This window comes from Argiope bruennichi, chromosome X1 (assembly GCF_947563725.1).
Source record: "Argiope bruennichi chromosome X1, qqArgBrue1.1, whole genome shotgun sequence".
Classification (NCBI taxonomy): domain Eukaryota; kingdom Metazoa; phylum Arthropoda; class Arachnida; order Araneae; family Araneidae; genus Argiope; species Argiope bruennichi.
The window spans coordinates 99,053,113-99,115,775 of NC_079162.1; the positions used below are offsets into that span (position 1 = coordinate 99,053,113).

At 28.3% G+C, this 62,663-nt stretch overlaps 1 protein-coding gene across 1 annotated transcript; it reads left to right on the forward strand.

Moving 5' to 3' along the window:
• Positions 1–335: 335 nt before the first annotated feature.
• On the forward strand, positions 336–51,202 carry LOC129958385 (autophagy-related protein 16-1-like). The gene is made up of 16 exons (XM_056070847.1): positions 336–593; positions 13,400–13,511; positions 15,809–15,899; positions 19,062–19,135; positions 22,721–22,811; positions 24,796–24,956; positions 30,352–30,423; positions 31,270–31,327; positions 32,514–32,619; positions 36,628–36,698; positions 39,292–39,363; positions 39,708–39,828; positions 43,397–43,576; positions 45,072–45,156; positions 49,723–49,869; positions 50,091–51,202. Exons 1-16 carry the CDS (start codon positions 488–490, stop codon positions 50,182–50,184), a joined length of 1,641 nt encoding a protein of 546 aa, XP_055926822.1. The 5' UTR covers positions 336–487; the 3' UTR covers positions 50,185–51,202.
• Positions 51,203–62,663: the final 11,461 nt, after the last annotated feature.

A 62,663-nucleotide genomic window follows, 5' to 3' on the forward strand; every position in this document is an offset into this window, starting at 1 on the left:
TCCACAGAATGATTAGGAGACACTTTTGCAAGATTTCATTTTATTTTTGTTATTAGTCATTATGCGAAGAAGGCGTCAAAATGACGTCTAGTGAACGGAACTATCATGGAAATATGTGTTTTCCACACATTTTCTATCGAAATTTCTAACTTGATTTTTTTATCTAGTCTATTTTTATTGTACTAGTATTACTACAAATATTTAAAAAATATTTAATTAGCCAACATTTCCTCCGAATAAACAAATCCTTCTCAAATAAAATGTGAGAAATAACACTTTATATTTTTGAGATAAAATAAAGATTATTTGCACTTTTAAGATCCCAAAGACATTCATTTCGAATTTCAAGATTGCTTTCTTTAACACCGGTTTTACTTCGTTGCTTAATGGAGAACTTATCACTAGCAGAATACATTTTATTCGATAGGCGTATCGTAATCAAAATGAGCACCACTAAAAAATTGTAAATAAACCATCATGTGCCGCAATGGAAAACCACGAAAATTATTCTGGGTATAAATGGGAAGTGTTAAAGAAATTATATGAACGAAACGAAAATGAAAGAAAACGCTACGAAGATATTGTACATTTAAGTAAGTCGCTTGAATTATTATGACAGTGTTAAAATCTTTGAATTTATATGATTGTTAATCTGTCTGATTTTTGAAATGACTTGTCAGCTGTCTTACAGTTGAATGTTTCTCACATTTTTCAATTTTTTTGTGAATTATTGATATGTGTTTTTGAACAATGCACTTCATTAGGAATATAAATTTCTGTCATTAATCTTCATATGTTATACTAGATGATTACAATTTTTATCTTTATTGGAATGGTGATAGAAAATTATCCTTAATAATGTAGTTTAGTTATTTTTTAATAATACTAGAGCATCTTGTGTGTAGCTCTCTGGATCACTTGTTTTTATATTGATGTTGAATTTTATCTCACTTTTTCATCACCTATGAAAATGTTCATAAAATTAAAGCTAGCTAGTAATATTGACTACTTGTTGCATTTGTTTTGCATGACATATGATAAATTTTTTTTTATATTGACACCTACTTTTAAAAATTTGGAAATTTATTCATTATAAGATTAAATGATAAACTATATAGTTATACTACAAGATGAATTACATAGATAAGTTTACTAAATTAAAATTATTTCATATAATAAAGCTATGCCATAACAAGTGTTAAGGTTATCAACTCCCTGTTTAATGATTTCAATGATGCAATATGTTTGCAATTAATTGTAACATATGGTGTGTAATTTTGCATTAATAAAAAAAAAAAAGATGTTTCAATGAAAATAAAAAAATTTCTTTTGTTCAAAACCTAATTCTTCTAACCTATTATTTCAAAGCTTGAAGTAATTGAATATAGAAATTGGTTAAAAGAAAACAATATATAAATACAAGGGTCATTAAGTTAAAAGATGCTTTTTAAAATTTTGCTCTGCTAATATATTTAATTGGGTCCTTTTTGCATTTTAGTTAAACATATTTTTTCTTTTTAAAATGTTCTTTGTTTGATTCCATTTATGCTTACAATAAAAGTATTTTTAAGATTTCAGATCTGCAATCTGTCTTTTATTTAGTCTTAATAAGAAGTTTTAAGAGTTATTTTATATTTATTGTGTAATAAATCGTATACACATATAACCATATACATATGTAGATCTTGTCATATAGTTTTAAACAGTATACATTCAATCATGAGTTTGTTGAAGAGTTAAGTAAAAGTGCTAGATTCTGAGAAAATATTATAGTAGAAAAGAGGAGTAATCAGTGTTTTCATTTCATTGTATTAATATTTCATTTGGTTTCATTTTTTTTATCAGTAGCATGAATTGATATACTAATTATAGCAAATGATGGAAAAATAACAATAAAAATACATTTCTAACAAATTTAGTGCATTTTCCTTAAAGAAATTCATTTATATATAAAGTAGGGCTTTGAAAGTATTGTGTGTGTAATGCATGTTTTTGATGATTTGTTTGGGATGTGCTTGATGATCTTATGTATCAACAAAAATGATGGGAACAATGGAAATTCAATCGAACAAAAGTCAAGACAGTGAAGTGTGCTTAAAAAAATAATATGTACGAAGCTTCATTTTTAAGATGAAATCTCATAATAACTGAAGTTGTATGACACAAAAACATGTAGCCTGCATTAAGAATGAAACAAAACATCAACTATTGTAATGTATCTATATATTCTGCATATTTCAAATTTAGTTTCATTTTATATTTTAAAGGTAAATTAAATTTTCATTATAACAAGCATTTATTATTTTCAGAGGTAATAAAAAAATAAGATTTTTTGATTAAAAGAATAAATCAGGATTATTTAGCTTAGTAGGATTTGCTGTCATACAATTTCTTTTCTTATTAAGTAGTACAACATTATTCCATCTCTCTGAAACAGATAAAAATAAAAGAAAAAGATTATTTTATCAGCATAAGTTTCAAATGGGAGAAATAAAGAAAAACTGATAAAGTTGAAGGAAGAGAAGTAGAATATTTTTGTGTTTTGTTTACAAATCTTAAGATAGATTTTTATTTGATTTGTTTTGTGTGAATTGAAAAAGTTTGTGCATCAAACTTTAATTGCAATATTTAAAAATATGCTGCTTTTTGGATTTCATTTGATTTATAAATCTAACTTGTTTTTTGAAAAACCATTCTGGAAACTCATGTTTGGATATAAGATGGGCAATGTAGAAATCGAATGTCAACAAAATTGCATTTATGAAAGATAATAGTGAATTGATAAAAGTATTTAAAACATTGAATTTAATAAATCAGATTTTTAAGAGGATTTTATTGTACTTACTTTTTTTGTCTTTTTTATTTTTTTCATTCACCCAAGAATTGAAAATGTTAATACCTTTTGTATTAATGTAAGTTATTCAGAGAGACAATTCTGTAATCTTATTGTTGTTGAAGTAAACGGAAAATACTTTTTTATATGTATTTGACAAAATATCCAAGAAGTATTGTTAGAATCTCTGTCTTAAATTTATCAATTAGGAGCATTTTATAAGTACATTTCTATCAAATAAAGGGAAGTATTTTTATTGAAACTTCACTTCTCGATGGCACAGGTTTTACATAATTGAAATTATCATTATTTTAAAAGATGATTTAATTACAAGAATATTAATTATTCCCAGTTTAAAAACAATGTTAAATGCTCTTTAGTGTTATGCTCATGGAAATTTTAGTAAAACAATACCATATAAAGTCTACATAATGAGTATATCTGTAATTTAATTTTTAAATTGGTCATACTATGTCATATTCTCTCTAAACTTCAGCTGTATAAATCAGTACCAGATATCCATAAACTTAATTTCTTTGTGTCATTCTGTAATCTTATTATTCCAAACATTTTCTTATTAGTAGAAGCTACTACTTTTAGGATAAAACATATTTGAAGTTGTGTAAAGATGTTTTTTTAATTACAGTTGAAAATAATGCTACTGATGCTAAATTCTTGAAAGCTTGTGACATTGCAAAGCCATATAAATGAGAGAAATTCTTCTATGTATAACATTGCTACATTCTGTATCTTAACATTTACTTTTTGTTTCATGTATCTGATATATCAATATGAATTCTGCCCCCCCCCCTCTTGCAGACATCTTATGGTCTTTATTTCTCTTTGTATATTGTCTATCTGTATATAGAAAAATATATATCGACTGGTATTGCAAAAGCTCAAAAATTTATCTTACTCTATGGAAATGAATTTTTATCTAAAGTAATAACTTATCAAAAGTAATAATTTCTCAGAATTTAAAGCCAATAAAAATTTTCTAGCTTTTATAAAATTTTCCTAATGGGAGATATATGTGCGGGAATTTGAGTGCCATTGGGAATTTTACTTTTGCTTATGGGCTGTTACACCTACTTTACAAGTAAGGAGTAAAGATTTCATTTCTCCTGCTGAATAAATCTGTTTCTCTTCTAATAACTTAATTGATCTTTTTATTTCAATGTTCTCTTCCCTCATCCTGTGATGATTCGTTTGGTTGTTAATGAGGGAAGAAAATTATAACTCTATGTATGGACAATCAAGAGAAACTGCAGATACTTTCTTCTCAGTCATTTGACAATCCAAAATAGCATTTTCCTGTTTCTTTGTCAAAGTTGCCATTACAGAAGAATTTTTTCTCTTCTTCTTGCTCAAGATGTAAAAGATAACAAAATAAGTTCCTTAAAAACCCCTATTCATTTCTGTTAGTTGTATATTACACCTTAGTAAAAAAATTAGTCATTAAGTTTCTTTCTTTATAAATCATCTTAATAAACCATCAAGATCATTAATATTATAATTGATATAAAAGATTTCTGTTAAATATGTCTAGGAGCTCCATTAAATTTAGCAGACATAATTTTTAAAATTGAATAATCATATTTCCAATCCTCAAATATCTAGTGTAGTGTGTACGTGTATGTATGTAGCTGTGATCAGGGAAAATTCATATTGGCCAAGATAGGATCAAACCTGTGACTTGCAGATCAGGTATCTGGTGTTTTACCAACTAAGCCACTCATGCTTTTAATATGATGTAAAAAGGTATTTTTTAGTCTCTGTAATTAGTTTAAATTTTAATAGCAGTTGATTTAATATATTTTCAATTAAAATATGCATTTTATAAAATGGTTTATTGGCAAATTCAAGCTTTTGAACAATTGATTTTAGATTTTGTGGTTGTTGCAAAGATGTTCAAATTCTTCAATGATAAATAAGATATCCTATAGGTTATGGAATTTATTAGTATTAGGAATTTTGATTTTTATCAGTAATTTGTTATGACATGCAATTTCATGACTGAAAACTTCTCCAGCAATTTAAGGCAGTTTAAAGGAAAACCAGCACCTTCTAAAAGCTAATCATTTTACTCTTGTAACTCTCAGATTAGAAAGTTTTTAAATTGAATGAGATGACTTTTTGTATTTAATTACAGAACTGAAAACATAATAACTTTTTATACATGATTATTTATGTAAAGGTACATGTCAATACAAATTATTTGCTTTTGAACTGTATATGGAAAAAAAAAAAAAAAAAAAAAAAAATACATTTTCTGCTCTGTAAGTTAAATCTGAAAGTGGCATAAGGAGACTATACTCCTTGGGCATTAACTATAGTAAACAGACTGTTTCAAAGTTTTTTGTCTTTACCAAATCATCAAACAATTTTTGTTGCTTTAACATGTTCATTAACAATCTATGGATTGTTTTTCCCATTGTTATCAATTTAAATATTTATCTTAAAAGCATTTTTCTTTTCAGTGTTGTCAGATTTCAAATTGGCCAACATTTCCTTAATGAAAACATGTTTATTAAATTTAATATCTTGGTATCATTTAAAAAAAGTATTTAATTATGATATATTTATCTATAATTGACAAGTCACACAAACACTTAGTTTTATTGGAAATAACTATAATCCTAATGTGGAAATGTTTCAGTACCTTTAGTAAAGTTATTTAGATTTCAGTTATAATCATCTGTTCAGAAATTGCTGCAGATTTAATGTATTTACAATACCTTCAATTTAAATGAAAAAGAATATTCACCTTTAGTAATCATATAAATAATCATAATTTCATCTTTTTCATCAATTTTTTTTGTTGCAAAATTTGCTGTAACAGATGACTGCTAACTTTTAATACTCTCCTTAACTCTACTAGCCTGTTCAACAATTTTTACGTTTTCTGGCCCATAACTGGCATTCTCCTTGGCTTATCTTCAAATTTTGATATAATTTCCTGTGCTTTTATTTCTTTGCAATCTCATTATTTTTTATCGGATTCCGGTTTTATTACCTGTTCACTGACAAAATCATATAAATCTTCTGATTCCAGCAAAATTTAAAATGCTTACAATTCTCAACTTTCTTCACTTGGTTTTAAAATTTGAACAATTATTTGTCAGTTATTTTCATTCTCTCTCTATTCTTATTTCACTTTCAAATTCTATTCAAACTAATGAAAAGTTTTTAACCTGGAGCTGTTTTAGAACCACAATTTATTTGAATTTTAAGCTAGTTGTATCAGAGGGCAAATGAGTCATTTTTTGAATTTTCCTTGGCATATATATATGGAACAGAAGGAAAATGATCAATGTTGCTAAATTAGATCATTTGTCTTTTAATTGTGTTTTTGGCAGATTTAAAACCTATATTTTGTTATTTCCTAACACCTTAAAATAGTGTGTGTGTGTGTGTGTGTGTGTGTGTGTGTGTGTGTGTGTGTGTGTGTGTGTGTGTGTGTATAATATGTGTGTGTAATGATATTTTAAACTCTTAATATAAACCAAATTAATTTCCAAAACTTTATCTTAATTTAGCCCATAGTAATTTTATTCTCTTATTTCCTGATACAATTGCACTTTCTGTTTAATTAATTGAAACTGTGTAAAAATTACTGCACAATCACTTCTATGTATCAAATGAAAGTGACCCCTTCGTTGCCCTTGACAAAGGTCAACACGTGTATTGAATTAACATGTGGCCGGAAATCCCATGTTATATAAGACTAGTGATCATTTGTTTCATTCCTCTTTACTTCTGCTTTTGTGCCGCACTGTGCCTTCTTGTAAATAAATCATGCCTGTCTCCCAGGAGAGAATAAAACAAAATTGAAAATACAACATTTCGTCTATGTCTTCAAACCTGCCTTCTACTTTTCAGAAATAACATTACATAAATATAATATGGGATGGCTTTCTGGTAAAAGAAGCAGGCAGTGAGTTCTCTAAAACAATATCTTTGTCTTTCATGATTGTTAAAGAAGTGGCTGAACTTTCAGCAGAAATTAAGATTTCTTTGTAAAAATCCTGACTAGGCCATAATGGGTGCTTAATAAGAAAGTGTGGGGGAAGGGGATGTAAGTGCATTCAAAGTTTATATCACTTTGGATGGAAATTTTCCCTAAATTTTTGCTAAGCAAGCTTTTTGGTTTCTTAGAGTGCAGATTAAGTCGATGGGAAATATTAAATCATGTAACTCAGAAGTTGAAAGTGCAATTTGAATTTGAAAATAATTATTTAAAAAATGAATAATTTGAAATTATATAATATGATATAGCCTGGAATATAAAGAAAAAAAAATTCTAAATAGTTGTGTAATGGGTCTAAATATTTCTTCAGTGATAACTCAGGCTTTGGAGTTACTATTCCTTTTGTAATTGTTGAAGTAATTTTCTTTTTATAAGTCATCTATTCACTTATATTGTTAGGACTGTGATAGATTTAAATATATATCTTTTTGTAATTATTTCTTGTAAATTTTTGATCATGAAAAAATTGAGTAGTATTCAGTAGAACTGCAGTATATGTGGTAAATTTTTTATTAATCTGAAAAACCCATAATCTTGCAAAAAAATAATTACCATGCTGTAGAAATCTTGAAGTTTCTTGTTTAATATGCATGACAAAATAACTTATATACATGAGTGGACAATGTTTTAAATTGTTGCATAGAATTGTATATAACACAGACTGGAGATTTGCACTTGTTTTGTTGATTCTTTTCATTGCTTTCTCTTTCTTTCTGTATAAATTGTTATTTTTTTTAAAAAAAATTTCACAATTTTTCTTTAATATTTATTCCGTGGAAATATTTCTAGCTTTTGCATGTTATAACCATCTTCAATTAACCATGGTTGAAACAGCTGGTATTTTGTTTTGCTTTAAATTTTTTTTTCTCTTTTTATTCTTTACCTAGTGCTCTTTATCTTATTATTTAGTAGGTATTTAAAGATGAGAAGTTTCACTTTAGCAGTTTTTTTTAAGTTCCACATTTCACAGGATAAAACAAACATGAACATGAAAATACATGACACCCACTTAGAATACAATCTAATAATAATCACCAAGAAGGATCATGGGAAATATAACTTGATGTTAATAAAGTAACGTCATCTGTTGTATCAAAAGAGAAGGTAGTAGAGTTATGTAACTGCTACGATACTATATTATTACTAATATAATATTTTCATTTATAGTAAAATCAACATAAAAGATTTAAAAATTTCATTTATCAGCTTTTATAATGTCTGCAGACAATGAAGGATGCTGGTCATATTCTAAAATTTTCATTGTGAAGACAAATAAGAATGAATTCATAATTTTGAAAGAGGATTTTATTTGTCTTATAATAAATGGGCAATGAGTGAAATATTTCTAAATATTATGGATAAATATATGAGTAGATTCTGTTTCTTCTTAAGAAATAAGGGATTTCTCTTTAGTTTCCTGAAGATTTATGAATTTTTTTTAAAAATAGAAATGTCTTCTGAGAAAATATAGCTAAAGTGAAATAGAATCCAAGATTCCTTTTTAAATATTGGAAAAAGTTGAAATTATTTTAAACTAAAGGAAGATTCAAACTTTCACTAGAAAGATAATTTTATCATGAAAATTTTTTAAAGAGCATTTTGTTGGAAAGAAAATTAAAAATTTGCTTTATGGAATAAAATTTAGCTTAAATAAGTAAAATAATTTAACTCGCTGAAAATAGTTTAAACTTGTTAAAAGGATGCAAAAAACACTGCAGATGAAGGAAAAGTACTAGTAAAAATTAATGTTTTTAATACTAAAATACATGAAAGTATTTAAGTCATAATTAATCCATTTCTGTTTTACAAATGGCAACATAATGAAAACTGTATATTCTATTTAATACTATCCGTCAGATATTTTTTACCACTTAATATCAATTTTGATGTCTGAAGAATTCATATTAATATTTTCAAATAGTAGAAATGAGAAATCTTCAAATGGTAATTTTAAAAAATGCTATTGATACTTTATTATTTATAAACAATTAGCTCATTTTTTTCGTATTTAAATAAATTATGAAAATTATAGCAGTTATAGAATTTTGCTGAAATAATTATATCTAGTCATATATAATCATTTATATAATTTCATATTGAATTAATTGTATGTTTCTTCTCTATACCACTTTGCTACATTTTCAGGAACATTTCAAATTGTTTAGAACAATACAAACAGCTGATAGATTGATGAAACAATCGTTCTGAAAATTAATAATACTTTGTTTCTAAAGCAGCAATTTTTCCAAGAATGCATTTCATCTATGTATCATGATAAATAAAATTGTATTTTGATTTCATTAGGGCTTCTAAAGGCTGACACTATATTCAATTTATGTTCAAAGTGCAGATGAAAAACTTGGAATGCATGCTTATTATCCAAATACATCAATAAGTAATTGTTTTAAATAAAAAGATGACAAAATGTGGGGTGTATTCCAAACAAAACTTTTTTATAAATAGACAAGCTTTCAGCTGCATTTATAGAGCTGTAGAATTTGGCATTAAGGTGAACAGATCTTAATGAAAAACTTCTGAAAAATATTCCATTATACAATGTAGCAGATTTTTAATGGGTGTAGAATGTTAATGTTTTTTGAGTTACTAAACCAAGCAATGCTGATTATAAACAATTATGAAAGTATTTAGTAAATGTCTATTTTAATTAAAATTTTTTATTAGGATTTAATTTTATTGTGTTATATTAGACATAATATAAAATGCATTTAAGGGTTATTTTGAAATTACTGATTATTCTGAATAATTTTGATTTTTTTCCTAATTTTTATAAAAATTTTCTGTGAAGCTAATGTATACAAAATATTAGAAACTAAGAAACTTAAATGCTGCAATCAATTAATTGCATAATAAGATATATTTCATCTGTTATCATTTAAGCAGCTATTTCCTTCATTTATCCCCCCCCACCCCCCCCCCCCCCCACCCAAAATCCATTGTGTACTAGTGCGACACTTTCTTGCTTATAAAATTCTTCACACAAAATTCTGTCTAATTTTTATAAAAACTGGCAATTTTGTATGTTTTTTGCTGCTGTTAAAAAATGAGTATTTCTTTGGATACTAAATGACCTCAGACAGTGATGAGCTTAATCTATTTATCATAAATTATTTGCTAGTTATATCACTTCTTGGTGGTGTATCTGTAGCTTAGCCTATTTGATTGGAAATGAATATATTTGTATTAGCTTTGTAAAAAGTTTGTGAATGTCGGCAGAGATGCATCATTGAAAGTATTTGATTCGGGATGAATTTCTATAATTTTTAAAAAATGACAAGTATTAAATATTTTCTAGATTTCTTTAGTTGCAATTTGCAGTGCTATTAGTTCATTATATACTTAATCCATAGTTTCATTTCATGTTTTTTTTATTACTTTTGGGTAGGTCTGTTTATTTCCTTATTTATTAAGAATGAAATTTTATAGTATGAATATAAATTATTTCCCATTCCTACCTCTTTCTTCTCATGTTCTTTTTAAGACTGATGATATCCACATCCAGTGCATTTTTAAAAGTTGTCATTGTTTTCAATCTTTGTTCCATTTGATGCCTTTACTCCTTATTGAAATTGTGCATTTTTAGAGAGTTACATTTATTTTCAATTTAATGTGGAAGATATAACCATCAAAACTAAATTTTAATCGGTTTTCTGAAAGCAGCTTAGAATATGAGGTTATGTAACATTTTTATTTCAATATTTTGAATAGATTTGTGAATATTAATGTAAGATAAAGTTTTTATAATTAATTTTTTCCACTATTACTTCCTTCTTTTTCATGCTTCTTGTGTTATTAAGGATCACATGTTGATAAATTATTTTAAGCTGACATAATTTATTTATTGCTATAAAGACATTGTTTTTCCTTTTTCATTTATTTCTCTTTATAATATCAATAATGATAAGGGAATGCATATATATATATATATATATATATATATATATATATACACACAGGGTGTTCTGTTAATGGACCGACACACTCGGAGGAATATTAGTGAAAATCAGGAGGAGCAAAATTTGCAGTGGAATATAGTGTCATAAACTAGGTTAAAAGGGTGAAAATCGCTAGAAACGCATGTTCCGACTTCACACTAGAATGAAGAAAATTAAATTACTATAAAAATATTTATTTGATTAATTATTATAAAAGTAATTGAAGATGACTAGCGCTGAACGTCACTGCACAGTCTTCAACGGCGTAAAAACGATTTCTGGACTCGCTCGAAGATCCTATGTATGCTTTTGACGTCTGCTGCAGCAATGGCAAGCCTGGCGATGAGATTCTCCATTAAATCCATGGGCGTTGTATGAACGTGTGGTTTAAGGTGACTTCGTGGAGAAAAGTCACACGGCTGCAGATCCGGCGGACGGGGAGGACAAGCAATGGGTCCTACGCGTTCAGTCCTATTCCTTGGATATGTTACGGCCAAAGCCCGAAATTGGCCGGCCATTCGCGATTTGGCCAACGTTGCTGTAAACTTACCGGCCAATGTCCGATCTTTTCTTGATTTCGGGTTTTGGCCGGCCAATTCGCGAAGTGGCTTGGGACGATCGGCCCAAGTAGGAAGAAAGAAATCACGAGCAGATTGTTTTATATGCTGTTAAAAATGAACTTCTGTGTACTGTTTTTTTTTATTTTTAAGTACAATTGTTTCAGAAACAAGTTCAAATATAAGTTACACCTCTCAGTTAAAAATAAGCTTGTAATATATAAAAAATAAGATCTCATGTTATTCTGTACTCATATTAAAGCATAACAGAAATTATTCAGTGAACGTATATGCTGTAACAACGTGATAGCGTGAAGAAGATTAGATTTGCGTCCTTCAAAATGACGAATTATATCTTGAGCAAATGCGTTGCGTATCGTGTATGAATACAAAGGTAAATTGAGTACTGAATTTGTCAACTACCTTTAAAGGTGATCCTTAGACTTTACTGCTACATAGTTAACTTAATATTAAAGATCCCAGATCACATTGCCTCCCGAAATATCGCATCAAAAAATATGATTTTTTTGCAAAGGCAAATAGCAAATATAAGGGCTAATTAAAACAAATATGAAGGAAAAATAATTTTGTTAATATTATTTAAAGACATTTCTTTGTTGGTGCCATCTGTCGATTTTCATCTACAATATATTTTTTACATAAATGTCATTGTATTCATTTTAATACTCTTAATATTGTTTTTTCCCTTGTAAAAATGTTCGTATTTTATGATTCGATATTTCGAAAGAGAATGTAATCTGGAAAATATACCATTAGGTCTATGGGGCAGAAAAAGATTGACGATCACCCTTAAAACATTTCTTGGAATACACCGCTCTTGTACGAGTTAGCCTGGTTGGCAGCGCATTGGGCTGCAGATCGAACGGTCTGTGTTCGAATCTCTCTGGATCCAACCATGTCAGTCGGCATTTCGTTTTGGAGATTTAGGTTTGCATTAATTCTGCAGATTTGGAAAAACACATACTCAAATTCGAATCCTTGTACGTATTCAAAAAGTCAGTACATACATTTCTCAAATTTAAGTCTATTGTACTCTGAGCTATTATAAAAACATGAAGTACTCATGAATGAGTACATTTTACTTATTTTTAAGTATTCTGTTTAATGTCCCGCCTACCGATCAATCTACCATTATCACATCGGGCTTTGGTTAAAGATTCTCAGCCACTTCGCGAAATGGCCAGCCAAAGTAGAATATACAATATTAATTGCAAGTACTTCGGACTTTGGCCAAAACGCGAACTGACCGAACTTCGGACTTTGGCCGTAACAGATGCATGATATCGAAGTGATTACATATTTCGTTGGAAAAATATGCTGCGGTACCATCATGCATGAACCACATGCCTTGCTGCACTGCGACCGGTACACTTTACAGCATTTTTTGTAAGATGTGTTGCAGAAAAATGAGGAACGTTTCTCCATTTGGGTGTACTGCCTCAAGAAATGTAATTGAGGATTCGAAGCCACACATTGACTTTAAACTTCTGTTAAGATTTCCATGGCATGGGAATTATCTGTCGTTCACGTCATGTGCATTATACGTGTTGACAATGCCTTCTAGTCTCAGAACACTTTATGGATTTTTCGTACTTTTCACTCTTTGAAAGTAGTTTGTGAGACACATTGTTCCAATGTAATTTTCGTTTTTCTGCATGACTACTAACAAATCTTTGAGTTTGCTGTTCCATTAACTAAACACACTGTATATTTTGGGAACCATTGACCCATGCTAATTATTTGAGCTTGAGTAAGTGTTGTAATTATGTTAGCAATTAGAAAACCATGGACAAGATTAATATTTTATATTTTTAAATTTGAAGTGAAAAAATGGTTGAACTTCCAAAATTGAAAATGATGGTGATTTTTTTCAATCAAACCTTATTTAAGAATGAAAAAGTGCAGTTGGTTTTTAAAGGGTGTGTGAATTGTGAATTCTTTGTCTAAGTTTGAAGATATATATACTATTTTTACTAATTAAAAATTAACTAATTTTTTATTTTAGCCAACAATTTATATGAATCACTTGACTGGTTTCAAAAAGAAAATAGAAGGCTAATTGTTTCCAGTGCTAGACTTGAAGAAATATTTGAACATCAAAGTAACGTCGAACCTGGGTATGTATTTTGTCAGAATTTCTTTATATTTAGTTTTAAATGGATTCTGATTTACCTACACACTTCTAGGATATTACATCAAAATAATGCTGCGATATAGGAGGGAAATATTTTCCATTATTCTACAATGTAAGCTAGTCTGGCAAGCAATTATATAATCAATTGCATCTGCTTCAAAATAATCCACTTTTTATCTATTATCTCTTATTTAAAATTGGGGATTAAACATTTATTTCTTCAGTTGTAATTTTAATCGCAGCTAGCTAGGAAAAAGAAATCTGATTTTCTGTTCATTTAAACAACAAAAAAAAAAAAAAAAAAAAAAAAAGTGATTGCTATGCATTGTGTTCTATATTACATTTTCCAAAAGAACTTAAAAGGAAAAGTCAATTTTTCCTACTTTATATACGAGATTTGCTTAATCTTGTATGTAATTCTGGTCACGTTTATTTTTTTATTTTGCTGATGTAGGAGAAAGAAAAATCCTTATATATGCAGACCAGCCTTAAAGAACAAAGATTTATTTATCTAATAATAAGATTCTCATGGTGCTTGAATTTTATTTTGCTGTACCTGAGTGATCGAAAAAGTTCTTAATTTTTCATTGACTCCTTCAAAAATAGGCAAAATATACATTCATTTGGAAAGGGGGGGGGGGATGAAAAGAAAAACTAATTTGTAACTCGATTTTTCCTGGAGGATTCCACCAATAAGAATAAAGAAGCGTGATATGGATAAGCATCAATCATCAATCTTTTCTCTGGTAGTTTCATAAAAGGGGGAGGGGAACAAGTAGGATTACCATCATAACTGTCAATCTTCAAGAAACCCAGCAACTGGAGATACGTATACTATAATACTATAATGCCATTCATTGTGTCATCACAATACTTAGGTGCAAAACTAAAATGGTTTTTCAAGTTTTGGAGAATTATTATTCATATAATTTCTAAAGATATTTCAAACTTTGAGAAATTTTTTAATACAGCAAATTTGCGGAAAAGTTCACCTTGGGTGTTGAAGAAAAAAAAAAAAAAAAAAATCTCGATTTTATTTAGCGTTTCACTATGCATTATGAATGTTTTATTTAAATATTTGGCTGATTTTAATGTGTATAATCTAATGTTTGACGAATCATTCAACAAATCTTTTCTAGCAAAACAAATTATTTATTTATGTAGTTTTGCAATTAAAGGAGGTTTGAAACCAAATCTTTGGCTTTAATTTTCGTCGGCCATTCCACAGTCAAACATATTTTACTTGAATTTCGTAATTCTATAGAAAAATTGGATTTGAAAAGTCTATTAGTGTTAGTGGATTGTTCACTAATAAGGAGGAAGTGTTTTGTCTTATTGACTGATGAAATGCAAAATGAATTTTCTGCATTGTTAATAAATGTAGGTAATTATAGCTTATATGTTGTCAACAGTGCATTTATGCATGGTAAAGTAATATCCACATAGAACTCATACTTCTTTTTGTCTAATGTACATTATTTATTCAAAGATTCGCCATTCAGTAGGGAGAATTATCAAAAATTTTCAGAAAGTGTGAAACTTTCCTTAAATTTTTGCAGAACCAGATGTTTAGAGAATGCACATGCTTGAAAATCGAAATGTGAGACGATTTGATACTATATTTTGAGAATGTTGAAAAGAGAAAGTTTCCTACACCAAAATGTATGTCGGATATTTTTTGCGAAATGTAATAATAGTCTTTATCTGTCATACTGTTTTTTTTTTAAATCAAAATTATTCAATCATTTTAAAATTTCTATAATGGAACCTATCCACTTTTGCCATTTTTGGCTTAGTGCATGAAAAAGATACTCATTTGATGTTTGAAAACCTTCTATGTAATGAAAAATGTTCCTGAAAGCCTGACTGTAAATAGCATATCCAAGTTCATAATTTTTAAAGATGGTTTCATATACCAATATGAATACAGTTAGTAGGGAATTTCTTTGAGGATAGATTACTAATAAAGTTTAATAATTAGAAAAAAATAAATTTGAAAAGGCAACTAAGTGATATGAAACATGATTTTCGGGACTTTTATTATATACCTTCAGAGAGATGCAGGTTGTTTCAGAAGTCTTCTCTCAACTTTCTATCATATGTGTAGAGTTAATGTTCATCATAATGATTGTTCAAATATCTTTGCAAATATACATATGAAAAGTTTTGGCATTTATTGCAAATATTGTTTTAATATTTTTAGAAAACTTCGCTTGTGTTATTGAAACTAAAATTGTTTTTTTTTCTATTAATTAACACTTAAAAATATTTATCTTCAAGGTCTTCTAAATCTGGAGAGAGAAATACTTTGGAAAAGAGGCACAGTGTTTTGCAAGATGAACTAGCTGAACTGCATAGACAAAAAGGAGAAGTATGTGTTAATTTATAAATATTTTTGAATTCATAAATAACTTATTTGCACTAACTTTGCATTTTTATTATCTTATGAATAGAAATGTAGGTTTTTAAAACATTTTTTAATCAATTTTCTTGCTCAAAAAAAAAAAAAAAAAAAAAACTTTAGAAAATCCCTTTTTGATTATTTCTTCTAAATTCTTTTAAAATTATTAGCTAGTTTTTATTAATATTATTTTTTTTATATGCCAAGCAATCCAACAAGATTATTTTTGTCTTTTGATTGATCCTACTTTATTTTTTAACAGATAAAAATGAAACTGCCTGTTACTAACATTAAAAAAAATCTTTGAATTTAAAATCTGTGCACTTATTATTACATAAAATTTGAACTATCAAGAGTATCTCATTTAATTGGTCAAAATAAAGAGCTTAGCACACAGAAAATTTTCAACTGCTTTTTAGACAATTGCTCATTTTTTTTTTTTTTTTTTTTTCATTTGTATTTTTGTGGGTCCTTCATTTCTACTTTTGGAGTTGGTTTGTACTTCTTGCTGTTGTATTTGAAATAAGATTTTCTATTTTTCAAAACTTTTAAAGTATTTAACTATTTTATACAATTTTATCTAGAATTTTAAATTGAAACAAATCTTCATTTTGTTGGAAATTTGCAAATATAAAGTGATCTGCAGTTAAAGTTTCATTGCTTCTTCTGTGGGTAAAAAAATAATATGCATTCTAAAAATGTGATTTTTGTTTTTGCTTTGCTACTGCTGTTGTCAGTATACTGATTTTTAAATTCAAAACAGCCTTTTTAATCTAGCTGAAATATAGCTAAAGCAATGTTTTCTTAATTTTATTAAGTTAAATAATTATAAACAATGTGATACATTTTTATTAAAAGAAAAAAAGTATGCTGCTACTTGATTTAAAGAAAATTTATTATTATAGAACAATGCAAGATATAAATTTTTATTTACAGGAGGGCTTGTTTTCTTTTGAAAAAAATATGTATTGGCATTCCAAGAAATCTGTTAATATTTTATTTCATATTTTGCTTTAATATTTGTTTGAAAGTAGCTACATGATTTTTACATAGTATTTGATTCAAAAGAAACTGATTTTCAAACGTGCTGTAATTTAGTATATAGTTTCTCTGATAGTTTTTGATCGAATATTGTTCTAAAGAAGATAATTTTCACTTCTGTGAAATATTATTGATTTATATTTTAAGAATTGCAAAACTTCATTTTGAATTTTTAAAAAAATTTCAAAGTTTTTGTTCATTTAATAATTTTATCGAAGTTTGTTAATATAAATAAAATTATTGGAAGAATTTGAATGTGTTGTATTTTTCTTCTTGTTGGCTGAATTACTTATTTTTTGCATTTATAAAATTATCGTTTATTTATATCTGAAGTTAATAAATTTGGAAGATATAAATCGAAATTTTTAAAAGTCTTTCTTTTTATTAAATGAATTCCTTCAAATCCCAAACTAAGAATGTGAATATAACTGAAATATTATATGTTTACTGGATAAATTTACAGTAATAAATACTTCAAAATGTATCAAACAAAAACACATTTCAAATCAAATTTAAGTAACTTTGTATTTCATGTAACTTGTTTCACTTACAATAAACCTAAACCTTAAAAGACCTTATTTGAATTCAATACCATATTTATAAGTCCATTGTGTATTTTCCTGATTTCCACTGTTGTGACATCGCCATTTAAGTCGATAAAGATTGGCTCAGTTTTTGAGGATTAAAGGATTCGGCGAGCGTTTTGACGCGTGAAAATTCTTTACATCCATTACAGTAGTCAAAAATCGATTTCTGCAAGTAGAATTTCAAGTTTGACCTTGATTTTTCAGAAAATTTCTTGCGTGTACTAAAACTCTTAAATTTTCTTTTATTTCTTTTGTTAGTGAAAAGTTTAATTTTTAAGATAATATTAGATGTATAGTACTGAAAACAAAAACAGAAGTTATAAATCGTTAAAAGGTAATTTTCGCATTTCTTATATTTATTTTATTTAAAATTATTTCTGCTTTAATCATAGGCAAGAAAATACTAGAGAACTCATTATAAATTTTTGGATAAAAAAATAGTTACTTTTCTCTTAAACTTCAACGAGTTGCTTAGTATTGGATTCCATGTAGAGATTTAGTTGGTGGACAAGGAAGTTTATTTCAAATTAATAATTGCTTTTGAGAAAGCTTTGCTTTTTTACATAACGTTTATGAAGAATAATTCACGATGTAAAATTAAGTTGATTAGAAAAGGAGCCATAATTATGTATACGCACATTCAAATTTAAAAAAAAAAAAAAAAAAAGGAAACTCTGGTGAAATTCCAATGGATATCGCCAGTCATAATTTCTAAAGAATTTCAATGTCGAGCTTTTAAATGCTGAAACATACAAACTTAAAAAAATAAAAAATCGATTTCTTAGGTTTTGAGCGAAAGCAATGTGTCAATCCTTATTCGTGAAAGTACTTTTGGAAGTGCTTACTTTAAAGTAGTTTGTATTAAATATTTAAATAATTTTACCACATAGTAAAATTTTTCTGTTTTAAGTTAAATTTTTTTTATAGATTTGACTGTTACTTTGAAAAATTAATTCTAAAAGAATTTTCAGGATTTAAAAGTTTTTTTAGCTTGGTTTTCTGTTTTATATAAAACTTGAATAATGACTTATTTGGGCACCCATAGTAAAATTTGAGCTGTTTTAAAACGAAACTAAAGATTATGTAGAGTAGAATATTAAATTGCTTCCTAATTCTCTTAATATTTCTGAGAAGTTATATCTGTTGAAAGCTTTGCTGATATGACAAGGAATGATTTGTTTAATATTTAATTTTTTAAATTTATTTTTACAGAAGAGCAGGTTTGCAGGCATTGAATGTTTGCTTGGTGTTCATTTTGTTTAGTTGAGATTTTAAAATATAAGTATAATGGTTTGATTGAGAGATTATCTAACTAGGGCTTACTGAATGATATTTTATGTTGCTTATACCTCTTTTTTTTGCTCATCTCAAATCAATGTACAGATGGAAATCAATGTTATATTATGATTAAATGTGTCCAGTTCAGTATTAGTATAATATTTTTTGCAATATCATTAAATTTGATTATTTGTATCCAATACGTTTTTTTTTTTATTATTGGCAGTATGCTGAGCAAGTAATAAGTCTGAGAGCCGCCTTAGATGAAAAGGAAAAGGAAATAACAGAGAAAAAAGCTGAGTAAGTTAAATTTTTTGTTCTTTAACCTTAGGTCGCAAATTTAGTTAAATGAATTATATTGTTTTCCTCCCATCCCCAAGACATATTTCCTTGAAATCGGTCCTTTCTGATAGCTAATAGAATTGAAACATTCCAGACTCTTGAAAATTGTATTAGCTCCCAAATTTTAATGTTCAATCATTAAATAACAGAAAATATTTTAAATAACACCAATTTATTGAGTATTTTTGTTATTGAGGTGTTTAATGTTTAAATTACTACCGTATAGTGTCTGAAAATATTTGGTTGGCAACTAAGTAATTGCGGATTTTTTTTTTGTTTTTTTTTTTTTTAGAAAATCAAAGACAATTTTTTTATGGAACTAAATAACTTTATTCTGTAATGTATTGCCCATTTTGATCAATGACCTTTTGCCATCTTTCAGGCAGCATCATAATCCCACGTTCATAAAACTTCTGGTTTTTATTAGCAAAAAACTGAATCAGGGACGATTTGACATCATCATCATTATTGAAATTTTTACCATTCAAGGAGTTTTGTAAAGGTCGAAACAAAAAGTAATCAGATGGTGCAAGGTCAGGACTATATGGTGGATGTGGCAAAACATCCCAACCAAGCTCCAATAATTTTTGCCGAGTGACCAAAGATGTGTGTGGCCTTGCATTGTCATGATGGAATACAACACCTTTTCGATTTGTCAATTCGGGCCGCTTTTCTTCAACTGCATTGTTTAATTTCGTTAGTTGTTTAATGTAGACATCAGAATTGATCGTTCGGTTGGGTGGTAAGAGTTCAAAGTAGACAATTCCTTTGTAATCCCACCAAACTGATAACAAAACCTTCTTTTGATGAATATCAGCATTTGATGTTGTTTGAGTTGGTTCACCTGGCCTGCTCCGCGATCTTTTCCTCTTGGTATTGTTGTAAACAACCCATTTTTCATCGCCAGTTATCAGTCGTTTTAAAAATGGATCATTTTCAATACGTTTCTTTAGCAAATCGCAGCTGTTAATGCGTTGCGTTAAATGCGTTTCTTTCAGTTCGTGAGGAACCCATGTATCGAGTTTTTGAACATAGCCAAGTTGTTTTAAGTGATTTTCAATGCATGTATGTGATACATGAAGCTTCTGTGCAATCTCACGTGTTGTACTGTGACGATCCGAATCGATTATTGTTTTGATTAGGTCGTCATCAACTTCAACTGGACGACCAGAGCGTTTTTCATCTTTGAGTGAAAAATCACCAGAACGAAATTTGGCAAACCAATTTTGACACTGCCGTTCTTTTAAGGCTTCGTCACCATAAACAGCACATAACTTTTTATGAGCTTGCGATGCGTTTTTCCCTTTGCGGAAATAAAAAAGCAAAATATGACGAAAATGTTCCTTTTGATTTTCCATTTTTCAACGAACGCCAAACGAAAACTACGCAACCGATGAAAAAACTTTTTTTACTGATTGACAGCTGAATTGCCAACTATCAAATAACAAAATGTGTTTTACATTTGTACTACGTCTGCAAACCTAAAAATTCAACTGAATCTATCTATGAGTGAAATCCGCAATTACTTAGTTGCCAACCCAATAGCTCACATAGGACTAGAAAATGAATTTTTAGACTTGCGACTAATTATATATAATATACCATAATTTTGGCAGATGTGTGGCTGAAAAGATTTCATTTTTAGAATTAGATTTAGTTTATTTTACCATAGGGGATTTCATATGTACACCAGGAGAAGCAATGATATGCGTTTATTTGCATCAGGATGCAAAAGCAAAATGAAACTTTGTTTTTCACTTAGTGATTTTAATAAGAGATCCTTTAAGAATTTCTTTGACACATGTCGGATTAGGAAAGGGGATCTTGGATATCTTTGTAAGGAATTCATAAGTGTTAAGGTTTTTTATACCTTCGCTGTGAACTTGAGAAATGTACTAGTCATCAATGTTTTTAGAGTGCATGTTAAAAATAATTAAATGAAAATGTAGGATTTGGATAAGGAAATAAGACAAAATTTTAGAATAAAGTGACATGGTCTAATTTAAGATAAGAAAGGAAATTAATTAAGTTTTAAATAAAGAGATATTAATACATTATATATTTATTAGTTTTGCAGATGAATGAACGAAAAAAAAAAAAGACAAATTTGGAACTAACTTCAGTTTATGTTTTCATGGGAGGGCATAGCTTGTAGCGGGGTATGACTTATGAAACGCTTCTATTTATATCGAGACAAAAGGAATCGAGTGAGAATTTTTCTCCTACTACTTTACTAAAGGCTTCTTATAGAATTTTTTTTTTCACCCATGTTGATTCAGGAAAGAAATTTTTGGGTATATATACAAGTTATGCCGTGGGTGTTAGAGATTTTTATTCCTTCGTTCGGAGCGTGAGAATTCCAGACATAGTAATTTTTTAGAGCGCATGTAGGAAAAAATTAAATAAAGTGAGATTAGAATCAGGAAACGTTGGGAAATTTCAGAATAAAGTAACATTGATAATTTAAGATAAAAAATAAGTTTAATTAAAAAATAAATATAGATTAAGAATAATATATAAAATATAGGTATATCCATCTTTGAGAGTGAATCGAAATAGGGAGTGGGGCGTAAAAGCTGTTAACATTTTGTAACATTAAATTGTAAATTTTACCTTAAAAGAGCGGATTTAAGTACTGCAAGCTAATTAATTGCTAGAATTATTGGAATTGTTTTTCTTTTCTTTAATATTTAATGCATAATCTGTCATAGATCAAATTCTCATTGATTTTTGATGCTTTAATAAAATAAAATGTGTGTACTAATATGAAACAATGGCCTAAATATATAAGTCTGTATTCAAATGTATGAAAAAGGTTTTTTATGTAAAAATGATAGAAGTGTAAGAGTTAGTACCTACCATTAACTTTCCTTCTAAAAATGAAACAGAATTTTCAAATCATGGTTGATGGTAGTTTAGATGATTAGCATGCTAAGATATAACAAATAAATAAAAGGACCTTTCTCCCTCTGTAGATTGAATACTATCCTATTTATTTTGTGAATTTATTATTTTTATAATAAAAAAATGTAATAAAAATTGGAGTATAAATGGCTTATTTAATTATTGTGTTAATATTTTCTGCTACTAATGAGAAGTAATCCTATGGAACCTTTAAACTGCATTGTTATTTTTTGAAATATCAATTGTAGAATTGTAAATAAAATATTTTTAAAAAGGAAATTTATACATTTCTCTTAAGTATGAAGGCATTAAATAAGTTTTGGCTTTTCTTTTATTTGAAATTAAAGCTTGCTGCGGTTTTATTGAAGGTTTTTTTGTTATGTTTTATTAAATGTATTTAATTTGTAGTTTCAGCTGAGTGCTGAATATGCATCTACATAATTTCGCATGTATAGAAAGAGAACTGCATTTTGAAGGGGGGGGGGAAGTACTGTATGCAGCGTTTTTCCCTCCTTTTCTTTTTCCTTTTAATAGCATTTCTTCAAAATGTGGAATAATTTTAAACGCTTTGATTTTTTTATTAACATTGTTGAAAGAAATAAACTCTGTAGGAATGATATTATTATGATGTATTTTTAGAATTCAGGAACTGAAAGCATCCTTAACTGCCACAGAAGAGCTTTTGAATCAAGTTCAAATTAAATTGGCTGATACAGAAAGTCAACGTCAAGTAAGGACCTTTTGTTTTTATGTTTTCTTATGAACATGCAAAATATTTTGCAGATGAAATTTATGTGGAAGGAAAAAAACTTTTCCTTCTAAAATAGAAACTTTTAAGAATCAAAAAAAAAAAAAAAAATGTTAAATCTGTAGCATTTCTAAAGGATTTAAAACTAGAAATTTTTGTCGTCTAATTATATGTATACTATAAATCTTTTATAATGCAAAACTGCCCAAAGTTTAAATTTAATTTCCTTTGATTTCCTTACTTGAATGACTTTCTGAAAATATTCTAAAATCACTAAGTGTCCGCTTAGAATAATGCATAAGCAAATTAGATTTGATAATGAATTTTATTTATTTTTATTCTTTTAACTACAATACAATTAGTTTTTTGTCTTGAATAGAATTCTCCATTTTAATAGTGTGATGGATCACGTGCATGTTTTGCTGTCCGTCTACTACGATCCTGAGTGGATTTTTGACATTAACTTTCATGGGAATATTAGAATTATTAAATGTACTAATTTAAGAAATTTATAAAGTCAAGATACTTTGGTTTTCTAGGCTCCTTAGCTTAAAGGCTATGGTGAAACTTTATAAAAAGTTTTATATTTAGTCATCCTTTATTTTATAAAAATCGTTGAAATCAACTCTTTCCTTCTCAAGAAATAAATTGTGTTCAAATTAGCTAAAATTGCTTTAACTTCAAGTAGCATCTGTAAGATTTAATTTAGTCATCTTTAATTCATTTATATCGCTTTCATTTTCTTTCTCCCTCGTCCATCTGGGACCAACTTCTAAATTTTCTGTCTTTTCAAACTGTCTGCAATAACTTGTTGTAATGGATATTTTGTTATATCTAGAAGAACCGATTCCTGTTGTTATTCCAAGCACAATACTGATTCCAAAACAAATCATTGTCGTGCCCTGATTTGTGAGAAATTTACCATCACAAACTTTTACCATGAATTAACAAGAAATTTCTTCAAGACCATGTATAAACATCACAAAAGTGCCCCATTATTTTGAAGAAAAGAGATTTCCTAGCCTGCTTACTTCTAGCATTACAGCCAATATCGCCCCTTGATGTCCCAAATGCTCTCTAATCATGGTACTTTGCAGGTTAACTATTTCAGTTTGGTTAAAAACACTAGATATTTCGAGTAATGTTGTAAACTTTTTTAAATAAAGGTTTAAAAAATAACTTTTAACTTAAAAAAATTAATAATCAATTAACAAATTCTTTAGTAATGAATTATTCATGTTAATTATTGCTAAAAATTTTTCACATTCTCATGCAATGAATAGTCGCATAATTTCCTTTTCATCAATAATAAAGCATTGAAGGTTAAAGCTCTTATGTTCAGGGCTCTGCATTCTTTCATTTTCAAAGTGCCTTATTTTTATTAAATTTGAAATATCCTTTGCAGAGCTGATGTCCCATTATCTTTATTGATTTCATTCTTCAATTAAGTAACAACCTGAAATGATCTTTGTCTATTATGAAATGTTAGTTTTTTGTTAATCAAATAAAATCTTTTCCAATTTACTAATTCAAAGTTCTTTAATTATGGTATAAATCATTTTGTTTAATTTTACATCTATTATCCATCTGAACCACCCTTAAAAATATTTTCCACCAAAATAAAAATAAAATTTATGCACACTTTTTAAAATCATCTATAAATATACAGACCATATAAATCTGCTTGTTTTGAGATATTTTTCAGCTATAATTTTTCACATAATTTTCTATATTTAAATTATCTTTGTTTGGAATTTTTTATTAGTTATTTCCAAAGCTTCAAATGACATATAATCAAAAAACACTTTTTAATATGTTTTCATTTTATTGTATAACCCAACCCAAAATATAGTTTTGGGTTGGGTTATAATTTGACATTCAAGATATATTTTTAATATTTTGATAAATTTCTTTTTTTAATAAGCTTGAAAATTTGTAAAACTATCTAAATGTTTAAATTTTGCAGTTCATTAAAGATGAATATGCAGCTTTGCAAATTACCTATGCAAGTATGGATGAGAAGAAACAAAAATTGGAAAAAGAAAATCAAGAATTAATTACTCGTTTGATTCAATTAAAAGCAGAAGATGCTGATCGAATGAATGCTGAGACGGAGTTATTTATGAGGTTTGGAAGAGTTTTAATTTGATTTATGTGCAATATATACTTGTTCTTGTTTAAATTTTAATACTAGCACAAATATATTTTTAATCATTTCCATGTAAAATTACTAATTTTCTAAAAATTGCATTTGTTTTATAATTATTTCTTACATTATAACAATCTGCTTTGATATTATACTTGTATTTTTTTTTATTAATATATAGGTGTTTTTAATACAGTCATAAAATAATTATCTGTATCACTTACTTTTTGGTGCCACTGTGGAAGAATGTTATTAGAACTTAATGTTTTAAACAAAGTATATTTATATTTAATGAAATTATTATAATTGAAAATATAACATATAATTTGAATTTATAAGAAATAATAAGAAGAATAAGTAGAAATAAAATGAAGTCCAGCTTCTTTTATGAAGTTCCTAAGCTAAAGTAAAGTTTAAATTAATGAATATTACTTCACTCTTATGCTTCTTTTTGTTAATTAAAATTGTTTGAATTTATTTTTCCTATCATAATTATAAACAAAATATTTAATATGAGCAAATGTAATTTTTTAAGCATTTTATTTACTCAAAATTTGAAAAAACAAGAGATATATATCTCAAAATGAAGGGGAATCAAATGTTTAACTATTTTATCACACATACCCTAATTTTTTTTCAACTTGTGAGTTTTCATATCATAATTATAATTCATTTATATTGAAGTTTTCATTCCCCTCTTAATATTTTAGTTCTTAAGTGAAAGTGGGTGTGAAAAAATTGATATTAAGTGTTTCACTCAATAAAAGTAAAATGTTTTTGAGTGGTAATCAGAGCAGTATGAACAATGAAGGCAGGTGCATGCATTTTATAAATCTTCATTGTGCTGTAATCTTTTTCGATCTTGTAATTTACGTCATTTTTATCTTTCGTCACAAGTTTTGTTTGCTAACAATTTTTCTAACACAATTAATTCTACTAAATTGTCTTGCATTATTAAAAGAGAGCCAATATAAATTATTTTTGAAGTAAAATTACAATTGCATGTAATACATATGTGCAAGATATTGTGTTTTGCATTTTCTCTCTCTTGTATGAATTATTTAATTTTTTTAAATCAAAGAATTTTAAATATTATGGCTTTTTATGTTGATTTTTATGTTTTTCTTACATGCTTGGCATTTTCCAAATATTTCTGTGAAGTAGTTTAGTATTTGAAATGATTTCTTTCCTTTCAACCAAATATTTACTGTTTGATATATAATTGCTTTTAAATACGATTATGTAACAAGTAGATATAATATTTTTTCTCTGATTTTTGATTGCTGAGTTTGGACGTTTTTCTAAGTATATTGATTTGCTTATTATATCATATTTTGAATTATAAGGTATCAAGCTGTATTGTTTGTAAATGGTTTTCTTATAATTGTTGCTTTAAGTTCCATTTTCAGGAGATATATACGCTGTTTACCGGTTATTGAAACAATTCAGTGCAATTGTTTTCTTATATTATTTTTGCTTTCTTTTTTTTTCGTTCTAAGTTTTTATGTTTTTAGCTACTAATGTATTAATGTTGATTATTATGTAAAGCACCTGTTAGTGAATAAATGTAGTTTGCTATACATTGTTTCTCTTTTAATTGTAGTGTTTTAGATTAACACTAGATCAAAAGAATGTGATTGTACTTAAATATTTCCTTGTAAATTACTCTTCTTCGTTTTAAAAAGAAATTGGACGATCTTATTTATTTACTTTATTGGAGCTGGAATATTCGATTTTTTAAAATTCTTCCATCCCACACGCCCGAAAACTGTGTGGGTGAAAGTTTCTTGTGAAATATTATTCCGTTTCAATAATTTATTATTAAACAGAAAAAAAATAATCCTTTAATATATCAGTTAGAACTTTCCATACAATTGTTTAAGTTGGACGGCACTTTTCATTTCCGGTGAATTATTCTTATAAATTCTTATTTCTAATCATTCATCTATCGAAAATCAACAATCAAAAAACACCTTTTACATGTTATAAGAAGTGAATGTTATCAGTTAGCTTTTTAAAAACAAACAAGTTGAGATTCCTCATTTCTCCTAATTTTTAGTTAATTATAATTAACAAAATATTGTAATGCCATAATAAATGTAGAGGTATGTATGTTCGTTGCATTTTTTTTTATAACCTGTTATTTTGCATTTGTAACTGAAATACTGTCAAAATTTCTTGCATGTAAGTGAATTTAGGAATGATGGATCTTTAATAGATACATAGCTATAATTCATATTTGAAATAAAAATAAGCCTGCAAGATCAAAATTAAGCTGATAAATTAAAATGTCAGAAAATCTGATATATTTAAAAGTATACCTAATGAACAAGTTGAGAACTTGTTATATATATATATATATTCTCAACCAAAGAATGTTGAAATTGCAAATTTTTTTCATTTGACTTGAGAATGGAGATTAAGTACTCATGATAAAAGTGAGTTATTGTTAGATGTTGAGTTATATAAAAAAGTTTAGTTTTTTTAAAAAAATAAATATGCATTTGAATATCAAAAATCTCTAACATTGTTCTAAAGTAAAGGAGAGGGGGATTTCCGATTTCTCACACGATATAGAAGTCGAATGAACAGCCAATATTATTTTAGATTCAAACTCATAAGTTTTTTTTTTTTTTTTTTTTTTTTTTTTTTTTTCCTACGCCTTGTTCAGAAGATATCTTATTGGCAAGATTCGAAGCGTTGTAAGTGATTTATTTGACTTTTCATTATATTATTGTTCATGTGTCTTGGTTTTTCTAAAACTGGGGGAAAATATTAAAGCTTGGTAAATTTATGTTTTGCCATTTTAACTAACATCCGACTAGACAGACATTGAAATATGAATTGAATTAAATTAATAGGCATTGAAATTGTATTTGTAATAAAATGAAATTTAGAAATGATGGATTAAATCAGTTGAATTCCGAATGAATAAATAAATTTAAAAAATGTAATAAAATGAGCTACTTATGTTCAATTCTACTTGTGTTTATTGCTTCATCTCTAGTCATTTTTCATTTCTATTTTATCCTATTATCTTTGGCACTGTAAAGAAAGTCTAAATTAAATGTTCTAAATATATATATTTAAAATTTTATTATTTTAGAGTTATACAGCTGTTTGAGTTTTATTTGTTCTAAAACAGTTTTTTAAACATTTGTATTTTGATATTGTTGCATTGAATTACCAAATTTTGGAATTCGAAAACTAAAAGTGAAACGATTAATTTAAAAATGCAGATAAGCAAAGCATGTAAGGATTTCATGGGTCCTCTGAATTCTTGCTTGTATTGATAAACAGTGATGTCTCCTAAAGGTTAGACAACAGGAGAATAAATTCAAAAATTCTTATAATTAACATTGAATCTTATCTTTTATTTGCTCTTCTACATTTGAAAAATAACCTTTAATGTTTGTGATAAAATTATTCCTTTACACATGTACTCTGTCATATATATGTAAAGAATTTCGAATCCTGTAGGCTAAATAATATGTAACATTATTTTGGTTTAAGTAGAATGTAGGTTCGCAGCAGTGAAGAGACTTTGTATTTTTAATTTCGTTTTATTCTCTCTCTTCTCTCCGGGGAGACAAACATGATTATTTACAAGAAGGCAAAAAGGGACGAACAAATGATCACTAGTCTTATATAACATAGGATTTCTGGCCAGGCGCCAAAGGAAAACATGTGTTGACCTTTGACACCTTTTCAAGGGCAAAAGTATCACTTTCATTTGATACGTAGTACTGATGGCGCATTATTTTTACAAAGGGATTAATTAAACCGAAAGTGGAATTGGATCACGAAATAAGAGAATATTTTAGAATGAAGTTACGATGGGCTTAAATTAAGATAAAGTATTGGAAATTAATTAATTTGGATTAAATTAAGAGTTTAAAATATCATTACATTTATATATATATATATATATATTGTCTTTAATTTCTTTTTATTGAAATGTTTTAAAGTTTTGGTTTATTTTTCTCAAATTTAGTAGATTAAATGCACAGGTTAGATTATTTTTCAATGTTCTACTCTTAATATCTTATCCATTTTTTTAAAAAAAATGCAGGAAAGCTGAAGAAATGTTCCTCCCTTTTGAGACTGTGAATCCTCTTATACATGCTTTTTCTCATTTTACAATGTTTTCCAAATCTTTTTAATTTGGAGATACAAATTTTTGCTATATTTTAAACCGTTTGCTATTTTATATTCTAGTACTTAGAACTTTTTATATTCTACTAACGTATTGAAAGCTAATATAATAATTTAATACTATAAAAATGGAAAAAGTCACTGAAATGCAATGTATTCATAGGAGTACTTCTTTTAGCTCTTATAGAATGATTTTACAGGCATCTGAATTACTGTCCTAATCAGTTTTACTGGATTGATTGTAAGTAAATCAATTGTGTATTCATCCTTTGGCCACAAACTATGAAATGAGCACTTTAATATGTATTTAATGCAAATAATTACTAAATTTTATTACTGTGGTCTTTAAGATTATTGTAGCTGATTTAGACATATTAAATCAGTTATTAATTGCAATAAATTTTGTTTCACGACTACTTTCAATCAACCTGCAATTTGTAGTTCTATGTAAAAATGTGATTATGAGGCTACTAATAGTTTTAAAGATTTGATTCAATTTGAATATTTCTGTGAAAGAAAGTAGTCAAACGCCTAAAAGCTTTTCTTGTCTATATGATACGTTAAAATAATTTTTATTTTGTTGCTGCTAATTTTTTGAATGAATATTCTACTCGCATTATTTCAAGATTATGAGATATGCACGAGAAAAGAGACAAATTATGTGAAAGCAATGATTAATAACATTTGTCTTCTCAGCTTAAATGAGCTTTTCCTTGGATCTTAAATACAAAATGTTTTCATGTGCAAACTTAATATGGAATTTATTTATAAAATTTGTTTTATCACTTAATGGAATGCTTATGAGTGAATTAACATCTATCAAATTTGATGAGGTCTGTTTGTTTACAATATTGCTGTTTTGTGTTTCCAGCTATGATTAGATAATTATAATAATTTAGTCTATAATTTTATTCAAATTTGGTGATAATTTAAACATATTTGCTTTTCTTTCCAAAACATTTCAGTTCAGGCAAGGAATTAAAAAATTAAATTTAGTGATAGTCAAAACTCTTTGATAAAATATTAATTTCTTTTGAAAAAAATCATATATATATTCTTGTTACTAATTGCATCAGTTTAAAAGGCAATTATATTCTTTTAAAAATATACCTGGAGACTTTCTGATAAGTTAATTAGTATGCTTCCAAACATTTCTTTTGATTTGTCACAAAAGCTTTACATTACATCTTTTAGCATTCTAAGTGTGCTTCATTTTTTCAGAAAGAAGCAAGCGAAATTGCAAAAAGAATTAGAAGAAGCTGCCAAAGAACCTGTTGCTATTGATACTAATAAGTAATATTTTTTCGAAATTTTCTTTATTTTTGAGAAGATTAAGAATAACTATTAATTCTGATTTGCTCCCTTATTTCGTTAAATTTTAAATATAAAGTAACATTTCAGTCAGTGGTTTTAATACTCATTCATTCTTAAGAAAAATATCAGAAAGCAATCAAACGCTTTCTGTATCCAGTTTTAGATCTACAGAAAATAAATATTTTATGGCATTTAATGCCCTTTCATACGTAAATGCGTATGTTGCAATAACCGCTTTGACCTTTTCTGTATTGATACATTTTTTCTTAATGTATATATGTAATAATTTCTAATTATCTGCGTTCTAAAAATAAATTTGTAATCACTAAAAAAAATTTCGGGTTCACTTTAACTTCTTGGTTGCACGAGCTATTATTTTTTTCATGGCGATCAAAACATAATATTAGCAAATTCCTTTCTAAAACTGTACAAGTTTAAAATATTTTCTCAGTTTCTTTTCTTCTTCCTGCTTTCTGCCTCCCTAATCGGTTTGTTACGCTGTGCTCGCCAAGGCTTTTACAAGAAAATTTTGATGATAGATAAAATTTGGACTATTTCCTTGTGAAGAAACGGGGGAAAAAAATGAGAATTTCACGCCTATTTCTCTTGAAATGAAAGCCTTTAATGCCATATAAATTAGAATATCATTCCTACTGTTCATGTTAATTTGTTAAACAGTTTTCATTTACTTGGCAGAATAAGTCTTTTTTACACATTTTGTCAATAAATAGCATTTAAGTCTTGATATTAACTTTCGTGAAATGATCGATGAAATTAGACATAAAACGTTTTTCCAGATTAATCGTTGCCTTTTTATTTTTTTAGGATAAAAAATACTGTTTGTTTAGATGCTATTGTGCCAAGAAAAGTCCAAAACAAATTTGTAAGTGCCTTTTTTTATTATGAGTGCTTTAAACTATATATATGCGGCTATTATCTTATAAACAACGTACACTGTTCTATTCCTGTAGTGTTTCAATAACCTATTTATTTTTTTACAAATTTGTTAATAGATTCATAAGTAAAAAAGCAGTTGCATATTTTAACTTTAGTTTCAAGCACATTTTTGTATTGATTTAAAACGTTGAATGTTATGTATAAAAAACGTTTTTAATCTCCTTAGTTAATGTCGGCTTTTTATGTTACTGTGGAAAATTCTGTGACCGATTTTGAGAATAGGAAAAATTTAGGTAATAGTGCATTCCTTCAAAATGATCTATAAATAATTTTGATCAAAGCTATTGTTTTTCTGTTCTTATTTATAGATTCTGAACTTTTCAAACTTTCAACTTAGAAAGAAGGTAATTATAATTCTAGAGGGACAGGATGTTCTTTTATTTACATTTTCCTTAGGTTGCCAATAGTATTTAAATACGTTGAATTTCTTAGATGGTCTATATCTTTAGTTAACATTGAAAGTAATTTAGAAGTTTCACATTTACAAACATAGCCTTTCTATCAAATTATTTTTTAAAGAATATGTCAATGTCTGTCTCCTTCAGTAATGTCTTTATCTTTTTAAATTTGTTTTGTTGTAGTATGTTTTGCAATGGTGATTCAGTTAGACAACTTTGATCCCAGTTTGAATTACATCTCCAAGTTGTCCTAGTTTTAGTATTGCCATGCTTTTACCCTTTCCAAGTTACATTTTAAATAGCGTTGTAAATTAGGAAGAAACATAAATTTTGGAAAACCATTTTCATTAATTACTGCTTTGAAGGAAAACGAGAAAGATAAGGATATAAAGTGAGCCGATAGTGTTGTTTAACTTTTAAAAAAAATTAATCATTATCCTGGTGTTTAGAATTATAGTACTGAAAAATGATAAAACAAAACTCCTTTATCAGTTCTTGCATTAAATATTGAACACTATAGTCTTAGCTGTAAAATCATGGCAAAATCAATTATTGCCTACAGAATATCAATTAGTTTACATTTTATCTATATTTTACATTTACCTTAATTGAATATAAATTTCAAATGGTTAAAAAGATTTATTAGAACTGCATTTTATATATTAAGAAATTTTCATTAATGGTTAATATTTTGAGATTCTGTATCACATTTAGATAGCTCATGATGGTGAAGTTAATGCTGTTGCATGGACTCATTCAGATTTTAAATTTGTTACTGCTGGTGGTGATCGCAAAGTAAAAGTGTGGGATTTTGTTTCAGGTAATTACAGATTCGATTATTATATTGATCAAGATATTTTTCTTCCAGAATAATAATCTTTTTCAACCGTACCGCATTTAAACAAAAGATTATTGATTTTCTACTGGAACAGTGCAGTAGTTATTTTATGGAACATCAGAGACCACTTCCGAAAAAAAAAATTGTTATAATAGCAGGTTTGAATGAATGCTATGAATCATTTTTAGTTGCTTAGTGTAAAGAAAGATTTCACTGCATAAAGCATCTCATCATTCTGAGAATTCTTTTATTTTAAATTATGTTGAAAAATAGTCAAATGTGAACATTTACATGCGATTCATTTTAAGACATTCATTTTTTTAAATTAAGAATTTACTTTTTGACCCATTTACATCAAAGGTTCTGTAAATTTATTTGCTTTCTCTATTTTTTGCAAGAGTTATCTTCACTTATTTATCGAAAATTCTTTTTTCCTTAGAATGTTTTTACCATTTGATGTGTAAGCAAGTATTTGACTTTGAAACAGTTTTAAACAATTGAACTTGATTAAATGTAGTTCATTAATAATTTTGTGTTCATTTGCTTAGAGTTGTAAATATTAATTTTGCAACTATCAATTATGTTTTCATCTATCACATACTTCAATTTTTTAATGTATTTATTCTATGAAAATGTATTTATGTAGAAATGTTCTATTAATTACTTAGTACATTTTTATACAACATTCATTTCTGAATCTTAATAATTTATTTCTAGAGAATAAAATTGGTTTTAGGTGCCAGTGTTTAAAATTTTTTTTCTATCTATATAAGTTTATTCTATCTTAATATTTCTAAGTGTAGAAATATTAAGATGTTGATAATCGCTAAAAATCTCTTCGGTATTACCGTGAAATCATATAAAAAAGAAATATCTTTTCGTTATATATTTCATTATTTAAGGTCGGAGTGTTTAATGGTTTCGTTTAAACTTTTATACTGTCTCACTTTATATTTAAAAGTCATGTGTAAAACGAAAGAAAGGCTGGGAATTTTGAAATTTTCCTTAAAAACCGAAAAAGTGCAAGGAATTTTAAATTTCTGAGTGTTTGCTTTTTTCATTTAAAAAAATGTCGATCTCTTTAAACGTTGCAAGAATAAAAGATCGTAGCTATAGCTCCAAAGACAAAACATCATTCGCGATAGTTTAACCATGAAAGCGCATCTCTTTTCTACTCATTCTCTTTTCTTCTGCATAGATTAGTCCTATTTCCAAGACTGAGAAAAAATGCTCATGTTGAAATATTGTCTACGAGCTATTTGCGGAGCTAATGAAACAAAGAAGGGAGACTTCATATCAAAATATTTTATAGCAATATTTCTGTAGAGTGTTACAAGAAAAAAAAATTCAATGTGTCTAAATATTTTGTTGTTTATAAAAGCTGCATATTGTTTATATCCTCATTTATTGAAAAATACTGCAGAAAAGTGAATGGTTGATTTGCTTTTTTTTATTCCAAAGTACAAATTTTCCCTTCATATTGAGAATGTTTAAAGATCCAATTATGAAATTTTCTGGGGAAAAAACTGAATAAAAAAACTTAGACAAAAAAAAATTCATTTAATGAAGAAATTCGTTTAGATGATTTCTATTCTAATGTTTTGAGGTTTTAAAAAAATTTAGATTGGGGTGAAGTCAAAAATATTTCTTTGATATCTCTTGGCATAGTGGCTTTGGAAAGTGGATTTAGTATCAAGCATGATATGCTTGTAAAAAGTTGAAGAAAAATTCTTTGATTGGTGTAAGAACTGTGTATGTTGCCTTAAACTTTTAATCCTGTCTTAAATGTTTTGATCTCGAAATATTCGCTTGAGTATGCAAAAGCGAAAATTATCTGCGAGTATTCAGTAAAAAAATAAAAGTATATGCAAGGTATTATAAAGTTTGAGAAAAGCAAAAAGTTCAGGAAAAAGGAGCAACAATGGAAATCATTGGTTGCCGAATGAAAAGAAAGAAAAAAAAAAAATGCCGATTGAAAGATATGCAAAAAATGATGCTCAAATATAATAATTAGAGAAAAATATTTTGTAATCATTTTTGATAAGTAATCATGTAATGGTTAGTATCATGATATCGAGAATGCTCTTTTGTGTTTTATTTCACCATGTCCATAATTTTGTGTGATTTGAAATTAGAGGACATGAAATAAGTGAGCAATATCCCCCCCCTCTTACATCTGAATTTTGTCTAGCTAAATTCTAGGTAATAAATAAAGAGAAATTATTTTTTTCTGTATGTAAATATAAACATTAATTTAATATGCTGTCATTTTGAGTAATGTTAAATTGTTGCTTACTTCTCTTCACTTCTTCCACTAGTAAAAACTAGTGGGTGTTATTATTCTGTTAAAACTAGCACATGAATGATATTTACACTTTTCCTCTTATAGTACACACACATAAGGGAAAACACAGGGGGATTTTTTTTCCAGATTTGAGTGGCAACACTGACAGTTTTAACCAAGTTTTCCATCTGTATGTGTGCTATCATTCTATCTTGGTAATGTGTATTCTACTTAGACATTGTTAAAATGGATGCTGTTTAATTCACTAAGAAAATGCAGCTAGATTTAATGGGTTTGCATGAATTTATATTGATTTTTATGCGTCCTTTCACGATAAATTTGTTAAAATTAATTGAATTTATTATTCATTGAAAAATAATCCAATAAAATGATTAAAATATTTATATTGAATAATGTTAAAAATTGAACTGTATATATATATTTTTAAATGAATTAAATTACAATAAAGTTGAAATTGCTATTCAAATATTAAACTGTGCATTCCATAACTTATTTTTTCTGCTCTTTTAAAATGCAATTGTTTGGAGTTTTTTGACACTAATAGACAGGTGCATTGAATTATCTAATACTATTGCTAACTTTATATTATATATAAAATATTTTACATAGTTGAGTCTGATTTTAGAGGCACATTTCTGCCCCGTTTAATTCCGATTTTTACTTCATTAAATCTGTAGTTTATTGTATTTTACATTAAAATAAATGTTGAATTAATCGTGAAATTAAAAAGAAAAAAATAAGATAACATTCAATCTGCACTGTTCACATTAATGTTACAGACACACATCAATATATATATATATATATATATATAATATAGTTAAATATATATAATAGTTACTATATATATATGATATAGTTATATAGATAAACTGACACAATTTTGAAGCATTTCGTAAAATGGGATTTTTTTTTTTTTTTTTTGTTATTGTAAAAACGCCAGTACTGCAGACTTTGGATTTCCATTACGTTCTTCTTCTTCTTTTGCTATTTTCCTTATTCATTTTTTTTTTTTTTTTTTTTTTTTTGCATAATGTAACTAAATTGATATATTCCACTTCCCATAATTGAGTGGTGACATCTATTTGCATTAAAATAACAATACAAATGCAGGAGATAAAACAAATCAATAAATAATATGTAAAATATCAATATTTAGGTAATCAAAATGTATAAAATGATAAAAAAATTAATTAAATAAAGGCGGCGAATTCAACCACGTGTTCTGAATAAATTGCAACCATAATTAGCGCATCGAGAAGATATATTTCCCTCAGATCGTATCAACGTGAAATTTCGCCTGCGTAATCTTAAAGAAGGGAAAATAGCTGAAGGAAATTAAATTAAAATTCCTTTTTACTGCCGAGAGTATCAAATATTGACATTTAAAACTAAATTTTATTGAAATGTGTCAGCCTTTCAAATTACATTAAGATATTTTCAGGACTATTCCACTGAGCGAAATTATATTCTATTTAGCTTTACCATACTGTCAAGTGAGCCTGTCTTTGAGCATAGTAATCTTTATTACATCCTCAAAACCAAACTTTTGATAAAATTCCATCTAATAAAAGAATAAATTCAAAAAGTTTGAAGTTAGTTAGATTTTGAATCCTTTTATTTACTTAGAAGTTTGTCATTCATATATATATATTATTTAACGCATTTCTTTTTCTTTTTTCCAGGTCAAGCCGTTTTAAAAGGAGTTGCCCATGAAAGTAATTCATCTGTTCATTCTGTTGATTTTGATGCTGAGGTGCGAATCTGAATGTTTCTCATTTTCTGCCTTCGCTTTATATACAGGTTGTCCGGGAAAAATGGATTAAGTGTTTAGGTCTTTGAATATTATTTCTAAAAACATATTTAACCTTTATAAATTTTATTTGAATTCTTTGCACAGCTGTATGAAAACATCTTCGTATAAAGATTAATAATATATTAAAAAAAAAATTAATATGACTTTCATTGTGTGTAAGTACCAATTGATAAAATGTTCCTGTTACACTCATCTATTAATACATAAAATTTCATTGTACTCTCAGCAGAATTCTCAGATAAATATTTATTTCGGAATTAACAGAGATTATCACAAATTTAATTGGAGACTTTTATTGTAGATATGTAAATTATTCAAAACAAATAAAATTCCAAATTCAAATATTTGTTTCATAGTATATCTTACAGTTGTCATAATTTGAGAGACATTTTTTAATCGTGCATACTATTGTTCAATTTGAATGGTTAATAACTGCAACTACTGGCTTCATAATAGGGGGGGGGCCTTGAAAAAGAGAAGAATTGAAAATATCTGGAAAATATTGTAATACTGGACAAGGCTATGAAATCCTTTACTTGCTGTTGGGTATGGTATTATCTAAAAATACTGTATTTCAATACTGAGAAACGTTTTCAAATTTTGATGTTTTTTGCTATACATAATCATTATGCTGGCATGGATATAAAAGAATGCAAACATTATTTTCAGAATTCCTAGCATACTTCTGAAGTATATTCATAGAATGTTTCAGTGATTCCGAATTGACAAGATCCTTATTTCTCTGAGGAGGATGAGATGTTATGCAAGAAATTGACATTTTGACTTATTTTGTAAATTATCTTCATGCTGGTATACAAAATGTCAGCTCTGTTCTTAGCATTCGGAAAATAGCAGTGTTGGCAACACAAGACAGACTCCATGATTATTCCCTGCCAACGGACTGTTGGCACTCCCAAATTCATCATTAATGTAAAAAACTGGTCTACTGGTATGGTGTGGACTGAAATGTTAGGTATTCAGTCTATCTTAAATTCTTCTGAGTCTATTTTTATTGCGCTATTTGGATTGGGTCTTTACTGAATTTGAGTGGCCATGCAAAGGCTTTGAACATATAAAAGCGAGACTTGCAATGTACTATAACAAAATATTCACCGAGAGAGTGATAGTAAAGATTGTGTGGAGTACTCATGAATGATCGGGACTAATTGAATGGGACAAAAAATATAATGGTGTAGAGTAATCGTAAGTGATTGGCTTTATAACTATTATGGCAGAATATAATATGTGACTACAAAACAAGCCTCTTGAATCTGTTGGTAGAATTTTAAATTGGACCTTGTACACATGTGTGTTTAGAAGAATTCAAATATGTATAAATTTGATAATGCACATTTTGAACAATTTTTATATATAATTGTAGTGCATTATTTCATCATTTTTGATTAAATAAAAGTTAATTAATGCATTATTTTCAGATGCCATCCATTTAATGATCTATTATGTATATTATATCTTAATTAAAATAAAAAGAGTGGATCATAAACTTATCAGATATGTTCAAGTTTAAAAAAAAAATTGTCTTTTAATGTTATGTATAGAAAAGTGATGCCTTAACTGAGAGGAATATAAGGAGTATTTTATCAATTGGCACTTTTGCACAACAAAGGCCGGATTTCTTTTATTTTTACAGTTGCACATCTTATTTTATAAAGTTTTTAACCAGACATATATGTCTGGGTGCAAATTTTAAGGAAATAAATGCTTGCTCAACTTTCTCTGGACATTATATAAATATTATAACAGTAATTATGTTATTTAAAAATTTACTTTGTATTCATAAATATTTGGCATGCTTAGATACTAGTCATAAATTATGAGTTAGTGATAACTTTTTTTGAGTTTTAAAAGACAGCATAGTTTTTCCAGAATATTTGGATAAGAAAGGTGTTAGGGTTTTATTTACTTCAAACTTACCGTATTCTTACCTTGAAACTCAAGGCATGTTATTTATTTTATTTGCATGCGAATAGTTTTGCCCTAAACACAGTATGTTAAAAAGTCGTTTTTTAAAAAATTTATTCTCTTTTTAAGTAAAGTTTCTCCCTATTATCTCGACATAAATAGAAGCAAATGACATTCCTTTGACATTTAACCTAATAAGCTTAACCTATCGCCTTACTTCTTTACAATAAAATGTATTTTTTCAATATGAAGTTCATTGCTTTTGTTAGATAGGGTTCTGTTACTGTAGTCTTTCTTGTTAAGAAAATTTTCATTGTAAAAAGTGCTTATTGTCATCTTATTTCCTTTATTAAATTTGAATATTTATATTGAAACTTTGGTGATATTCCACAAATAAACATTTAAATTTGAAATTAAAAAAACAAAAAAACTAGAAGTTTTAGAGCCTTATGATGAATGATTGGAAAGATACAATAAGCATTTTGGATTGATAATGTATATATCTTTCTAAATCTAATGTAGTAACTTAAGGAAATATTGTGATTTTTAATGTAATATTAAAATTCTGTTTGAAAATTAATTTACTTCGTATTTTCTTTTTAATTTTCAGGAAACATTAATACTTGCAGCATCATGTGATTTTGCTAGTCGAATCTGGAGCATAAGTGATATGAAAATCAAGGTATTTGTTTTCTGTATTTTGTATTTTTTTTTCTTTAATTTCAAAAATACTTTCAGCAAAAAATGATAAATGATTAAAATTGTATGCTTTGTCTGATTTTTTAATATAGTTTGTTGGTTTGAATTTATTTTTGATATTTATAGACATTGAAAGCTTTTTTTCCTTTCAATTTCTTTCTCCTTTTATAGCTTTGCAGTTTAGTGTAAAATTAGATTTGTTATAATTTTTTTATAAAGTTGCTTAATAATAAGTAAAATAGTTTTATTGGTTTTTATATGCTGTACATTCTGTTAATTTATCAAATTCACCGTATTTTCTTTCTTTATTTTTATTGATTATCTCAGCATACTCTGACTGGACACAGTAACAAGGTAATGTCTGCGAAGTTCCTTGGCGAGACCGGCAAAGTCGTTTCTGGCAGCCATGATAGAACTCTTAAGATTTGGGACTTGCGACGCAGAGCTTGTATGTTATTCTTTATGAAGCTTATCATTCATAATATTATATGCCTGTTATCTTGTCCAAATTTTATGATTAAGGAATTGGAATAGTATGATAACATTCAGTTTCACTTGTTAAATGCATTTTTACATTTTTTTTCTAGTAGTTATAACATCCTGATATCAAAATTAAATTTTTTCCTAAATTGCTATTTTGTCTTAATAACTAGCTTCAAAGTGCTATTTTCATAAGTTTTTTTATTGGAAACGCATTCATTTCGATAATTATTTAAACAACAATTACAGTAATAATCAGGGCCTAAATTCTAAAAACGTATCAAAAATTTATTAAAAACTGTAAATTTTAGATATTATATACTGATTTCTGATCATTTTTTCTTCTCAACAGTTTGTCACTTTAGACAAAATGCGACAGGTTTTCTGATTACCCAAATGAATAATTCAAAGAGAGCCATTTAATCTAGGAATAATGATTTATTTGTATTTTTATGCTGGCGTTGAGAGGGTTTCTTATTGAAAATTAATTACTCTAAGTGAGTGCTACTTTACTGGCCACCGAATTGAACAAGTAATAGATTGTAATCCGTTGGATTGTGAATGCTGTTCAATGAAACAATGATGAAAACAACGAATTTCGATTAAACAATTTTCCATAATCTTAATATTCTTCTTTCTGATATAACTCTCCTTTAAAGTGGAAAATTTGTTAAAAATATATAGTGGGATCTATGCTATATTATGACACTATAGGTCAAATATATGATGAATTATTTTTTAATGCATATAATACTGGAAACTGGTAAGAAGTATTTATTACTCTCAGCAGTTAGCCATATCTACACATTCACAAGAGTTCTTCAGCAAATATTTTGTCATAATTAGTGCATTCACAATATATCATATGTGGATATTAAAAGTCATCACATTCATTATATGATCAGAGCTAGCTTGACACTTCCATTTTTACACATTAAAAAAATCGACAGAAAAATTGGATGGATTGCCCTTGAAATTCGACTATAAAAGAATGCTGGAACTCGCATTTTACAGTGAAGATTCGATGACAAGTGCATTTAGGGGTGCCGAACAGAAATTGATGTAAGAAATGATTTGGCCTCACCCCATTTCACTGAAAGATAATAATGATGTGCGATTTCTACAATGGCTTTATTTACCAGCTGGAATGTACATACATTTTTTAAAAATATGTGAATTCACGAAAATATAGCGTTCTTTTAAAAGGGAAAAAAAGCCATTTTTTTTCTACAAGATTTTTTAAATCATGCAAACTTTCCAATCAAATTATAAGAAACTTACAAAATCTTTTGAAGCAGAAGTCGTATTCGAAGAGAGAGTAGACACTTTGAATTTTTTAAAATTCGCTTTTATTCCATCCCGGTAGGCATAATCTATGTACAAGCAAGAAGTGACGAGGTATGTCAATCCATAGCTCGACACAAGAGCGAAAAAAAGAAAAGAGCCAACGAAATATTAATTATATTCTGTGAGATTCTGATACGGATATCTTTACAGGTATCGATTTAGGTAAGGGAAAATAGGTATATTTTAAAAGAATTTGTTTAGACTGACAGATTTTTATTGCTTCACTCGAAATGTGGGAACTTGTCGATTTCAGCTATTTTAGAGCTCTCGTGTAGCATTAATTAAATGAAAAAGGTGGAATTGGATCAAGAAATAAAAAAAAACGTCTTAGAATTAAGTTAATAAGAATTAAATTAAGAAATTAATTAGGATTAAGTTGAATTTAAAAATATCATTACATACATAATTTCATAGCCAGATATATAGGGCATCTTATATAATTTTTTTTAATTGAATAGACTGAAATTTCTGAAAGATATCTGCATTGTACCGAGCTGAATTTTCATTTCTGTTCAAGAATAGATAATTGTTCAGGGATTTTCTACAAACTGATACTTCTTAAACTTGAATCTTCAATTAGGGCATGTAGAATTGAATAAGAACTAGAAATATGCGACGTATTCCTGCACACTTATAAATTTAGTAGACGTTATTTTATGTAAAATTATATTACGTAAAATACGTTATTTTAAGCATCATAAATAGCAATAAATTTTATTATGTCATTAGCATTATTTGCATAAATATTAGAATTATAACTTTATGTAGCAGAAATATTATAATTGTAATTTTTGTAACTTGATAAGCAATATGTAGTTAAAAATGTCTGGGCACATATTTTATCTATTCTTTGGATGCTTTATTTATTGATATGAAAAGGGGTCGTTTTTTGCTGTAGTGACGGCTACTACTATAGACTAGGGGTTTTTATGAGAAATATACTAGTTTTTCTGTGGGAATTACATGCCATACTTGCTCTAGAAATGGTATGCGATTTCACTGTTTGTGGGACATTATGTTTTATTTCACAATCAGCATTCTAATTCATTTCATTGGAATTCTCTAGGATTAAAATCTAGATTCGGGTGAGGCTAGTCTACAAAGCTCTAATTATGGAGAGCTGATTTGTTGGCATGGATGATGGGGAAGTGCATAATAAAATTCGTTGCTATTTTTGATGCCTGTTTTATAGAAATTTAAATTGTGCACTTTGTCTATAAGTATGCGGGATTATTTAGATCATTTTTAACTTTCGAAGAATTCAATATTACTATTCAAAGATTCAAATTTAAGAAATTTGCGGAAACCCTCTAGTCATTCAGCTTTTGTTGAAGAATATAATTCAACTCGCTGCAATGTAATTATCTTTTTAAATATTACAGTTTTCAACTAGAATTTTTAAAGTTTCCCTATATATCTGGCTTAGAAATAATTGAATGAAAAAATTCACACATATATGAATAAATGTTTTTCCCATATACGTGGCTAAAAATTTATTACAAATATTCATAATTCCTCTAGTATTCAAAGTATTTTACCCGAATTTAAAAAAGATATTTCACCAACATATTACTACCTTTTTTATAATCTGGTTCAAAATTTTGCATATCAAAAGAAAAGAAACTTTTAAAAAATGGGGATTTAAAAAAAAATATCTTCCCGCCATTGACGAAAGTTACAAAACATTATCGGATTTCTGTAAAACGGGATGAATGCATACCAATTTTTAGTCGATCCCCTACTAAATGTCCTCGTCTTTCTCTTCTGTAAAATGTGAATTTAAGCACATTTTTTACATGATCAAAGGGCAATCTACCCGGCCCTTCTGGAGAAGCCGGAAAAAATTTATAAATACGGAGTACCCGAATACATTTTGTCATATAATGTGTGTTGTGAATTTGTATTATATTTTAGTGGAATCTTGTTTTCCAAAAGAAAATTAATGCATTTTTCGATTTTAAAAGTTGTGAAAGTTAATAAAAAATGTGTTTTGCATTGAACCCCTTAATAAATGAAAAATGTAGAATAGTGAATATTTCTCTGAGTAATTAGATTCATTTTAATTTTTCAAAACTTGTAAGGAGCAAAATGTTTTATAAAAGCATTATTATGTGGAAAAATTAAAGAGTTGTGAAAATGAATATTTTTGAAGAAGCGTGTTTTTATTAATATGCAGTCTTCCATTTTAGGCGTTCGATCGATATTTGCTTGCTCTAGTGTAAACGATGTAGTCACAAGTGATAGGAATGCAACCAACATTGTTAGCGGACATTTCGATAAAAAGATAAGATTTTGGGATATGAGATCCGACTCCAGTACTAATGAAATTTTATTGCAGGGACGAATAACTTCACTTGATTTATCTCTAGGTAAGTATATATTTCATTATAAACTTAGAATTTGAAAAACTAATACATTATTATGTTCGTGAATATAATAATTAAGTGGAAGTCATACAAAACTTTTACAAATTAGGGGAAAATATGGATATTTTGTATGTACAAATATCTATTTTGAAACATCTGAAACCAACTGTGTTCTGGTTTATTTCTGATTTTTTTTTTTTTTTTTTTTTTTTTTTTTCGTTTATCCATTATTCTCGTCATTAATGTTCTTCAAGATTTTTTTTAAAAATCCTTTTTATAAGAGTTTAACATTCAATAAATAGTTCTAAATAAGCAACTATTCAGATTTTATTCACAGCTAACTAAAAACTTTGAATAAAATTCGGAGGAAGTGATTTTCCAGCCCACTGAGCAAAGTACATAATAATCAATTAAAAAAAACTTGTAATTCATGCAGTCATTAAATGTAATTTTTAATCAAAAATATTAATATAAGTTGAACAATCTTTAAAGGAAAATTATTTCTTGAAATATTCATCTTGAAAATATTAGAAAAATCAATATTCAGTGGTTGACAGCTGTTTTTTTTGAGAACATTTTTTAAATATCCTGATTAAATATATTATTTTAGCAATATTTGTTGGGATTTTATTGGTTTAACCAAATATACTTGCCTAATATTTCTAAAAAGTAAAAGCTGTTGCACAAGTTTCAAGCATTGCATAAGTAATTCTTTGCTTTCACATCAGAAATACTTTATAATTGAAAGAAAAATACATAAGTGCAGTCCACAAATATTGATTGCAAATGTATGCTTTTAAAACTAAAAGATTGTGTCTATGGTGAAAGCATATGTACTCTGCATGAATTGAAAGCAAGAATAGCACACCATGTTGCTGCAATTTCTCAAAGAACACTCTGCCCTGCTGTTTAATACACTATAATTAATTCGCTCTGAACACGCGATTAGCGCAAATGAAATACCCATGGACTAATGATGTTAAATAAAATTTTGTATTTGTTTTTTATGTGCCATCTTTTCACATAGAGATCGAAATTTAAATTATGATTTTTTATTGCAGATTTCTTTTTTAATAGCTCGATTAATGTGTGGCTATTTTGATTAGGTTGTAACAAAATATGCCAGAGTGGTTTACATAATTTTGCGAAAGATTGCTTTAATTATAACCATCCTGTATACCATTCATTTAAATTCAGTAGCCTTCGAGCAAATTACCTTGCTTTAAAATGATACAAATCTATGAAAGAATGTTTCATGGATTTTTTTTTTTTTTTTTTTGTAGTTTTACAGTTTTAAGTTTCGAAAATAAAATTAATAATTTTGGCCTGCTCACCGATTTATATTTTATTTTGATTTATTTTAAGGTCGTGTTTTCATCAAAGAGTTTGAAAATATTTACTTATGGAAAATTTTCACAAGAATACTGATTTTTTTTTAGTTCTGTGTTTTTATTGCATTTTTTATTTCTTCTAAAGAATTTTTGAAATTTTTTCTTAGATGGATATTCATTACTAAGCAGTGTCAGAGATGATTCTCTCAAACTCATCGATTTCCGAATGAATAATGTTGTTCGTACGTTTAGGTAAGATTTTTTTTAGTGTGTACAAAACTTAATAAAGGTTTATAATTTAAGAATGGAACTTTATATGGTTGAAGCTTTTCTATTCTGAGGAAAAAGTAGTGAGTAGTGATTGTAAGAATGAGAGATCTGTACAGTATACATTTCAAAACATGGTGGAGGGGTACCGAAACACGCTGTGAGTTTCCAAAACGTAAACAATAGGCCAACAGCTATTTACAAAAACATAGTTCGTTGCATAATTTGATCATAAACGCGATGCATATTAGTTGTAAATTGAATGTCGTAAATTCTGAGAGATTTTATTATCGCCCAAGTTTAATTGAAATGTAATGCGAAGGATTTAGAGTTAAAGCATTCTTTTTATAATATTTATTATTTGTTCTCAATTTTGTATGTCTGCGTGTGCGTTCTTGCTCCATTAGTATCGTCTTGTTTTGATATCCATTCCTTTGGCATCTGGCGTTTGTTACATCTGCTGATTTTATTTCTTCTAAATTCTCTAAACAGAGATTTCTTAAGTTTAATTCTCCTGTTTTTTCAGCGATCTTCTATATGGTGATTCTGAGGTTATTTCAGAGTGTATTAAAATTTTCCTTTTATTTTGATTCTTTTACATATTATTGTATTAAAGAAACTCCATCATTATAATTTTCAGTATATCTAGTAAGAACAAAGGCAAAGTCAGTCTAACATTGTACATTTCCTCTAATTATTTTAAAGAAATGTACTTCTGAAAGTTGGAAAGAAAATTCATGTTCAATTCAGAATCAATAATAGCATGGTAGTCTGCTTGTGATTAGTATGGTTTGTTTCTAGGATATGAAAAATAAAATATCTTGTTCAGAAGATTAGACATTGATGAGCTTTAAAATATATAGATCCTTTCATTACAATTTGATTTCTTCATATAAGTTGAAGTTTTGTTTGTTAATTACTAAATATAATTATGAAAAATCAAAATCAATTGCTAATAAAAAAATACTGCAATTGTTAGAATGCGAATTGAAAGTCTCAAATACTTAACAGTCATGATAAAAGAAAAGTTTTAAATAGAAATTCAGATTAAGATTGTGTATTTCTGTACAATTGGAACATTTCTTTGTATATAAACTTTAGATATTATTATTTACTTCAATAACTTCTTTGTGATACATGTAAAATTTGAATATGCTCATGTTACACCGTCGATATTCGCAAAAATCGAGTTTTGTTGTCTCGGAAAAATAAATTTTGGTGAAAAAAAATTTCAGTTGCTGCTACCAGCCTCTGACTACCACTTTTCGGCCACCATATTAACACTACGGAGTATCAATATGTAATACTCATAATTTTGATCACAATAATGAAAAAAATGCAATGAATGATAATATCAAAGGGAAATTAAAGTATTGTTATTTTTATATTGAGTGTATTCATATTGAGACATTTGCCTCAGTTTTTGATTCCGGTCTCCTATAACACTGACGTCCCATATGAGGATGTTATCAGCTTCAAACTTCTGATTGTTAAAGAATACCCTTCATGAGTCCAAACAAATGAAAACTTAGGTGTCGAATTCGGGCTATATGATAGATGCCCCAAAACTTCTTAACCGAATCCTTTTGCTCGAACGGGGATGGATGTGGTGACTGTAAGGATTCAGTTGGTAATTTAATGGTATTGTATTGGCACCTTAAATTTCCATCAGTGTTTATCCATTAAGTGGATCTTTAGGGTCAGACGTTTTAACTCTGACACGACCTCACGCGGCCAAACGCTAATCTATGAGATAAAGGTTCTCAAACTGATCCAGAACTGGGACAAATGCCTCAAATATGAATGCCAGTTATGTCAAGAAGTAATAAATTGGTAATACTTTATTTTCATTTCATTTTGTCATTCATTGCTTTTTTAATTATTATGCTCAAAATTATGTGCATTACTTATTTAATACCCCTTTTTAGTATTAATTTAGTTGCATCAACCAAATCTGATGAATCTTATCACAATAAAAGAACTATTTTAAATAATAGTTGCATGCATAGAGATGTCGGATTGATATGAAAATTTAAAGATATGAGATGTTTTCTAAAAGTTGAAGAAAATCTTGAAGAATGGCTACTTATCTTGTATTCTATGACTATAATTAATTATTGTGTTGATAAAAACCTCATAATCAACTTGCTGAAAATAATTGAACTAATTAGATTTCCACTTTGTAATGGTCATTAAATGTGCATCCTTATTAAACTCATTAAAAATCAACATAAATTTGGTAATATTTTTAGAGACATGAAACAAATTACAATTAATTATTATTGTTATATATATAGTAATTAATTTGTAAATAATTTAAAAATTCATAAAAATTGAAGGACTGGGTATATTTGAATGCGGTTTGCGAAACTATTATTCTCATGAAAGGGAATTTTTTTTGATACAGAAAAAAAAATAATTCAAAAATTTGTCAATAGAGGGCGCTGCAGACAAGCAAACCAGTGGAAATATGCAAATTAAAGTCTTATGAAAGGCAGAGTGAGCGATTGACACATCATTTCTAAAGTTTTGCATAAGGTTTGTATTAAGATATTGACACTGGTGGATAAAGCACTATTGGTAAAGTTGTTTTATGTCAGCAACGAATCGGCGGCTGAAGCCTTACGAAAGTTTAGGACCCAGAAAAGATTGAAGGAAGGTTCAGGTCCGATCACTCCTGCTGGACTTGTTTCCCTAGTACGCCGTTTCGAAGAAGCTGGAAGTTTGTGTCATCGGCCACGCAGTGGTGCACCTAGTTTAACAACAGTCCGTACTCCCGATGTCTCTTCACAAATGGACACGCTAAGGGAACAGTCTACAAGTGCAGTCAGTAGCGCACGAGAAGTGGCACGAATAACTGGTATACCAAAGACTTCGGTGTACCGTATCCTTCATGGTGTATTGCAATTGTACCCATACAAATTACAATCGCTACATCAACTCTTACCAAATGATACAGCTAAGAGATTGGAATTCTCAAATTGGGCTTTGGCGAAAATTGAAGATGATCCGCGATAGCTGCTGAAAATATTGTGGACAGATGAGGCTCATTTTGCTTTGCATGGAGCAGTTAATACCCATAACTTTAGAGTATGGGCACATGAGAATCCACATGCTTACACTGAGATGCCCCTGCATTCACCACGGGTTACTGTTTGGTGTGGTTCCACTGCATCCATTATTGTAGGCAATTTTTTCTTTGAAAAGCCCTGTAAAAAAGCAGGATGGAAGACATGTTCAGTTAATGGAACAAGTTACTTGGAAATGTTACAGAAGGAAGTGATACCGTCCTTATTGGAACACGATGTCCTTGACACAGTGACATTCATGCAAGACGGGGCACCTCCTCACATCGACACCGAAGTGAAGGCATTTTTGAGAAGAACTTTTACTGAAGAACGGATAATCAGCCGTCACTTTACACATGAATGGCCCCCACGATCACCAGATTTAACACCCCTTGATTTTTGGCTATGGGGTTACCTTAAGTCTCGGGTGTACCGCCATAGGCCAACTTCGTTAGTGTAGCTAAAGGAAGCAATTCGCACGAAATCTCATGCATTCATCCGGATATGCTGTATGATGCAGTTACCAGTGTTGTCTCCCGCTTCCAAACTGTTATCTGTGGTGATGGCGGACACATAGAACAAGTACTGTAGTACTGATGTGATACGTATGTAAACAATTGCTTGCATGCAAATAAAAGTATTTTTCCCGTAGAATTGTATGTTTTGCTTGTGTGCGCCCTCTATCGACAAATTTTTGAACTATTTCTGTTTTTTTTTTATGAAAAAAAAATCCCCCTTCATGAGAATAACAGTTTCGTAAACCGCATTAAAATATACTCATTCCTTCAATTTTTATGAATTCTTAAAGTATTTACAAATTTATGGGACACCCGGTGTATATATAATCATGGACAAAATTTAAGGGTAAATAAAATACCTATAAAGAAGCTTTTTTTTTTGTATAGAAATATGGGATCGGAAATGGAAAAGACATGAAAAGGTGATGAATGATCACTCCGCCTATGGTTTCTCGACGTGAAATGAACCGCTCTCGCAAAGCTGGCGGTGTAAGCGCTGAAAAATTTTGTTGTCCAGTTTTGTCTTATTGGGGAGGCATTTATGGTACAATCTTAAAGCTTGTTACAAATCGCTACCCCGTACATAAGATGCATGTCTGCTTTCTTAAATTGCTCCATCACACAAAAGTATTCTCTAACAGCAAACTGTCATTTGGAAGCTAGAGTAATGTCAAATTCTATAAATTGTTTTATCGATTTGATTATGCAAACTAAATAATTCTCCATGACTATTTGGTATTTTTCTTTCCAAAAATTCATCTTTATTTAAGCTACGTCACTAAACGTGTATGTGATTACTTCTTGTTTTTTTCCCGTCTACACTCTATTTCCGACCCCAGATTGCTATGCCAAAAAATAAAAATGCTTCTTTATATGTATTTTTTTTACCTACTCTTAAATTTTGGACCATGAATTCAAGGGCACCTTGTATATAATACGCAATATTCAAATTTTTAATTTTCTAGTTCTGACGGATTTCTGATTGGTTGCGACTGGGCACGAGCGAAATTTAGTCCAGATGGTCAATTTTGTGTCTGTGGATCGCAGGACGGTTGCATATACATCTGGGTTGTGTCTACGGGGGCCTTAAAGAAAATTTTAAGAGAACATTGGTATTTATACAATTATCTTAAATTTCTACTTTTTAGAAATGGATTACTTTTTCTCTAGTATAAGTTTAACTTATAAATTTAAATTTCGATTTTTAATCTTACTTAAGTATATTATGTGCTTATTAGATATATATAATTAGGCGTTTATTTAAAAATAATTAATGTAATGATGATGTCTGTAAATTAAATTTTAATATAATTACTTAAATTTACTTTTTCAGCTCTACTGTAATTGCTTGTGCATGGAGTTGGTGTGGAAATTATCTCCTTAGTTGTGATAAAAGCAGAAATGCCATTTTATGGTCTGAGTTTTAAAGGAGTTCATTTTCTCCTCAGTCTTGGAAAATCTCATTATACATTGGAATCCTGATCATTGTAAACACATTATTTACAAACATGTATATAAATTATATAAAAAAAGGATGTTGTTATGCATAATACTTACTTTTAGAATAACATGTTGTCAACATATTAAAAACATTCATACTTTTTAAACGCTTTATCTATATATTTGTAAATAAACGTGTATGTGTTTTATTATAAAATCATTTGTGAATAATTTTTCTATTGTGTACATAAGTAATCAATTATGATTTTTTTTTCTTGTGAAACATTACTAGTATAAGTAAACATAAATTAAGTCCTTCAAACTATAGGTACATACTCCTAACGTGAATTGGGCTTTATAAACAAATTAAAAAATCAAAAACAAAATCGTAAAGGATTATTTTTCTGAAAACTTTAATAGAGGAAAAATTTACTATGCGATCATTATTTTCTGGAAGCTAGAATTTTTGTATGTCCAGATGTGATATTGTTTATATTTCGGCCATTGTAAGGAATTTGTTCTTTTTCCCTTTGTTTTATTTTAATAGTTAAAAACATTAGGGGTTTTAGTAGTTTTAATTCATTTAAAGTAGTTATTTGTGTAATTGTAGCATCAATTTGCAAAATATAACTACTTTATTACTAAGATGTCAGAAATATGTACACATGTATGAATTCTTATGGAGGATGAATCAATCGTCGAAACATTAATTTTAATAGCATTATTAGGATTGGATATTTCTGTAAGCTCTTTGTATGATTAATGTTAGATGTTTAGGAAATGGAATTCTCATTTGTTAAAATCATCATCTTGTTGTGGAATATTTATTAAAATATTCTGCTTATTTTTTTCTATAAATAATGCTTTGAATATAAAGATTTTATAAATTTTATTTATCTAAATTTTTTTTGTCATAATTTTGTGGAATTTTTATTGTGGCCATTTACCAGGTATAACAGCTACAAAAATGGATATTGTGCAAGTATTAAAAATTTTTGTTAACAATTCCACTTCTCTTTCTTTCTTTCTTTTTCTTTTCTTTTCTCAACCCCCCCCCCCCTTTTTTTTGAAGATATATAAATAGCAGTATTAGTACGAATTTTTTCGGGACTTGTAACCGCCGCCTTTCGATTCTTATTATTTTTTGCATATATTTATAAATGAAAAAGGCAATTTAAATATTTCTCGGTTTCCTTTTAGGGAACTAAATTATCTATTTATAATGGAACTATCCATAATGTAATATTGGATATTTTAAGTGCTGCTAATTTTACTAATCTAATTGTAATTATTTGTTTGGAATGCTTGTAAAGTCAGGGAGTGACTCAATGAATACGTGAGAAATACGTTTCGTTCAACGAATTTTCTGACAGAATACATGGTAATTACATCTGTTATTGTTTATATAAGTACTTAATTATTTTTAACATTTTCCTACAACACATTTTTATCGACCTTGATGAAAATAATTTTTATAAATAATTTTCTTAATTTATTGTAAATACTCTATAGTTTCTGGTATATTTAAAAAAAAATTTCATCATTTTGAAAATCTAAAACTGACTTCTTTTCTTGAATTTGAATTATTATAAAAGTTGTGTACTACTTAAACTGGAGCAGATTCATACAACTAGCTTATTTAAGAGAATTAATTGTTTTCGTAATCAGAAGTTAGAACCTTAATTTAAATTACAAAATTGTTTTGGGAATCTCCCTGCATGGAATGTCAGACATTGGTAAAAATCATTGATGAATGATCATTATGAAATATAAAGGAATGATGTTTGGAGTTTAATTTGCTTTCATGAAATTATGACATAATTGGAAGAAAGTGGAAGACATTTTAAAATAATAAAATATCCGATAGTGTATTGTAATCCGATACAATGTTTTATAATACGATACCATTCAACTAATATAGGTTCCAGGAAATTTTTATTCTTAAAATATCTTTCATAACTTTCAAAATTGATAGACGTTTGCTTATTTCTAGGTTGTCAAGATCAGACTGATATATGTATAATTGTACTTGTACAGCTGTACATTAGTATTAATAGAAACCTGGCGAGACAGTTGTGGTAAGGAAGTCTTTGTTAATTTCCCCTGAAACTTATCTTTATCGGCCAGTTTCATTTTTTTTCTTTGTAATTGGATACCTGAATGTGAAAATGTTTCAGTGAGAAATCTTTATAAGTGAGTAACCATTAATACACTGCGTGAAGAGATGCAGAATGAAAGAATCCAGCTTGTAAATATTGGCAGTAGCGAGCTTGGAATTAGCCAAGTGTGGTCAGTAAGAAAGGATGCTAAAATAATCGATAGATGACCTGATTATTATTGATTTAACTTGAAATACATTTAATAGCTAGAAGTCTCAAATTGGATGCGACATAACTGATTTTAAATACTTCTCCGTTAGGAAGTAACTTTCAAAAGTGTTCGAAAAAAAGTTTTTATATAGATTCATTTTAACGCTGTTTTCTTTTTCTTTTTTTAAAGACAAGCTTGAACTACAGTTTCCTAGCCTAATAGGGTATAGGAAAACCGTTGGCATTCAATACAGCTTGCAGTCTTCTCGGAATGGATAAATACAGTTTCTGTACTGTTGCTAAGAGAATTTTGTACCGTTCTACTTGCAAAACGATGCAAAGTTCAGGATATCATAATGGTAGTGGATAGCTAGCATGCGCTTTCTTCTCCAATGCAGATAGTAATTCAATAATATTAAGGTCAAGTGACTGTTGTCGCCAGAGGAGATATGACAAATCATCCTCGTGTTCTGAAAACCAATTCTGGACAGTGTGAGCTATGTGAACAGGAGCATCGTCACCTTGGGAAACACTAGCACCTTTGGGGAACAATGTTTGTACTACGGGATGGATTTGATCGTCCAAAACATTTACACAATGCTTGCCATTAATGATGTCTTGCAGAGGTATCATGGGACCCGTACAAAACCACGATATGCCTGCCCAAATCATCATAGAATTTCCGCCATGTTTCGCTTTTAGCAACAAGCAGTCTGTATTATAGGCTTGGGATGGCGTTCGCCAAATGCAGACTCCGCCAGAAGTGGGAAACAAGACATCTGAAAATATTACTGTCTTCCATTGCTCCATAGTCCAGCCTTTATGATTTAAACACCACTTTTTTCTGTTACGGGCATTAGCGTTATTGACGATTGGTTTTTTGAATTGCAGCTTGGCCCGAAATACTCTTTTTATGGAGTCCCTTCTAATTGTTTTGGTACTGACAGGATTTGTGAGTATGATATTAATTTCAGCAGCAACTTTGGGAGCTTCTTCTTCTGTACAGCCGACCACCACTGAACGTAGCAGTATCGACAGGATTTATTGTGGTTGACTGCTATCTTTAACAGTGTCCGTCCATAACACTGACCGATTCATCCAACTGATAGCCTCTTCGAGGCAACTTTGGTCGCAGCTGTGGTATGCTTCTTTTTTGTCACAATCCACTTTAATGATCATCTGTAACGATCATTCAACACACACTTTCGTTCACGCTGTGATTTAGCGGATGATATTTTCCCGCATTTCAAATATGTGGAATAAATCCTCGATACAGTACCTATTAAAAATCTAAACACCTCGGCTGCCTTGCTTATAGAAGCACCCACCATAAGCTTTTCAATAATTTGCCCGCGTTCGAAATCTGTTAGCTCTGACATTTGTAACTTCACAGAACAGTGCATCGATAACGAATGATATGTGCATTGTATTCACGCCGTTGTATAGGTGGCATCAGTAGACCAAAACACCAGGGTCACTTATACATGTCACCAGATTAAACATTTCTTTATAAGCATGCGTTTCAAGAGGTGTTTCCATATCATTGACCAACCTCCGTATTATACAGAATATTTATTAAAATATTCCTCATTTTTTTTTTCCTATTATCCATTATTTTTGCTTTTCCAATATGAGCAATCCCTGTTTATATTTTAGCATTACGATTCTGTTATATTTTTTCCTTGTCATGTAGTCTTATGGTAGGAAAGAGAGATTTACAGAGATTCTTTATGGATGCCAAGTCGAATCACCCTCCACTTTGGCGACCAAAATGTAGGTTTTGGAAAATACAATAATTATGATCTTATCTCTGTCTGGAGATTTCCATGTGACATGACGCTCTGTTGGAAATTTTATAAATCCGAGATATTAAAACGAGTGTATCTCCGTGAAGTGATATTCGCAATGCAAATTCATGAGTCGTAGATGCAGAGCACTGTTACCGTTATTTAATTAGGGATTATCTGTCCGTTTGTGTTGTAATTTCTGGAAGTATTATTCTTTGTGTACATTTTGGCTGTGTTTTCTAGAATTTTCGTGGAATATAGTATTTTTCATTAGCCAGCTAGTTGTATTACACATTACCGGACGATTTTCGTAATAATAAGAATATTATTCTATAATTGTGCGATTAATTGTAATTATCAACCCTTTACGCTCAGAAAAGAAATTCGGTGCATAATTATTCACTTAATACAAGGGCTTGTTTATTGCTCCAATATATTGTTTTAAGTTGAATTTCCCCCCAAAAATTAATCTGTCTTTTTACCGTTCTGTAGGTATTTTTGACTATTAAAATTGAAAAATAAATAAATAAAACGTCAAAATGATGCACCGTCTTGAATGGTGAGTGAGAGGCACCATTCCAGTGCAAAGGGTTAATCTAATGGGGGGAGAGGGTAGCTAAGTTCATGATATTTAGATACAAGTATTGCCGATTGCATCCTCATTTTATATAAAAAAATTTATAAAATACGTAAATAATTTCGAAAATCTATCTTTAAATGTTCGTAATTCTTCTATTTTGTTTTTCACCTCTTATAGCGTATTCTTAACGCTTACAAGCTGTCTACTAAAAGTAAAGTTTATATTCTTATAATAAGGAAACGCCAGCTTGTGTTTTGGAAGTTGAATGATATGTTGCTTTCAATCGGAAAAATATGTAATGGTAAATAAATTTCTTTATCAGTTATATAAATCTATTATATCATATTATTGAAGAAGTTGAATGATATATTCAATCTTATTTCCCTACCATCTTTAATGTAAAAAAATGCTTATAACTTCCTTTCATTTCACTCTTTCACACAAAAGCAACCAAGTTTCAGCAAAACTTGGCATATCCTTTTTTGAGAATTTTTAACCTAGTTTTCCAGTAACTTTAAATGATGGTACATCATTTTGAAATTCTCTCAAACCGTGATTAAAATTTCAGTAGTAATTTTAAATATATGTTGTTTAAGTGGTATATAATTTAAGAATAGCGTTCTGTACCTTCTAATGAAAAGTTATTGGCGGATGCTGCACCTATAAATTAAACATTATTTGCAGATACTCTTTCTTTTCTTTTATAAAAGTAATTTTAAAGACCCTCGAAAAAGGTTATGTGTTGTTTCAGAACGCTTGCAATATGATGGGTGAAATGCTTGAGTAGAAATTTTTGTATTTATGTCTGGTAATAAGCAAGATCAAATAAAATAATGATTTTTGAATTTGAGTTACATTTCAAATTATCAGACAGATAAGTAGTGCAAATGTAAAATGCATTTTTCATTCACATTTTAGTTTGGGTAAAACATTTGAATCTGAATGTCGTTGTGTTATCTTAGCATACTTGGATATTTTTCTAAATGATAAGGAGATATTTGCTTGATTTTTATTGTTTAAAACATTAATAGCTATTAATACAACGAAACTTCATTAACGAAAATGTTGTACGTGGAATTATTGGCGAATTCAAGCTGCAGTTCAATTTATTCATTTCATAGCTGTAAAGACTTATTTGAATTTCTGGATAATGAATAAGATCGCTTCTAATGTATCGAGTTTGTTAGAATTTGAAAGTTAGTGTTAGATTTTTATATTAAATGCTTAAACTTCGAAATTTTTGACAAAATGTGGCGATACTCCGAATTTTTTTTGGTAGATTCCTTATAGGAAACTACTTATGATAATGGTTCTCATGACATGGCTACGGTAAAATTTCTGCCGATGTTGACCGATTATGGTTCCCAGAACACAAATTCACTATTCATTCGAAAGTTATATATGCGTATAAGGTTTTGCCCATGTTCTCTCCTTAAGAAGATAACTAGAGCAATTTTGTTTGGATTTTAACCGGCTTGGAATGCGTTGTAAGAAATGTAAAAATTTAGGACGAGTTCAGGTATGGGTTATCTAGCTCAAAGAGGATGAACATGGTGGTGGTGGTGGGGATTTTTATTTCTCTATAACTTCCTTAATACTGAAAATGAAAAATAGATAAATAAATAAAATAAAATTGAATTAGCGCCTTATTAAGACGAACAAGTTTTTGAAAATAGGTTTCTCTGATAGAACCCTGAATATCCGAAAGGATACATACATATTTCGGATATATATTTCCGGAAGCCTCCAAGTCTGAAGAAATTAAATGAAGCAAGAGGAAAAACATTAAATTGTATCTGAGCTCACTGTGATGCTTTGTCTCAGTTTGTAAAATATAGTAATATAACCCTGATAATCTTAATCAGCGGGTTGAAATTTGAAGTGAGCGCGTCAGGTCTGTTTAAAAGTAGACTTCCAATCGTATGAAATAGCAAAAGCCATATTCGCAGATTATTTTGGTTTAAAACTTGGTTTCTTTTATTATCATATTGAAAATATGAAATCTCAGTTTAGCGCTTTGAGATTCATTGACGCCATATGCCAACCATAGTGAATGTGAAACAATGGCGATATTTCCTTTCCTTTGAGATTGCTGAGCTGCATTAAAATTTAATTAATTAAATTTATAAATTTCTGGTAAGATTAAAAAAAAATTCTTGTAATATTTTTTAAAAATTCTTGTAATATTTTTTAAAAATTCTTGTAATATTTTTTAAAAATTCTTGTAATATTAAAGAAAAACTTTTTTATTCGCTATCATTTTCCTAATTTAGTTGTGAAAACCTCTTTTCTTTCCCAAGACCCGATTATTAAATAGGTCAACTGAGCAACGGCCTGCCTACTCTATAATTTTAGGTAGGTTCTGAGGCCTCGATTTTTTGGCGGCATTTTTAGAGTAATTTAATTTTGTATTTTCATTGAATTGCCGGAGATTGTGCATTCGAACTTAGTGAAATTAAAATAAATTATTATTTAAATTTTGGAACAGAAAATCTATTCTTAATTAATTGCCTATTGTAAGTTTTCTGTGACGTTGCTGTACAATTAAAAAAATGTTACTTTATAATTTTAAAATAAATGTCCGATTCTAAAATTTCATATTTAAATCGTGTTAAAATGTTTAGCGTTTTTTTTTTTTTTTCTTTCTTTTTACTGACCTGCATTAGTTTAAATTATTACTTTTAAATTTAAATTTTTCATATTTTTACATGCTGTTTATTAAAATCAGTTCTCTTGGAAGCGATCCGCTTTAATATTTTGTTATTTCAGTTGGTCAAAATTTTCTGCTTAAAATTGATTATATTGTAATTAATTTAAAATCGCTACAAAAGAAATCAATCTGGTTTAGAAGGTGAGAAGGGAAAAAGGCGGCCTCTGGTCTTGCATCGGTTAAGGGTGCCTAGAAGGTTTAATACTGCCCTAATCTTTCCATTAAATTCAGGCCAACTTTTGCATAAGTCGAAATGACATATAAATACAATAAAATGATGTTATTGAGGTTGTAAAGAAATCCAGAAAATGTCTGCTTTTACCTCCTTTTACAGGATTTTCTTTTCATGTCTTTCTTTGGACTTTAATTTTTTTTTCTTTAATATCTTTAAAATTTCCTGTTTATTACATGCTTTTAATTAAACAATTTTAATTTACTTTATTCATGTTTCCTTTTCGTTCAAGTAAAAATTTTTAAACCGATTTTTCATTTGCTTTCTGATGCATTACATTTCTAAAATTTTGTACAATTATTGGATCACCCGATGACGGAAGGCTATTTTAATAATTTTAGAATTCATAATTATCAATCATTTTATTAAAGGAATTTCAGTTATTTATTAAATAATTGTAAAAATTATATTAATTAAATAATTATACTTATTTGTCAATTAATAGAATGATTCTTTTTAACCGAGTTTATTAAAAACGACTACAAAGAAAGGGTGCCATCTAGAATTCAGTTTGAGAAATATTAATTTTTCGATTCCACAGCTTTTGTAATATGAATTATAAAATATATTAAAGATTTTGAAGTAGAAACTAATAAAAATTGAGATGTAGGCAATAATAAGATTTTATCAAAAATTTAACAATATTGTAAAGAAATTAAGACATAATGAAAAGGCGAGAAAGAAATTTCTGATGTATAAAAGTTATAGATGGGATTACAATTTCCAGTTTACTTAAAGAGTTTCTATCGGAATCTTGGGACTTTAGAAGTTTTGTTTTGAAATTGATATTTTTATTAAAAAAAAGTTATTCAAAGTAAGAAGTGAAGAATATTATAACAAGATAACAGCAAATCTACTATTAGAGTAAATATATTCCTAATGTAAGTTAGAATAGTTTATAATTTAGAATAATATTGAAAATATAGAACAAGTGCGAATTAGAATAGATATTCTCAGAAATCTAGAATATTAATAAGAAGAGTTTTATAGGATTGTTTATAGGATTTTGTAGAATTCGCAAATTTGAAGAAATCTGACCCAGATACAGAGATTTGCCTATAGTGATGCAGTGTGCGAATCCGTAATAAAACTTAGTTAATTTACGCCTTCTTTTTTTTTTTTTTTTTTTTTTTTTTTTTTTGAGCTACACTGAATATCATAAGAAATAAAGACTAAAAACTAGAAATTAATAAATATAGATTTTAAAAATCGCACTTTTATTAGTGTATCAAAAGGAGAAAAATATTTTTTAAAAAAATTTATAGTACAGAATAGAAAGTTAAAAATCTTAAGGCTCTAAAATTTACAGGAAAAGGCTTAAAGCTGTAATGATCATCAGGAGAATCGAAAAATCTCAAACATTCATTCTATAAAATTAAAAGTAAGGCTTAAAATAAATTATAATCATATTATAAGCGTCATTATAATTTCAATTTACTTCAAGCTTTCCTAACTGCGACACAAGTTTTTACGATTTTTGTTTTGACCTATAGATTTTTAATAATAAAAACTATTTTTTCCCCTTTTGAATGTGTTTTTAGTTTTTCCTATATTCATTATATATATATATATATATATATATATATATATATATATATATATATATATATATATATATATATATATATATATATATATATATATATATCTTTTATAAAGTACTTGTTCAGACAAAGGTATATTTTGGATCCAATTTTGAAAGCATAGCTCCAGTTTCATATGGGAACGCAGTATATTAAATATACATTGAAGCCTGCTCATTTAATACTGTTAAAATGCAGAAAATTTTAAAATCTGTTACTGGAAATAAAAATTTGGAGTTAAAAGAATTAAAAAAAAAATCCATTGCAGTATTTTACTCATTTTGCAAAGTAATTCCTCGGTTTTCTGTTTACAAGCCATCACTGATCTAATTATCATTCAATATATCACCAGAAGCAAACACTCCAGCGTTGGTGTGGCATAGAAGTTTGGAGAATTGAGTGCTTGTATTGTATTTGCTATCTCACCTTCGTTCAAAATTAAAAGATCCTTCCTTTTCAAAAGAATCTTCCTGTAATTCCGAAACGAGATGCTAATCTGGATCCTGGAATATTAAATAGGCAAAGTAGATAACTGGCTACAGGCTTTCCAACATTAGAGAGTTCCGAAATTTTGATGCACTCTTTTGCGATAATTTCTTATATATATATATATTGAAACAGAGGCGTGGCCGGAGAGAGAGAATACATTTTGTATTTATTCCATCTAGGGAGGCATAATTTGTGTACAAGCGAGAGGCGACGAGGCACGTCAATCTACATCACAACACAAGAGCGAAAAGAGAAAAGAACTATATACCATGTGGTTCTGATAGGGATTTCTTTACACGTGGTGATTTAGGGAAGGGGGAAATATATATATAATCCTAATTAATTTCTTAATTTTTATCTCAATTTAACCCATATTAACTTCATTCTTACATGTACTCTTATTTCCTGATCCAATTCCACTTTTAAAAAATTAAATTAATACTACACGAGATCTGTGAAAATGCTTAAATCCGAGGTTCCGACACTCCACGTGAAGGGATAATAATCCAGCTAAACAAATTCTTTTAAAAGATACCTACGTTCCCCTTTCCTAAATCGACACGTATAAAGAAATCCCTTTCAAAATCTCATAGTATATAATCACCTGGGAAAAATATTTTTGCCTATTTTCGCTCTTGTATCGTACTGTAGATTAACATATCTCGTTGCTTCTTGTTTGTATATAAATTATGCCTCCCTGAATGGAATAAATGGGAAGTTTAAAAATTCAAAATGTTTTCTCTCTCTTCGGCCACGAAACTGCTCAAAAATATGTGTTTACACTATACATACATATATATAATATTGCTTTCATTTAATTTTTAAGGCTATGTACTCCAGCCGATTCAAATTCAAACTAAGTATTGATTGATGAAGTCTAAAACATTTTACTAATACTTCTATAATTAAATAAAATTTAGATTGCGCTCAAAAAAAATTTTTTTTTAATATTTTGTTTAAAATTGTTTTAAGTAATCAATTTAATTCAAATCTAAATATTTTTTTTTGTATGAGAAATACTGAAACAAACTCGCTCGAAAGAACCCCGAAATTAAATGTTTTATCATATTATCAGAATTTTCTGCATAAAACTGGCTATATAGACAGTTATAATCAGCTAGAAATATCTGGTGTAAGAAGTGTTTTGAAAAGGGGGCCTTTAATGCTCCGAGAAGGTTTAATCCAGCCCTACGCTGTTCAGTCAAAATAAACAAATAATGATTGGCAGAATAATTATTATATTTCGTAATAAATTTATTACAAATTATTTATTTTGCAAGCATTAATGATAAATATAAGGCTGTTTCAACCTAATGATATCTTCTTGCTTTCGGGGCTGAAGAGATCCGGGTTCGAAACTCGATTCCACTGAAGATCTGCCGTGTATGTGAGCTGCTTGCACGTTAAATTTAGTGTTATGAGCTATTTGTTATTCCCCCCATTGGCATGGCACAGAATTCTGGAGTGTGGGATGCCATCTCAAGTATCGTCGTGGTCATTTGACGGCGTATTAATGTTATGAAATTCATCTCAAATTAGCTAGCAATTCGCGTTATCGACAAATAGCATGCTAATGTAGCTAAAACTGAGCCATGTTAACTAAAGCATGTGTTGAATTTTATTCTAAAAGGGGGGGGGGAAACTTGTAATATTTCTGACCTTGTGTACCGAAAATACAATTTTCTTAAACAAAATTGCATTTAAAGACATTTTAGTGCTACTATTTAAAACTGCAATTCCATTTTGAAAATGAAATGCGTCGCACACGTTATAAGACATTCTGAAAAATCTTAGCAGGGAACCCAGTGCAATTAAAGTCAAACTTATGACATCTGCAAGAACTGTGACCAGTCAAAAAAAAAATCAATGGTAGTTTTTGAAGACCGATTACCTTCCTAGATACTATATTATATATAAAAATTGTGCTTCGACTAAAAGGAATGTTTTTCCGAGAGCAAAATTTTTGATTAAACTTCATTGGTATAATTTCGTAACACAGTTCTACACACATTCTAATACATTCAATAACATTTCAAAGATAATCATTTCATTCCATAAAACAATTATCAACAATATTCTATTTTAATTTGCATTATTATTGATTATTGCTATATACAGAAAAATGAGATTTTAATTAATCGCTTCAAAAGTTGAAATCATTTATAAGTGTATGCTTCCCGTATAATTAGAATCTGAAGCAGTTATTTATTGTACTTGACGGATGTAAACAGATGTTAAATGAGGTGAAGAAATCAATATTTTTATTTAATTTTTGAGAACTGACCAGCTAAATTCAATAAATTTTTAGAATTAAGAATTCATAAATTATGCTTGTAAATTATATCATTTTTTAATAGTACCATTCTGTTAATATTATTCAAAACTACTATTACGTAATAGTATTTTAAAGAATTTCGGTTATGAATATTGAATGCTCCATTTTAAACAAGCATTTGCTGAGTTATTTTATGTACAAAAATGAAATGCATCGTTTTAAAAATCAGCTGACATAATATTAAATAAATGTAGGAAATAAGTTTACAATTTAAAAATTTAATAAAAATACATATTAATCGAAAATTTATATAGAAGACGATCTTAAAGCATTGTTTTCGAATTATAAAAAGAAAATCGGAACTTTTTTCAATAAAAATATTTTCTCCTGAAGTTAATTTCTCATGAAAAATTTAAAGCGTAAAAAAGATAGTGTAAAATTTTTAAAAAAATCCTTTAGTTGATTATATTGTTTCTCTTTTGGAAACACGGATTCTATAAA

Excerpts from the sequence above, each read along its gene's own strand:
- LOC129958385 (XM_056070847.1), top strand. The coding sequence starts at position 488 with ATGGAAAACCACGAAAATTATTCTGGGTATAAATGGGAAGTGTTAAAG. Across the intron at positions 13,512-15,808 it reads CAAAGTAACGTCGAACCTGG|GTCTTCTAAATCTGGAGAGA; the intron begins GTATGTATTTTG and ends TTTATCTTCAAG. Across the intron at positions 39,829-43,396 it reads GGACTTGCGACGCAGAGCTT|GCGTTCGATCGATATTTGCT; the intron begins GTATGTTATTCT and ends CTTCCATTTTAG.